Raw genomic sequence first — 72089 nt, 5'->3', positions numbered from 1 at the left:
CTTACTCAGGGGACATAACCATACACGAATGACATATACTATAGAGCTGGAGTCTTGGATCTATGTTACTCATGTAGAAGTAGAAGAAAAACATAGCTGCCTGGGAAGCATATAATATTGACTATTTAATAACCTATATTACATATATGCACATTTTATTATCCCAGAGAACTGCAGGCCATTATACATGAGGACAGTTTATCTCGCAATTCATTCTTGTCCCCTGAGAGATTTTCCTCTCTTTAAGTATTGCTAAGCATATCTATGTCAGTTTTGAGACTTCTTAGTCCCCCAGCATTATAGTTTAAAATCTTCCATTCTATATAGTCTCAAACATAAAACACATCAGATTTAAACATAATTTCTCTATATTTTTAGACATTTTTCAGAAATTTTAAATATGAGATTACTTGAAGGTAAATGTTTATTTTATTCTCGTGGTTGACATTTATAGTGTTCTCATTTCAGCCCAGATGGACTGAAATACACTTTACATAGTATTACATTCTGTGGGCATTAAGTTATACTTGCATTGCTTTCAACATTTTAGAACTTTTTCCCAATTTGCAAGCCAATGTATGTTTTTCCACATTTCAAAAATTCCATTGACAAGGTGGTAGACTCATCTAGATGCTGACCCCACGATGCCTAATGGATAAAGCGGCTGTTAGGCCACCACTACTTATGCTAGGCTTGGTATAAAACCAAGGTTTCTATGCTGGCCTAAAATATCCCACAGGCCCATTTTTGTGCCTTCCCTAGTTCTGTCTCCTATATTCTTTTTCTTTTTACTCTGTCCAAGTCATACTGAGAATGTTTTGTTTTGTCTTAAGAACCCTCTTGTGCTGGGGGAAAAAAAAAAGATCAGCGTTTGTGAAAATATCAATTGAGAGAAGTGGTCTTGGTGTTTCATTGTGGTTTGTACAAGACTGGGAAGATCTGACCATGCTTACAGACAGACAGGAAGTAACTTTTCTAGAGAAAAACAGGCAGAAAACAAGAAAAGACCTCCTTTTTAGTCTTGAACTTCTTCCGTAATTTAATGCCTGGCTATCACATGACAAAATTCAGATGAAACTTTAAGGAGAGGGTCATAAGCCAGGAGTAGTGGTGAATGGCTAAAATCTTAGAATTGGGGGTGGAGGAGGGGCTTGATGATCAAGAGTTTAAAGTCCTTGGCTACCACACCAGCAATGGAAGAGCAGTGGGTCTTAGAGAAGGGAGGATGTGGGGAGGGCACTGGGATAAAGAGAGGGAGAGGAGTCTGTGGTTAGGATGTATTGCATGAGAGAAGAATAAATTTTAAAAGTAAATAAATAAATAACTGCTTTTTTACATGTCAAGTTCAAGGCTAGCCTGGGATACACGAGACCCTGTCTCAAACAAACAAACAAAATAATAATATTACATAGTATGTACTTTGATATCAAGGAGACAGGTATTATCTGTTACTGGCAAGGAGTTTCTTCTAAGCTCTTTCAAGGGATTGTGCATAGGACTGAGTTCTTCACATGCTGTTCAAGACGTCAATGCCTCACTGCCTTCAGCCAGAGGCTTCATTCAGTTTCTTGTGACATAGGGCATAGTGCACAACACACAACAAAGTAGTTATCTCTTTTCAAAAACTGAAAGCAAGAGAAAGTGTACATTCAAGACTGAAACTGTCTTAGCAACTGTTCTGTGGCTATGAAAAGATCCCATGACCACCAAATCTTTTCTGATGGAAAGCACTTAACTGAAGTATTGCTTACAGTTTCAGAGGCTTAGTCCATTATTATCATGGGGGAAGATCACAGTGGCAGGCAGGCAGGTGGGCAGGCAGGCAGGCAAGGGGGCAGGCAGGCAGGCAGGTCGGCAGGTAGGCAGAGAGGTGGGCAGGTAAGCAGGCAGGTGGGTGGACAAGCAGGCATGGTGCTGAAGAAGTAGTTGGGAGCTTTACAATTCCACCCACATCACTATAACATACCTCCTCAAACAGGCCCACACCTCCTCATTCTTCCAAATATTTCCACTCTTTGTCAACAAAGCATTCAAAGACATGAGCTTATGAGGACCATTCTTATTCAAAGCACTACAGAAACCAAAGGATTTCCTTATAAGCAACACTTCAACATGGATCCTGTTTCTTCTGTCCAAACTCCAAGAAAGGAATTTCAGAAGTGAGCATTGGTGGAACTCATCTGAAAGCCACAGTGACTCCTAGTAAAAGTTATCTGACCAAATATCAAAATAAAATGCAGAGTAATAGTTTTAAAAGTAGAATATCCCTGTTTTAGTCAATTAAAGAAATCTTTCGTGAAAGTGGCATTTGCACTAAAATTTTAAGGAAAAAAAAAAACAGAAATTCATCCATGCCTGGAAAATATTGTGAAATGAGAAACAGCTGCATAAATGTTTCTGGCACAATTTGAGGTCTCTAGAGTTTTTGTGAGCTTGAAGGATGTTCCAGAAAGCGGGTTTCTCTTCCCTTACACTGAAGAGTTTAGGGCCCATCATCTGTGTGTGCAGAAGTAACCAAGAAGAAAATAATAAAAAAAAAAAATCATGTAAAACCTAGCAGAAAAATGGAGCATGGGTGGACACAGATGTCAAGTACCATCCTGTAGCATGTTCTGCTCCTGGAGACCTGGCACTCTGAACTAAGTAAGAGGCTGTGAAAGGGGGCAGAAGGGACATACATGGCAGATATAGACAGAGATTGAAAGTGATACACAACAAAAAATTGACTTAAAGGATTCCTGGCATGCATGACCAAACAGATGTTGTTGGCGTGAGTCAGATAAAGGGAAAAAAGAATGGCTTTCTCTTTAGATATGCTAAGTTTTAAGGACTTTGTAGCCCATCATCGTACATTATGGGCAGGCTTGACTCCAGAGACAGGGAAGAGAAAGGAGATTCAGAGAGCTGGATGGAGACATGCAGGACTGAATTTGGTTTTATGAATATTTATTAAATGCTTGCTGTATTCTTGGCAACATCCTTACTGTAATGTCAGAATGAGTTATACTGAAACACTAACACATAAATTATATTATAAAGGAAAAATGAGATGTTCTGACTTATCAATGAGTTCAATTGCACCATTTTAAGCATACTATACTTAGAATCAATTCTGAACTTTCACAGTAAAGATAGAAATCAGGATTGGTTTGAAGATTATGGAACATGAACAACTGATACATCCACCAAACAACTCCATGTCATTATATTGGAGTCATATATACTGTTTTCTCTCCCAGAGTTTGCTTTTTATTGGTGTTTATTTCCTCTTGATTCAATTAGAACTGTAGCCCATAATTTGGAAGCAAGTCCATAGTTTATGTGAGTGAGTTTCACAAGAACTGTTAATAAAATGTATTAAAAGACAATACTCAATAAATCTTATAAGCACTGGCTTGATTACTAGAATTAACATGGCTAGTTCCACTTACCATACAATGTTTCTGTAGCTTAGGCCAGTTTGCATTTCACAGCTTAGTTAATTAAAGTTTGTAGTTACTTATTAAGACTGTAATTGCACAGTGCTATGATTGGGGGACTTTTACATTTTAAATTGTTATTTACCCAAGTGGTCCTGAAGTTATAGTATTGTGTATGTCTTGAGTAAAATACTTATGAATTTCCCCTCATTAATCTGATATATATATATATGTTCAGTTTTGGTAGCAACTTAGTTTGTCCTGTCTCCAAGTGTGCTCCTCCTGCTTTTTCTCTCACTTACCAGAAACAGGACTCCAAGAGCTTTCTGTATTGTATAAGGATGCTACATATCACAAATTTGCATAAATGTTTACAGACTTTGGTATAGACATTTGGTAAGGTTCTGGAGCTGAGCCTGGGTTCCCAACACCTGTTTAAAGAGGCAGGCATAGAAAATGCCCGATCACACCAGCGCTGTGAAAGGAGGAAGAAGAAGACCCAGTTCCCTGGTTACCAACCTATTCAAATCAGGGAACATCAGGTTCATTGACAGACCGCGTCAAAAAACATGGAATGAACCGTGATTGAGGAAGATACCCAACATCAACCTACGGCCTCCATATGAACACACATTAAAACTATACATGGACATATGTACAACACACACACACACGAGTTTTGTATAAATCATTAATTTCAAGTCAGTTTGTTCATTCTAACCATGCATCTTAAAGCAACAATGTTGAAATTTTTTAAGTTATCAATGCTACCTATTGCGTCCAAGAACTCATCCTCATGAACCAACAATGGTTCTAACAATGAAAACAGTTAGGGAAAAGAAGAATGGAAAATACTTAGAATTAGGTTGTTATAGGTTATTATACAAAATTATGTTTCATCACATTTTCATAGATGTCTGTAGTGTACTTTGGCCATATTCACCTATGTTGCCCTCTTGTTCCCTTTTTCTTCCTACTCTCACCCTCTTCTCCTCTCCCCTCTCTTCTCCCCTCTCTCCCCTCCTCTTCTTCTTCCTAAACCATTACCTTTCTTTTACAGATTTTACCCTAATTTAGATGAACTAATTTTTTTTTTTTTACTGTTGTTAGCAGACATAAAACGTCTCTTCTTAAGGAGTGAAAGAAAAAGCAAAAAGTGATTTTTTTTTCTCCCACAAATGTAGGCAGCAACACCTCCAAACCACAATAGCAGCTTTTCTGTGCGATGGGAGAAACCCTGGGTAAAAGGTGAGAGTTAAAGTCAAGCAGTCCCCACAATTTCAAGTTGTGTGAAATGGCTTGGGTATTTATACCTTCTCATATTAGCAACACCTGAAATTTACTATAATAGATAGCATACTTGTCTACTTAAAAGGGAAAGTTCTTTAATTCCTATTTGATTGGCGCTTTATAGAAATGTGATTGTGGGAGAACACCAGAGATGATCCCCCACACACACACCTGGTGCCACGCTGAAGACACCCAGAGACCCCAGGCACCACTAAGATGAGGAGGTAAGTAGTAGAGAGATACAAGAGAAGGAGGAGCAGAGTGGTGTGTGCACAATGAAGAGAGAGTGAAATGTAGACATGAAGGTCCTGGCTCATTCTGCCACAGAGGAAGGGCCATGTCTGGGTCCATGACTATATAGTAGTGGGAGATATGTGTTGATGACTGTGGCCCATGTTATCACCAAAGACCATGCCCATGTCCCTAGGCTAGGCTGCTGCCTGGGGCCATGATAATGTCTGAGGGCTGTGCAGAGCTGGCTCCACTAGTCACCTGGGCAGCTTGGGAGAGCTGGCCCCACCCCGCACTAGCTGTAGCACTCAGAAGGTGGCCCTGCACCTCACCTGGGTGGCACAGTAGAGCTGTCAGGCTGGCCAACTCAGCTACCACCCAGAGCCTGATCTAAAGCTTTGAATTGTTTCACCCAACATCTACAAACTGCTGGTCTGTAGTATGAAGGGATGTTCCACCAGAACCAAAGCTGCAAGATCTCCATGACACATGGCAACAACAGAATACCTAAGAGAAATCCAGTAAGGGTCCAGCATTGTTACAGTGGCAAAAGATGGAGACCTCGAACCAGAACAGTGATTTACAGCAATGAATATTTGCAAGAAAAGCTGTTTAGCCAAGAGGTTATACTGTGTGACACACATCATCTTCTATGATGAAACATTGTTTGTCTCTTTGTTTTGTTTGGGAAAGGAGTGGAAGTTGCAAGGGTGGAGGGCAGATATGGAAGGAAGGATGGGGAGATGAGTGGGACTGGAGTCCACAATGTGAAATCCACAACAAAAAAAAAAAAAACCAAAAAAACAAAAAAAAACAAAAAAAACCAATGAAAAGCTAAAAAAAAAAAAAAAAAAAAGAAAGAAATGTGGTTGTAAGGATTTTTTTGTTATTGTTGTTTGTTACATTCTCTATTAATGCTTGCAGAGTACCTATACATATTCTCAATTTTTAGATTAAAAAAACTAATTAAGGCACCAGCCAAGGAGAGTACAGGCATTAAACTTCGAACCCCTACCAAGACCTAGCCGATGAACATGATATTCCCCACCGTTGAGTGTTGAGTGAGATCTGACTCTCACACGAACTCTGGTGCCCCTTTTCTGAACACATCCCCTGGATGGGGAGGCCTAGCGGCACTCAGAGGAAGGATAGCAAGTTACCAAGAAGAGACTCGATATTCTAAGAGCATATATAGAGGGGAGAGGTCTCCCTCAATCACAGACATAGGGGAGGGGAGAAGGGAGGAAGTGGGAGTGGAGAATAGGAGGAAACAGGGGAAGGGCTAACAATCGAGATGTAATATGAATAAATTAATAAAATGGGGGAAAAAAGGAAAAAAAAGAAAAAAAACTAATTGAAACATTATAGTAGTCAGATTTTTACAAAGAACGGCTGTTATGCCCAAATTTTGAGAGTCTCCCCAAACAGACCACCCAGGAGCTGAGTCCAAATGCAATTGCAAAGAAGTCTTTATTGCAGGTCTGAGCCCAGGCCACACCTCCTATGCACTGACACAGCAGATACAGGGAAGTGGCCCTGAGTCTCAATTGAGAGGGGTTTTTATAGGTTTTAGACAAAGAAATGGTTTTACAGTATATGACTGAGTGGCATATGGGCAAAAAAGCTGCAAGCAGAGAGTTACAAGCCTTGGAATTTCATGGTTGGGTAATAGGTGTAAGGGCAATTTGGCCTATAGAAAAGATTTATTGGAGCAGTCATGGGGACCTTAGAAACTTTGCTTGGCTTCTCCTAATTAGTTGTTGCTATGTGCCAGACCATCTGCTGGTCATCTTTACCAGCAGAGAGTATATTTGGACTTTCCCGAGGTGAGCTTGTGTTGGTAGGGAATATTTTTCTGTTTAGACTAGTTTGTGGTTTTCCTGGTATCTGGGTTCAGTCCTTGGCCAGGTTTAACACAAAATGGAATTTCTTTTTCAAAACGGAGTTTGTCTGGAGCTGCACTGCAAGCATACAAACTGTTTAAATAGGAGAATACAATCTCTTTTATTTACTACAGTTACTTAGAATATAGCACAAAGCCAAGCATATATAAAACACTCAAATGTATTTTATAATTTAAAGGGGATTTATCAATGACTGGATATTTATGCTACATTATGAAACCTAGTCCTGTATTAAAAGAAGAGAATCAAGAAAAGGAAAGTAAGTAGGCATTGGGATGTCAATTCCCCTTTGTGGCATGGCCTAGGCACATAGAGGAAGGCCAAAATGAAGTGTGTAAGTATTGAGATATACCAGGACTAAAACATCAGCCTAATAGGGCACACAACACCCCCTTCTGGCCTTTATAGGCACTAGTAGTCATGTGCACATACCCACATACATGCATACAGTTAAAAAAAAAACTTTTTAATAGTCACAATATGTCTGCCTGTTGGAACAGCAACTTCTGTAATGACCAACAAATAAAAAGCAGTGAGCTTAAAGTGCAAAGTTAAGAGATGTAAACCAGATGTTCTGCTGTTAATTCTTCCAACAGCTAGCTGATAAGTTCTTGGCCCCAGTTCCCTCACTTGAAAGACTTGAGCTCCTCCAGCTTTACATTTTTCAGTAAGATCAGTAATATTTACTATACCTTTGCATGATGTGCCAAATCACTTTACATTTAAACTTTGTTCGTTTTACTAAGACTTTTTTGGTAATTGAAAAGAAATCCAGTATTCTCTGCCAAAATATAATGCCTCTTCTCACTTCCCTGACTACAGCATCCACCCCTTTATCTGGCCCCCCATTGTGTACCAGTCTTTTCCTTCTCACTCTTATGTTCAGTCAACATCCATCATCTCTCCTGAGTCATTTTTCTGTTGTTGGATTAATCTAAGGAGCACACAGAAGTGCTGTGCCTTGTCCCATCTTACCAAATAGGAAGAACAGTCTTGAGTGTCCGTCTATCTCTAGTTACTCTGTATTTCCTTCTTTTAGAGAAAAAGGTCCAAAAAGCAGTCTCCTTCCTTCGATTATCTCTGAAAGAGTTCGCAGCCAGTCTTTTGGACGCTCTACTCCAATTGAACTGATGTCACATGACCAGGACTTCCAGTGGCTTCCACAATGGTGTTTCTTGCATTGTTTGATCTGTTAGGGTCACCGGTACATTGACTGCCAACACTTGAAGTCTTTTCTGAATTTGGGATCTAGGACATGACCATGTCTCCCTTTGCTTCTGACAACCAACAGGCCACACTCCTCAGAGCATGCTTCACTGATGCTCCTCATCTCATGGGCCTATTAATTTTATAGCATTCTGGGACAAGTAGTATACATGTATTAGTTACAATTCTATTGAGGTGAAGAGACACCACGATCAAGGAATTTATAGAAGAAAACATTTATTTTGGCTTATGGTTCTAGGAGGTTAGATCCGTGGGGATCCTGGTAGCAGGCAGGCATAGCACTGGAGCAGTAGCTGAGAGGTTACATTTTGAGACAACAACCACAAGGCAGGGATAGAGTTAACTGGAATGCCATGGACCTTTTGAGTCCTCAAAGCACACTTCCAGAGACACACCCCCTATAACAAAGTTATACCTTCTAATCTTTCCTAAATGGTTTCACCGACTTCACAAACTATTGAAATATGAGTCTACACAGGCCATTCTCATTCAAAGCACCACAACACATAACCACACTCATGGTATTAAATGACACCTATGTGCAGAAAATGCCCAGGTTATATCTCTAACCCAGTCATTAACTTAAATGCTGGCTAGCTGTACCCAGCTTCTACCTCATCACTTCTCCTTGGGTATTTGTAGGCCATTTCACACTTCACATGTAAATGTTACATTCTTACTGTTTTTTTCCCAGCATGATTCTTCCACGGCCTTCCCCGTCTTCATGAATGGCAACCATATTCTTGCTGCTGTGGCTGCTGCATTGTCCCACATTTAGATTCATCTTTGACATCTCCTATTATCTCATAACCCATCCAGCAAGTCTTTCCATTCCTCCTTTCAAAAGCTACCACTGTGTGAGTACCGTTCATCTTCCCCGCCCCCCATCATTGTCTGGGCCCAAGTGTTCAAGATGTCTCATTACAATTGTTTCAACAGCCTCACCTGCTTTCCCCCTCTGATCTCAGTTTCCTACAATCTCTCATGTCTCAAGCAATCTTACTAAATAAGAATTAGACCGTCTATTTTCTCTAGGCTCAAACCACCTTCATGTCTTACCCAAAGTAAATGTTTTCTGTGGTTTGGAATTCTCTCTCTCTCTCTCTCTCTCTCTCTCTCTCTCTCTCTCTCTCTCTCTCCCCCCCCCCCAGCTCTGTTCCATGCTGAGTGCTACTGCCACTAAAATTCCTTCTGAAGCTCTCTACTCAAGGCCATTACATTATATGAGCCACTTCTTCAAGCCATTGGTTACATAAGACAACAGTAAACTGCCAGCGCCCTTACAGTACTCTGGGATGCATTTTTATCTAACACACCAGAATTTGATCTCTTATATCTTTTAGTCCTTTTACACAAAGCTTATGTGCTATGAATGTAAACTCTTCATTAATTACCTTATTTAAAATGACACGGTCAAGTTTTATTTCTGATTCCATATCCCTATTACCACTGAATCAATATATATTTTACTCTTCTGATTATTATTGTAGGTATATAATCATTTATTGTCTGCTTCCCCCACTCACTTGGGCAACAATGATTTTCTTTATTTTTTTCTCTGCTTTAGACCCTGGGCCCACAACATTGCCTGCCACATTTTTATATTCTAAGTAAATGTTTATTAAATGAGCACTGAATGAGTGAAAGAAAGGAAGAATAAAAGGAGGGCGTGGTGGCACACACCTTTAATCCCAGCACTTGGGAAGCAGAGGAAGGCAGATCTCTGTGAGTTCAGGGCCTGTCTGGTGTACAAAGTGAGTCCAGTACAGCTAAGGCTGTTACACAGAGAAACCCTTTCTCAAAAAAAGAAAAACAAACAGAAAAGAAGGAAGGAAGGAAGGAAAGAATAAAGAAAGAAAGAAAGAAAGGAAGGAAGAAAGAAAGAAAGGAAGAAAGAAAGGAAGAAAGAAAGAACAAGCTAATTTGGGGACTAATCAGTTTTATAGGCACAAACAGAAATACAGTATTACATTAATAATATAAAGAAAGTCATAATATTTTTAATATTGATAAAAATCTAACAGAAAAACAAAAAAAAATGAACTCCACAAAACAGTAGTTATTTTAAGGCTGTACAAAACTTCCTGATTTTGACAAGTTTATCCATTAGTTTTCATCACTTCTTATGTTAAACGGAGCAAAAAAAAAAAATCTTGTAGGTGAAGGCAAACCATTGATCATCAGAGACAGAAAACAAGCTCCTAATGAGTTCCAAGTCATTGCAATGCCCATGTTAAGGTACAAGTGAAGGAACTAATATATCTAAGCTCTGTACAGTTCTGAACAGGCATGGTTCATTCAGCAATTCACTTGATCTCACTAATACTTTTCCAAGGACTCAGTTCACTTCAACAAGCATTTATCTATTCAAGGTTTGAAGCAGTAAATACCTGGAGTGTACATTTTGATAAAAGGAAACTGCCTAAGGAATAAGTCTCCAGTGTTTGTGAGATCTGGAAATGCACTGCATAAATGGGTATCATTTGCAGGGTTCCTAGCTCCTAACTCATCAAAATTAAATGATGCCATGTATAATAATAGAGAGAAATGCTATTCTACAATTAGTGCCTGAGAGGTAGGTTGATGACACAAGCAAAAGGCAGTGCTTAAGCGACAAGAAGAACAAATTTATAGGGACTAAAAAGGTGTCTCTGTGGGAAGAGCAAGTGATACTTTTGCAGAGGACCTGAGTTGGGTCCCGGGCATCCAAGTTGTGTGACTCACAACAGCCTGTAACTCTAGCTCCAGGGAAAGCTGATACATCTGGATTCTGCAGACACCTGAACTCATGTGTACATAACCTCCATAACCTGTCCTCAATGCACACCTGGGCACATAATTAAAAGTAAAACAAATTTTTGGAAAAAGCACAGATTTATGTCTACAAGTCCACTACCTTATACCAATTGACGTTATACCGTGTATAACCTCAGATATAAAATATTAAAAATAGCACACTTTATTTCCATAGACATACATATTAAATATACCATTTATAAAGCACCAAACACAGTAGCTGCTCAATTATGGCAGGTATCATGGAAAATACATAAAGATTAGATATAACCCATTTTCAGTCTCATATTCAAGACTCCTATTGTTCGGAGGAGTTTAGAAAACCATGACGTCTTTTCTCTTCCCCACCCACAACCCCGGCCCCCCTATTTTTTCTTGTCTCTCATGAACTCTTTCATTTGTCTTGACTACAGATAGTTATAAAGAAATAGGAAAAAAACTATGACCTGATCTCTCAACCCCTGCTGTGGTTCCAAAGAGATGGGAGTGAAAAGGAAGTACAATAAAATACTACTGTAGTTCCATTTACATTACGATAATGTCACTCCTTCTGAAACAAGTCCTCTCATATCAATTACAGATCATTAACAAAACCCAAACTAAAGGACTTTGAAGAGCAAGGTAGCAGAGTACAGAAGGAACCAGGAACTTGAATAAGTGCTGCTTATGTTTGGTGTTTCCTTACAGCTTTGACCCAGAGAGTTGGGTTGGGGTCCCAGAATCTCACTGTAGCATAGGAAGCTAAACTATAAGATGCCACTATTGCCAGAAGAGGACCTAAGAAATAACATCATAGCAATAGAAACCACAGGATACCAGTGATTGACTCTTAGAAGACAGAAAAACAGAGAGGCAGATTTCGTTCTATATCTGAGAATCGAGAGCATGCCTCAATAGAGAGCAGATTTAAAGCAACACAGCACAGGCTTAATGAATTGAGGTAAGGTTTCAACTACTATCCACAGAAGGCAACTAAGGTGTCACAGCTTCTGTCCTACCACGTTCTCTGGGAAGAGAAGGAAGGAAGAGGGGGAGCTTAAGGGAGAGGGAAAAGGAGGAAAGGGGAAGGGAGAACAGAGAAAGAGATGAGGGAAAGAAGGAGGACAACGATAAACTGTCCTAGAGAAGTATAACGGAATCTAGAGCTTATACAATAAAATTAGCAGAATGCTTATTGTCAAGGACCGTGTCAGTCGGGTATAGGTCCTTGGGAATGGGGGTTCTCAAAGCATTGGTGGACAAAGATAGGCAAGTGACAAACAGAGACAATCCAGGGGTAGTGTTTGAATCTGAGTGTATTTTGTAGGCAAGCAAGCTAGGTTTTTATACATGTTTTTTTTTTGAAACGGGGAGTGGTTTTTGTGATTACATTTTTTTCATACAATTCAAAATGCAAGATGTAGAATAATAATGCTGTCATCAATCTTGAATAATCATAATTAAGTCATTAGATCGCTATCAGTGCATGTGCCCTCTTTATCAAAGGTCAATGTTCTCTCATTATGCCAAACATTTGTGAGTCAAGACAATTTTTTTCTTAGCTCTTCCATCACTATCTGGAGCTTTCTTAAACATTTTATTTGTAAGTCATAATATAAACTATGATTAGTCCTTAGCTATGTTTTTATTAACAAGTGGAATGGAACTTGCGGTAAAATCGCCTGAGTGACCCTTGGCTGCAGTCCCAAGTTAGGGGTCTCCTAGCAACACAGTTACACTTGAAAAGTTCTGATAAGAAGGCAGGTTAGACAGAATGTTCCAAAACAGTGAGTAGCAAGAAGGAAAACTGTAATTAGTTACTCCTGGCAGGAACATCAGACCCAGTCCAGGAGGCTCTCCCTTAGATACGGGTCGTTGCCTCGGGTTCTGCAGTAATGTTTGTCACACAGACTCCACTGCAGGGGTCGTGACAGCTTATAGTAGACTATAATCTCATTCAAAACAAAAAGAACCAGAAACATAAAAGGCTCTATTAATAACTTGAAGTTCTACTGTAAGAAACTGCACTTAATATTCTGAAGTTATATCAGGCAAAAGACTTTAATTGAGAATACATAAAGAATTTTTATAATTTTCTGATTTAAAATAATCTAAATGGTTTGAAAGAAATTTCACAAAGAAAATATATGAATGAACAATGGGCACATGAAAAAGAAGGTCAAAGCCAACATGATTTCCTACACCTGGAATTTGCCCAAACTGAAATCTCAGAATTTCGGGGCTGAGGTCGGGGAGGGGAGAGATAATCCCAACTCTGGAGCCATCCTGGGATATGTAGTGAGTTCCAGACCAGCCTGGCCACAGCGTGAGAGACCTTGTCTTAAGAAATGGTGGGAAAAAAAGAGGGGGAAGTCCATCATTTGTCATCAAGAGAAACAAGAAAACAAATTACCTTAAACACTTTTTAGAATAATGAAAATTAACCAACTAACCAGTGTCCAATGTTGAGGTTGATGTGCCCTAATAAACTGCTGCTGGGAGCATAAGGGGTAAAACAGCCCAGCACAGCTTCAGACAGGCACATAAAGGCACTGCAAACATGTTCAAGGCGTCATTTCTGTGACCATCCAAAACTGGAAGAAAAAGAAAGACAAAAACAAATGTCAGCCAGTAGTGACTAGATAAACAAAAGAGGTGGAAATCATATAACACAACTATAACCAATAGCCAAGACGTATCCCTCTCTAGTACAACACAGATGTTCAACACAGATCACTTTAGCATCAAATAAAAGAATACTGGCAAAAAGGAGGGCCTTCTCTATACTTCCCTTTTTTTTTTTTTTTTTTTTTTTTAGAAACCTAGAAATTGTAAATATAGCTCCAATGACAGGATAGATCAGTGGTTTCCTGGTATGAAGTACGAAGGTACCTAGAAACTTTTGGGAGTGGTAGAAATGTGTGGCATCTTGATTGTGCTGGTAAGTGTTTGCCAAACTTCTACAATTTAATCAATAAGGAGGCTAAGGCAAGCCCAGCATAGGCTATGTATCAATACCCATCTTAAAACACACACAAAAATTAAAATTTCTTAAACTATAAGCCTTATATTTATGGTTTTGTTACATATCTACCTTATCTCAGTAGAAGTAAACTATTAAAATAGTTAACTATTTAAAACTATTAAAATATGACAGCAATGGCAAAAGATCTTCACAATCTATATATACCCATGTGGTAAAGATAAAATGGCCAATAAATAAGATAGAATAATTCTACAAATTTGATATAAAGACAATAATTTTGAATTTAGAAAATTTGATCTAACAAAATAGTAAATGTAACTTTGATCAGCCTCATCATCATCTATGATTTTTTTCATACAAAAGCATGTTGTGTTCAAGGCACAACATGTGCCATAGATGCCTGTTTGGGCTTTAATTGAAAAGCACATTAGAACTATGGTTGAAAATGGACCTTAATTTTTTTTTAATTTATTTTAAACATAAGGAAAAATCACAGAGGCAAAAGAACTTTGCAATGGTGAAGAAAACTAGGATAATGAGAAAGATATAGAAAACAACTGACAGGGTGAAGACCTACAGCAAGGATGTGGTCCTGGTGAAGGTCGGGGGTCTCATCTTTGATGAGACATATCAGTGTGTTTCTTTCACTAAAAGCAGATCCAAGAAGAACAGGCTGCAACCGCGCTTGGAGTGGGATGAGAAGAGCTGGAGGCAAGCGCGGAAGCTGACTTCCATTTCAGCTCCAGGCCTTTTCTGTTGCAAGCTGAGACATGGAGCCAGCATTAGAGACTGGATCAGGCATTTAGAATAGTGGTAAGGGAATGGTGGAGAATTTGCTCCTGGCATTCACAGCCTTGACTCTGCCCAAGAACATGGTTTCCGTCTCATGAAAGCCCTGGGCCAGTGCCACGTAAGACACCTGTGCCTGCATTCTAATCTCAGAAACCATGTGAGAACATAATGATAGTCGCTCTAGAATGAAAAATTTGGGCCTTATTTTTAATGCAGCAATATCAATGAATACAAATGGTAAATTAATTTACTGACTATTTCAGAGAATACTCCTCCACCATTTCTTATCTAGCTATAGACTCATAAAGGCAAATCTCTTTTTTGTACCTTACAGTAAAACTTTAAAGGTCTCATATTTGCACCTATAGTAATAAAAACAATTTGAATACAAAAAAAAAAAAAAAAAAAAGAAGGGAAGAAAAGAAAAGAAAATGGACCTTAACAGTCCCCCAGTATTTTCTTCAGAACTCTGCATCATACACCTCCCATTCTTAACCATTAGGATAATGATCATAGAAATTCTGGTTTCTTCTTCCAAGGCTCCTGATACATGAAGGATAAAAGGAAGGGGGCTTATCCTGTAGCCCACTTCTGGGGACTCTAGCCTCACTCTATAGTCATCTCACTGGCGTTGCGGTGGGGTATAAGTGATGAACAGGAGCTCTTGGCCTGGGCAGCTTATTCCTAACAACTTGGCACGTGGCACATACAGAGCTCCTTGCGTCTTGAATACCTCTGACCTCCCACACTTGATTTGACAGCTGCCTCCACTGCCAATACAGAGGATATTCCCTCTTCATCATTATCAGCAACTCCTCTCTCCAAAGTGTGTCTAAGCCCAAGGTGAGGACATATAGCTCTCGTCCCAGCACAGAAGAAGCTGGTGCAGGGTCACACAGGAGGTGAAAGGCAGAAGGACGACCCTGCAAGAACGTTTGCCAAAAATGAGAAGGAAAAATATATAGCCAAATCTTGTTCTTTTTTTTTTTTTTTTTTTTTTTTTTGAGGTCCTCCTGTGAAAAACCCCTTGACTTATCATACCTTTACTTTTTATCCCTCAGAATATGAAAATACATTACAAATTTTACCTAACGTTGCTACCCTATGTACATAAAACCAGTAAAGCAATATTCTTTGAATTAACTGCCTCTGTTTTTAAAGAGCCCACTATGTTTATACCAAATCTCATCTTTTACATACTAAAAGCTGTAGAGTTTGTCTGATTTGGAAGAGAAGTGTAGGCAACAAAGGTTTTTTGTTTGTTTGTTTGTTTGTTTGTTTTTTAAACAAATGCACAGTTTCTTTGCATTACAAAATCTTAAGACTGCTCTCTAAGCCATTAACAATAATGCCCGGCACATTTTACAAAGAACTCTATGAAAAGTCATGAGATCAGGAAACTTCCAGGAAGGTACAGGTAGGAACACAGCGGAAACTCTGGCACATAGATTGTTTGCTTTACACTGCCTCAAAAACCTCTCCTCTTGAAACATCGGCCATCACAAGAGCTTACTGTTTTTTTACTGGTTCTTTTGATGTCTGTAAAAGTTTGAAAAGAGGATGGGGGAACTGACTTCCAGCATAACGGAGAGCCCCTCCCCATCACGTACTGGGATATGTAGTTACAACATAAATCAACCACAAACACTAGGCGAATTCCCATGCAGTGAGTCGCCTTTCATCCCAAACCATGTTTATTTAATTAAATCAGATGCCCTCATTAATGCTGGTTTCAAATATCTTTTGATCCCAGCTAAGTGTTTCTAAATACTGAACTTCAGTTGGCAATAACCATGACATTAATGGAAAGATGTTGGGCATCTAAATTATCCAAAACGGTTGACGAAAGCACTAGCAAGAGGAACTGTTGTAGAATGTGAAGTTGTGATTTAAATCTTGCGCGTCTTAAGTATGGGATTCTAAGTAAGCTTTTTGGGAGCAAAGGAAACCTTCACTAATGGACCTTCAGGGACCAGTTAGCGCAGTTTGTTAAATTGGAATGCTAATTAGGTCTAGGCAATAGTCTAAATCAACCTAAGTGTTCGTTAGTTTGACCAATTATAGGTGGCCGATACGTGTTTGTTAAAATTCAATAATTCTGTGTCTAGAAGGGACAGTCTATGAGTGGCTGAATTGGAAAAAAAAATAAGCTATTAGCCATGAATAAATTTTAATAAACTGGGGCATTTTCTCACAACTACTAGAGGACCAGTGATGGCTCAGTCAACCCTTTTTTTTTTTTAAATGAGGCCCTGTAAATGATGTGTTCTGGTGAATGCAGATAATTCTGAAGGAGTGTGTGTGTGTGTGTGTGTGTGTGTGTGTGTGTGTGTGTGTGTGTGAGTGACATGGCATCTAACAAAGCAAGAGCTTAACATGAAAGATAGTATTTGGGTTATTAGTCAGTCCAGAACACCAAACCATTTTAATAACTGTGATGGTTTGAATGATAATGGATCCATAGGCGCATGTATTTGGATGGAATTGTTTGGGAAGGATTAAGACGTGTGGCCTGGTTAGAGGAAAGGTGTCACTGGGCGTGAGCTTTAAGGTTTCCAAAGCCCATGCCATTGGCAATTAGCAGTCTCCCCACCCTGCCTCCGCCCCTCTATTCTCTCTGCCTCTTTCCTATGGATCTGTGGATCAGATGTACGGTCTCAGCCTGTGCTTCAGTGTCATGCCTGCTTACCTGCTGCCACGTGTCCTGCCTTGATGGTTACAGATTCCACTACCCTTTGAAACAATGAGCCCCAAATCAAATGCTTTCTTTTATGAGTTGCCTTGGTCATGGCATCTTAGCATGACAACAGAGAAGGAAGTAACAAAACGACAAACCAAGTGTAGAAGCTACCATGGTCACCTGTGGGGTGGCTCCTGTCCATTCTGTTTTTTAGAACTTTCTTCACTTTATCATGTCCTCTCTTATCCCTAAAGGCTGCTACTTTCCACTCAGTGTACTTTCAAATACTGATTCTTGGGTTTAAACAAATGGTGGCCTATGGCCTTAAAAAAAAAAAATCACCCTTCACAGTGTCCTGACTCCACAAACCCATGTCAGAATTGTTCATATATTCCCTAGGTGCAGAAAATGCAAAGGCTAGCATTTCCCATGACGGCATGCACACGGCTGACTTAACCTGAAGTTACATAAGAGCCAGAGGTACTGCTATGGGGAGTGGGCAAAAGAGATCACAATTTACCTTTTGGGTAACTTGAGTCGAGGCAGGAATCACTGTTGGAGGAAGTGGCTTTTGTTTCAGATACAAGCATGTGGCATTTAGGACAAATGTGACCAAACTGCTGTCTTCAGCAGTAAGGGGTACACTTAGTTGCGAGTAGCATAAAAACCCTAAATAAGAGTTTACTTGAGATACAGTCACTTAATAGGTAGAAAGAAACAGGGGGCTTCTTTTTACATTAAGGATGACTACCAATTGTTGGGATTCAGACTTGGGACAAGCAGCTGAGGTACCCATTTAAACAAATTGGACCTGGCCCCAGGTTCGCCCAGCATCCCTCAGTTCCTACGTGTTACAGGCCATAGCTAGCATAACCTGCATTCTGCCATGAACTTTCCAGCCCAGGGGCTGCGATTCCTCTCCCCCCCCCAGAAGCTCTTTCCTATTTAATACAGACATTTTGGTTCCCTCTCCCTCTGTCTCTGTCTCTCTCTGTCTCTGTCTTTCTCTCTCTCCCCCTCTCTGTCTCTGTCTCTCTCTCTCTCTCCCCCTCTCTCTCTGTCTCTCTCTCCCTGCCCCCCCATCAACCCACCTGAGAGCTGCCCCCAATACATCTGCATTTATATAATCTACTTTGGCTTGAATTGACTCATTTCATCTGGGGAGATAACCTATCACCACTGGTCACACGTCACTCATAGCTCACTGGGCAGACCTTAATGAAACAGCCTGGACAAGATGCAAAGAAGGCTGAGCCATATGCCTTTCACCTCAGGTGTCCTAATAAAAACCATGTATTCTCCTTCTAGAAAAGATACTGCAGATGCATTCTATAGGCTCTGTTTTATTCCCTCACTGTCTTTGGGAATTTGGGTAAGAATTTCTTGCTGAAAACCTGCCCTTTGTAAATGAAGGTGATATTTATAATCTTGGCTTATTTTCCTGTTGCTGTGATAAAACACCCTGACAAAAACAACTCAAGACAGAGCTGGTTTACTCTAGCTCGAGGTTCAAGGATGTATAGTCCACCACAACAGCAAGGTGAGCTTGAAACAGCAGGTCACATTGCATCTACGATCAGGAAACCAGAAGGACTCAATATGTGCATGCATGTGCTTAGCTCACTTTCTGTTTCAGAGGGTCCTGCCCCGGGACAATTATTACAGGGTTTTCTGGGTCCCACTTGAAGCTTAATAATAAGAAAGACACGGAGATATCCATATAGTTTAAAGTTGTCCTGTTTGCTGGGGCAGTCTCTCAGCTAGCCCATCTAGCTAAGCCAACTTCTCCGCCGCTGTGTTTCTCCACATGGCTCCCTCTGTCTATATCCCTGCCCTGTTCTGTGACTCTATCCAGTCATTCTAATTGTCTTTCTGCCCCAGCTCCAAGCTGCCAGACAGCCCTGTATTATGCAAAAATTATACTCCTTACTCATACAGTTGACATTGGGGGCTACATGACCTTCCCCTTTCTTTTTTGAGGGAGGTGGGGAAGCAATATTTACATATCCTACTAGCCTGGTGCCAGCTCAATTAACAATGACAACACAGGGACACACTTTTTCATAGCCCAGTAAGTACAATGTGGGTCATCCCAACACACAATTAACATCGGTCTTCCCACCTCTGTTGTTTAAAAGAATGAAAATACCAATCATTTAATTTTACCAATAAAGACTCAGGAGACAACTGCAGGCTTGAAAGCCTACTAGCTCAGAGAGGAAGAGAACACATCCACCTGACCTTCCTACTCAGCCCACATCCCAGAAGGAAAAAGTCAAAAGCCAAAAGCCAAAAGCCCAGAAGCCAAAGTAATAAAAGCTGAAAGCCTTTTCTTTTTCTTCAGGCTGCCTTAAATACCCTTCTTTCAATGTTCTTCCTTCCTCTTTAATCCTTGTCAGCTGTTTTCTTGTTCCCCTCTTGAACTAAGGTTAACTTTATTTAGCTCTTGTTTACAGAAAGTTCTTGGATTAAAGGACTGTGCTAGGCCTAAGCCACTCCCCAACTAGAAACAGGCTTTTACAGTTCACAGTCTCTGGGTTCACAATGGAACCAAATATCCTGCAACACACATCAATTTCCTTAATCAAGATATTCCCCAACAGGCATGCCTAAAGGCTCATCTCCCAGGTGATATTAGCCCCTGTCCGGTTGACAGTTAGCACTAGTTGTGCTTCTGACATTCCTTAATCTTCATTACTTTATGACACTCTCCAGCATTAGATACTTCTTAGAGCAGTTTGTCCTTCACGGCATGATTTTCCTTGGATCTTTCCAGATGGTCCCAACTTTTGTTATTATTGATATTCTTCTTTCTGTCCTTTAGTGTTCCTATGGCTCTGTCCTGGGAAAACTTTCTCACTTTACTGTAAAGCACAGTGAAAGAAAACCATAAATGCCTTCCGTGCAGCATCTCGTCAAGTCCTATTAGCAACCCCAAAGGTAGGTACCATTCTTATTCCTACGTTTTATATGGAAGATAATACAGTTTTTGTTCATCACTGAGTGGTACCAATGTCACTGAGTAGTACCAATTTTTTTATTTTATCCCAGTATGTCTCACATACACACACACACACACACACACACACACACACACACACACACACACACACACACAATGTGAGGAGTGCAGCAAGGGGTGCTTTATCATTTGCCCCCAAATATTTAAACTCAAAATCCCAGTGAACTTACAGTTCCTCGGCTGGTTCTTGAGCTTTGCCACAGTCAGGCCATGTTGTAGGTGCCAAGTCTGCCAAAGTGAACAAAAGGAAATATCTCTGACTTGATGAAGTTTACTGTCTCTTTAGGGAGATAAACTGTAAAACAAAGACAGAATCAGCCTGTGATAAGCAATGAAAGTGAACACAAAACAAATTAGGTAGAGAGATGCAGAAGGCTATGCGGCAGGTAGAGTAGTGGCCCCACAAAGATGTCAGTTACAAATCCGTGAAGACCATAAACATCTTAATGAAGTACATGGAAACAGAGATCTTACAGACATGATGAAGGCTAAGGAACCTGACATGGTGAGGTTATCTGAAATAATGTGGTCAGCCCCAATTTAATCACACAGGCCCTTAAATGTGAAATGTCAGAAATCGGTGACTAAGGTGATAAAAGAAGAAGCAGGCAATATTTAAAGAATAAAAGAGACTCCACAGCGGTGGCTATCTTTGCAAGTGGAGGGCTGGGCTATAAGACAAGGAATGTAACGGTTTCCAGAAGCAAGGTTGGCTTACAAGTGGTGAGCAAATGTGGATAGCGGTCATCGTATAAATACAAGGCCCTGGGTTTCTAGAGGTGTGAGCAGAAAGATTCTCCAGGACTTGTGAGAAGCAATGCAACCTTGCCAGCAGAGTGCTGCTGGGCTGACCAAACCTGTGATGAACTAACAGCCCGCCCTACTGAAAGACTTCTGTAGCTCCAAGAGTTCTGATAACTTGTTGTGGTAAATGAATAGAGTATCCCCAAAGGCTCTGTATGTGAACCCTACTGGCACCTCTTTGGGGGTGCTTAGGAGGTGCGGTCTTTTTTTTCTTTTCCTTTTTATTACTTCATTCATATTACATCTCAATTGTTATCCCAATCCCTATATCCTCCCATTCTTCCCTCCCTCCTGCTTCCTCCCTACTCCCCTCCCCTATGACTGTGACTAAGAGGGACCTCCTCCCCCTGTATATGCTCATAGGGTATCAAGTGTCTTCTTGTTAGCCTGCTATCCTTCCCCTGAGTGCCACCAGGGATATATGCTCAACCATGTTCATAGCGGCCTTATTCATAATAGCCAGAACATGGAAACAGCCTAAGTGTCCCTCAGTAGAAGAATGGATAAAGAAACTATGGTACATTTACACTATGGAATACTATACTACTCAGATATTTTTTTAAAAAGGAATTTCTGAAAATTTTCGACAAATGGATTGAACTAGACATGATCATAATGAGTGAATTAACCCAGAAGCAGAAAGACTCAAATGGTATATACTCACTGATAGGAGGTGCGGTCTTATTGGAGGAAGTGTGCCATTAGAGGTGAGAATTGAGAGTTTGACTCAGGCCATTCCGAGCTGATATCTCCCCCCCTCTCATACACACACACACACACACACACACACACACATCGGGGGGTGGGGGGGGAGAGAGAGAGAGAGAGAGAGAGAGAGAGAGAGAGAGAGAGAGAGAGAGAGATGGAACATAGCTCCTTCTCAAAACCAGGGACAAGCTTGGCAGAGCTGGTAATGTCCTGGGGCCAGGGCCTTAGGGGAGCTGCAGGTACAGATCCTGAGAAATAACTTTTCTCACCTTTAGGGGTTGTAGTTATCAGTCTCAACAGTTCCAAGGCCACTGTGTGCTGGGTGTCAAAGGTGTTTTGGATTTAGAGGCAGGTAGTAAACGGAATGGCTGCCTTCCCTTTGAAATGTGCAGTAAGTATTTTTTTTCTTTTCTTTTTATAATTGTTTTTGCGGTCTTTACACTATTTAAAAATCATTTAGTAGTTACTTCTAGAGCCATTTCAGTATGCCAATCATGACATCCTGAAACTACAGGAAGTGAAAAAAAAAAAAAAAAAGAGCAAGTCTATTTTTACTGAAATTGCATTTTAGCATATTCAGGGAGTAAGGGGAAATTAGAAAGTAAACAAAACCACAGTATTAGGCAATCTAGCAACCCTTCTTTACCTGAGATTTCACTTTTTACGATTTTATGTAGCATAACTCAACTATGGTTCAAAGCTGTGAAAGTAACTGGGGTTCGATATTCTGCAATTTCGGACTTGCATTGGGGTCCTCCTTATGAGGGATCATTGCTACGGTTCATAATCAGAAAGTGGTACGTGTGTATAGGTGTTACTTAGAGAAACTTCGGAAATATTTGAGCAGGAACAAAAGCAATCCTGGGGGGGTGGGTTTCCTGTTACAATGAAGTATACAAGAACAGAAATCATTTTTTCTCCCCTGCCTTTGAAAAGCAGATTACAGCCGGGCGTGGTGGTGCACGTCTTTAATCCCAGCACTCAGGAGGCAGCGGCAGGGGATCTTCGTGAGTTCGAGGCGAGTCTGGCCTACATAGTGAGGCCAGGACAGCTAGGGCTATTATATAGAGAAACTCTGTCTCGAAAAACCAAAAAGAAAAGAAAAAAGAAGAAAAACAGATTGCTAGCACATGCTATATAGAGTTGACAAGTACCTCAAGCCCTCTCAGCTGTGTCCTATCTGTCAAAGAACAATAATTAGACACGCCCCCTAGGTTTGTTATTAAAAAAAGGGGGGGGGGGGGAGATCTGCAAGAACCCAATACAAAAGCAGAGAACCACCTAGACCCGTAATTCAAAGACTACCAGCAGACAGAACTCTGGGATAGCCCATCCCAGCCATCACTGGTACCGCCCCCTGCACAAAACTCTACTGTTGATTGGTTATTTCCATGTCCGTCTTGCCTCTCCGGAGCGCGTAGTCCAATCGCGTCAGGCTTCGCGTGGTGACGGACTCCCAGGTCTTCCGGTACGACGCTTACGTCGCGGCGGGCGGAAGTGGCGCCGCTTGTTTGAAATCGGCTGAGTGGCCCCCAGCCGGACCGCAGCCGCCGCGTGTCATGTCCACCCCTCCGCTGGCGCCCGGGGGCATGGCGTCCGGGCCCTTCGGCGGCCCGCAGGCTCAGCAGGCCGCCCGCGAGGTCAACACGGCCACGCTGTGCCGCATCGGGCAGGAGACGGTGCAGGACATCGTGTACCGCACTATGGAGATCTTCCAGCTGCTCAGGAACATGCAGGTGGGAACCTGGAGTGAGAGAGCTAGTGAAAGGGTGCCTCCCCGGGTGGACCTCAGGGTGAGGGTGGTCACGTCGCCTCTACACCCCAGGTTTCTCATTAGGTGTCTGTCCTTTGCCCTGGGAGACCTCAGCTGTGAACCACTCCTTAACCCTGACCTGGAAGACCTCAGGGTGGCCGTCCCCCTGTGCACCCATGTACACAGACACCAAGTGTCTATCCCTAGTACTCCCTGCTTGTGTCTGTCCCATGCCCTGGAAAAACCCTCAGGTATGGACACACCCCCTTACACCCAATGTCCCCAGCATGCATCTGTCCCCTGCCCAGGGATACCTCAGATGGATACCCTCATTACACCCAGTACCCCTCTCCCCCGACCCCCACCCTGGGGGGATGAGTCAGCCTCTTGGCCTGAGCGATTCCAGACATGGTCACCCCCATTTTTCCCCTCACCCCAGGCTACTCTTGGACTGGCTATGCCCATTACCCCCAGAAATGTCATTAACGTGTGTCTGTCCCATCCTCCTACCTCGGAGTCATCAGATGTGATAACCTTTACCATCACCCCCAAAGTATCACTAGTGTGTGCCTGTCCCCAAAGATCTTGGACCTAGTTGGTGGTATTTAAGGCACCCTTTCTAGATTGGAACGCCTTGTGCGGGTATTTTATGAACGTTGCGTTTTTCAGAGTATAAATGAGTCACACCATACTTGCCTTTTAAAATTACTTAAAATTTTTCAGAGCAGAATTTCTCCTGAAAGGGATGTGCAGAAGCTAAAGAATTCAGGCAATAGTGTCCCTCCTTTCTAGGTTTGCCTAGATTACAGTCAGCTGCGCTAATGTGAAGCTTTGACATATTTAGGAATATACTTGTGACTTAGTCGATAGTCACAGTAATGAAAATAGCCTTTACCTAAGAAGTTTCTTTACATCCCTGTGACCATGCTTACCTCCGTCCCCATGGAGCCACTGAAAGGTAGCATTTTCCGGTTTATCTGATAGAAACCCCGTAGCGTGTGAGCGCGGTAGGTCGAGGTTCTTTCAGCACACACTTATATGTAATTTCTTTTTCTTACAATTTTGTGCAATGAGTACATGGCATTCTTACTATGTTGTGGAATGAGTACATGGCAGCTTTTGCTTTTGTTCATCTTGTGGCTGCATGTTTGGGTTGTTTCTACTCTGGAGCCCTTAGAAACAGGGCTGCCCTTATAAATATTGTCAACATTTGTTTTTGTCTGGCCATGTATTTCAGATGGTACATGGTAGTTAGTGAATCACCTATATATCTGTTAACTTGTTAAGGGTTTTTTGTTTTGTTTTGTTTGAATGTGGCTGATCCACCTGTATTTCCATCAGCAATTGTATCTGAGGGCTCTGCTTTCTCTCGTGTTCACCATCATTTGTTACTGTTGTGTCTTTTTACTTTGCTGGGCCCTTCTGTCAGTCTGTGCCTCTGACTTCCTTTTCTTCAAAACGTCTTTTTGTTTTGTTTTGTTTTTCAAGACAGGCTTTCTCTGTGTACCCTTGGCTGTCCTGGACTGGCTTTGTAGACCAGGCTGTCCTTGAACTCACAGGGATCCACCTGCCTCTGCCTCCTGAGTGCTGGGATTAAAGGCGTGCACTAGCACGCCCTGTCAAAACGTCTTTTGAGGAGCAGACATTTTATAATTTTGATGGGACCTCACTTGTTGCTTTGTTCTTCTATGGCTCTTGTTTTTGGTGTCAACCTTAAAATTCTTTTTTTGTAACCCCAAAACAGTGGCTATTTTCTCTAGAAGTGTTACTCTTTGACGTTTCCCTTATTTTACAATCTGTCTAAATTCTGGAGGGGTGATAAATGCGATGAGTTTGGGTCTACATCCATCTTCTGGCATCAGATAGCCAGACTGTTTGAGTACAGGTAGGAAGTCATTATCAGTGCTTGCCTTCCCCAACACTGCATGATGCAGAAAGCATCTTCGTCCTTCGGATGAGGATTCTCTGGATCATCAAGGTAAACTGACTGCTGCAAAGCTACTCAGTGGGGTATAACTGAAGCCATGGCTTAAGACTCCTAGCAACTTTTACTTCTACAGGTGCCCTGAGGAGTGCTTTATTGCTTTTGTCTGTTTGTTTGTTTGCTTTAAGACGAGATAGTTGAGATGTTTATCTCCCATTTTTATAAAAGTGATTCTGTTTTGTGGGAATCTTTTAGTGCTGTGCCAGTAACTTAGTGTGAAATGTCATACAAAGATAGCATCGTGATAAATGGACTCAAAAGAGAAGATTGAAATTCTTTGGCGGTTTCAGGTGAACAGATTCATAACGAAAATGACTGGAGTGTGTATTACAGATTGTCTCAGGATATAGCACGCAGCCTGCCCTGTGCCAGCATCTGAATTAGAGCTTGTATAAGCTTGTATAAGCAGGTATGGTCATAGATCATTAAACACCTATCAATTACTTTTCTTGGCCAGGTACCTCGTTGTAGGGAGAATTTCAATAGGTATTTTTGATTCCTATTTTAGAGTTAAGGAAACTCTGTATTCACAGGAGCAAAGCCTATGAAGAGGACCTCATCCCGTCTGTATTAGTCCATGAAAGGGACGCAGCATACTTACACACTGCTAAAGTTGGTTTCCTTGAGAGAAATGGCTCTTTTTGTAGTAGATGCCCTTTAGCTGCTCAAGATTCTGAAAACTGTAGACTTTCCTTAGGGTAAAAAATACTAAGTACATTTTGAGAAGAAAGTTTTCAAGGTGTTAAGAAGTATCTGCCCAATATTGCTAAATCCCAGATTAAGAATCCCTGTGGAAAATAGCATTGCTTTGATTATCCTTTTAATCTTTTATTTCATATGTTGGCTACATAAATATATTCATAATTTAGGAATAACAACACACTGCAGTGAGCATTCTCCTTCCTATTCCCTGTCTGGTAGGTACCTAATCCCTCTCTGAAAGCAATGGCTGCTAAGGATTCTAGCCACTGTTTATAGTTATCTTCCAAATGTTCTTTGCATATTTAATCAAGTCTGTGTATGTGTCATCCCATCACCCCTGCCCGGTTTGCACAGATAACAGCATGATGTGCATACTATTTTGTACTTTGTCTCTTTCATTTGAGATGTTTTGGAACTTATTCATATGTATATGGAAAATACTCCCTTTTTTATACCTTATAGTATTCAACTGCATGGAATACTTAGAGCCTTTATGCTGCTTTACATTTCTCACTCTTATGCTGGAACAAATGAAAATGTCCCACACAGAGGAGCAACTGTACCTGATGAGGACCTTTTCGAAATAGCTAACTTCAACTAAGCAGGGCTCACAGTGTGAGAGTCACGGAGCCTGCATGGGTCTGCACTAGGTCCTCTGCGCACACGCTGTGCTTGCTTAGCTTGTGGTTCTTGTGGCCCTCCTAACAACAGGAGTGGGGCTGTCTCTGACTCTTTAGCCTGCTCTTGGGACCCTTTCTTCCCACTGGCTGCCTTGTTCAGCCTTGGTATGAGGGTTTGTGCCTAGTCTTATGGTAACGTGCTAAACCATGTTCAGTGGACATCCCTGGGAGGCGTGCTTTTTTTCTGAAGAGAAAGGAAGAGGAGTGGATCTGGTGTCAAGGGCTGGTGAGGAGGGAGACTAGGAGGAGTGCAGGGAGGAGAGGCTGTGGTCGGGATGTGTTGTGTGTGAGAAGAATAAAGAAAAAGAAAGCAAGCGAGCTGACCCAGCTCCTCTGTTGGCTCAGGTACAACTTCTTGCAGATGTGTCTGTCTGGGTGTTAATTCCTTCCCTGTCTTTGATGATCTGTTCCTTATTCTCATATCTTCTTCGAGTTTCTATGGCGTTTTTATATTCTATTACAGAATAAGTGTTCTTTGTCTACTTTTCCATATACATCTTAGATCCAGAAAAACAAGAAAAATCTGTCAGTGGTATCATTAGCTTTTCGGCATAGAAAACCCTGATATTGCTACATTAAGTCTTAGTAACCAAGAACACGGAATGCCTTTTTCTTGTTCGCATTTTAAGGTTTTTTTTTTTCCTAAGTTTATTCCTAGATATTTTACTTATTTATTTTTATTGCTATTGTAATAGGTCCTTGATTTTTCATTTTCTTTCTAGAAATGAAAGCAAAGCTATTATACCTTCCTCTTTGTTAATTTTATACCTCCCTCCTTAGGGAATTGGTATACCATCAGTGGCTGGTTATGACGTCAACAGTGATTGCTGTACTGCTTCACTGTTAGTGTTTCCGCCTTTCTCCTCTCTGGTTACCCTGGCTAGCTCCTCCGCAGCAGAATGCCTCAACCTTAACTGTGTTCTCAATGTCTGTCTTTTTCTGTTCCTGACCTTAGTGGGACTTCCTCCAATGCCTGCACATCAATCATGATTCTGACTTTATAACCTAAATATGTTTTTCATATATGGGGAATTTGACTATAAGAATAGATGATGAATTTAGTTGAATGCATTTTGAGTATCTGGGAGTGTGATATATTTATGAGGTTTCATCCATATTCATGAGGGAGATGGTTATTGATGAGCTTTCCAGCTGAGTAGCTACACACAGCATGCAGCAAGGAATCTTAGGTGCTATTACCATAAGTTCTGTAGAGTATGGAAGCCTCATCACTCATTTTACTGCCACTCTCAAGTCCAGAGCAATGCTTGACGTGCGAAAGGTGAGTAGTAAGCTGATGTTATACAAAAGCTAATATCCAAACTTACTAAGTCGGCAGATTTCCGGTGGATAATTCTTTGCATTTCAACAAGATTGCTTTTCTTCATAATAAGACCCATCAGTCTTTCTGTCCCTGTCACGCACATCTCATGAACACACAAGCACAGACTTGTGAAATGCTCATTAAAATTATTCAGACTGTACACTAAAACCCATGTCCTAAGTATGTCACAAAGAGGAGTTCCAGTTTTTCCTACGTACAGCAAAGTTGCAAACTCAGTAGCATGCCACGATTCAGGAGCCTGGTGCTTCTCTAAGTGAGATGTAATCGTCACAACCTTACTATCATTCAGAGAGCAAAGCAGGGCCCTCTAACTGTTTCTCTGCTGTTGGTGCCTGTAAACCTCTGTAAACAGAGCTCTTAGGGGAAATTCTACACTATATGGAATTTTGAGCCCTTCTAATGCCGTCTTATTTTAAAAGGTAAACAAAAAGCCCTTGCAATTTCATCACACTTCACTGAGGCATTTTAAAATATATTAATGTTGAGGATGCATAAAACTATAAGTAATTCAGCAATTTCAAAAGAGCTGTCTCTGAACTGAGAAACTAACAATTACAAAAGGCACCCTGAGAATGAGAAACAAGTTATTCAAGCCTACTCAAATTCCATTTGTATGCCACTTTATTATTATTTGAATGAATACTTATGACTACTTTGAAAAAAAATGTCATTAATTAATTAGCTTCAATACTTATACCCCAGCGATTGTTCCTAGGGCCTTGTGTATATGAGGCAGATGATTTACCAGAGCTGTGTTACCTGCCTGCCTTTCACTTTCTGTTCTGAAACATGGTCTTATATATTTCCCCAAGCTGGCCTTGAATTTGCTTTATGTAGCAGGCTGGCCTTGAACATGTGACCCCTCTGAGGGAGGTTACAGGCCTACACTACCAGGCCTGGCTGACTAGGGATAGATATCATCGTACTTGTTATTTGCAATGATGTATTAATAATGTTTGAGTCTATGTTCACTTGTACCCACATCGTCTGTTAATGATTTTTTAAATAAACTTTGGTGGTTTATATTTTAGTTTGTAGTTTTGCACATCTTACTCTCTTTATTGTTATAGTTAAGATATTTTACAAATGCTTTTAGAAATATAAGAACATATTCTTCTGTTTCTGCAAAACAAAACCCTAAGCTTCTAGATACACGTATATAATATACATAATATACGTGCAGCTTGCTACTTTTATGTGATTAGTGGTATTAAATTTCTCCATTTATGACATTAAAGGACTAATTAATGTGTGCCAAGTTGCTAATAAATACATATGGGCTACTTCTAAAATTTCAATATTTTTGTTTTCTTTTGCCTGCCAAGCTGCCAAATGGTGTCACTTACCATACTGGAACTTACCAAGACCGGTTAACAAAGCTACAGGACCATCTTCGCCAACTGTCTATTCTCTTCAGGAAGCTGCGGTTGGTCTATGACAAATGTAATGAGAACTGCGGCGGGATGGACCCCATTCCCGTTGAGGTGAGTTTCTGTGACAGGGGCATGCACGTCAGAGGCCCAGAATGGTCACTACGTCTGTAATTCCTCCTCCCTTTCGCCTTTTAGCAATGTACCTCATTTTTAATATTATTATTATTTCTTTACTTCTGAGAAGAGATGAAAATGTGAATATAGATGTGCATTTTTTTTTTTTTCATTAATGATTTTTGTAGCATTTGTTTTCCAGGCTGGTAGCCATGTTTCTGTGTTGTGATTTTAATGACAGTGATTTCTTTTATTATTGTTAGAAGAAATATTTAGTTATTAGTAGCAGCTTTTACCATTGCTGAGACAAGATGTATTTGAGTAGACCCTCATCGACATGGTCATAGCTAAACATCAGATTTAAGATTAAACAGGAAGTAATGAGCTGAAGCCAGCAGTTGGAGATCGGTCTTTGAAGAACTATATATTAAATGTGAGAGGAAGGCGGTGACTGGGAAGGGGATGGAATCAAGGGTTGAGACATTGTTGTTTGTCACCAAATGTTAGAGGCCAGAACATAGGAAAGCGATAGAGGAAGAAAAGCATATGCAGCAGTTGGAGGAATAAACAGGAGGCAGAAGAGTCAGGACAAGGCTGTCTAAAAAGAGTTCTGCAGGAGCCGAGGAGAGAGGACGCGTGTCATCTGGGTCGATATGTGGGCCGAGAATACAAAAAACCATGTGCCATGTGGACACTACGTTGACTGTTTCTTCAGGACAAAATGTGATGGCAGAAGACTGGCTGGTTCCTAATGTCAGCCACATTTAAGGCCACAGATAATTAGCCAGATTTCTGCCAGAAGTGCCATTGCTCTGTAAATTTTTTTTATCTTATTTAAAAAATTCTCACAACTAAAAGAAATTCAGACCAATAAGAAGTTCCGCAGCCACTGGAGTTCTCAGTGATGTCAGTGACATTTGCATACACATGTCCTTTCTTGTAGTGTATAGGAAGCCTGACTTGCTTTTTAACTGGACTGACTGAGAGCAGGAGCTCCATCTTACTTACAGTGTTTCAGCCAGCACCTAGCAATTGCATATTTGCTGGCTGAATGACTAGAGTGGTACCTAATATGTGACGTCCACTAGGTTTTTTTTTTTCCTTTGAGGGGAGGGTGAGTTTTGTTATTATTGTTATTTTTAGTTAACAGTAAATTTTATTAGGAAACCAAGGTCTTTTGGAGGTTAATCTTTTTATTTTTATTTTTTAATTTTGAAGTTAAAATATAATTACATCACCTTCCCATTTCCTTTTCCTCCCCCCATTCCTTCTCACGTGCCCACCTCACCCCTGGCCTTGCCTCCCCTCAAATCCATGACCTCTGCCCTCTTCCTTTAATTTTTGTATATATGATGTTTTGTTAGTGAAAGCTGACATCTGGTTCATAAAATACACTGAAATGATAAGCTTTCAAAGCTGCTGTTTCAGGCCTTTGTCTGAAAATAATTTATTTTTAAAGCACTAAAAATGTTTTACAACAGAGTCTGAGCTGAAGCAGTCTCTGTAGCAGTCTACCTCACATGGACTAGAAGCTGATGTGGTCTCTCTCGTAGTCTAATTCACATATCTGGCTTGCACTTTATACTTCTCTTCGTCACTTCCAGCAACTTATTCCATATGTGGATGAGGATGGCTCAAAGAATGATGACCGGACTGGCCCACCTCGCTTTGCTAGCGAAGAGAGACGAGAAATTGCGGAAGTAAATAAAGTAAGTTATTAGTTTGCACAATTTTTATATTTCAGAGTTCTTAAATTACCTAGCATAACTCTAAAACATAGTTTGAATTTTGGAGTTGCCTGGTGGTGGTGTTTTTGTGGCAGATGCACCTGTTCAGAGCAAGGCCAGAGATGAAAGGTGAGCGTCTGAAGAGTAGGGAAGTCTCGTGGAGTCACTCAGCAAAGCCCTCAGAGAGGCTGTTCATGTCCCTGAACTGAACTGTGCCTTTCTGTGTGACAGCAAATGATGAAAACCTGCCAGCAGGGAGCGTGATTGCCTCGGCCTGTGACTCAGAAATCACAGGCGTTATGACAACATTGTTCTACCTCCAGCCCAAGAGGGTCTCACTGAGAATTGAACTTCAGATAGTTCTCACGAAACAGAACAGTAGAAGAGAGTTGGGGGTTCGTTCTGTGGTGGAGATGTGGCCTCGCCCACCAAAAGCTACTGAGTAAGCTACCAGCCTCCCTCCTTCACGTACAAACACAGAGCACCCTGACATCTTCGTTCTCCTTGATAGAATCTACCAAGGTGTTAACAATCTACCAGAGCTAAACAGAGCTGGGGAGAGGTGATTCGCTTCATGTACGTAATATAGACTGTCAGGTACCTTGGAAAGCGTTTGCTCTCAGGTGCTAAAAGACCGTTTAGTATAGTCCAGTACACTTGTGCTGACACAGTATTTGAAACAAGAACAAAGTTTTTCTTTTTCCCTTTTAATTTTTCATAAATAGCCATAGTTTCTATTTAAGTATAGTATAAACATATTCCTATTTAGAATGCCATATAATAAAATTTCCCAGTGTGTTTGTAACTATTGTAGAAGTTATAACTCACTCAAAAAGACAACAAACAAGTGCTCAAAAATAGGAGTTATCCACAAGCCTGTTAGCATGTTCAGAAAAACTCACCTGGTAAACAAGTAGAGTCTATAAAAAGTTCTGTAAAGTAAGTGTTTCAGACCAGACTAAAACCATGCAGTTCCAGGGCTGTAAGCCATAGAACTCCCTTTGAAGCTCTCGTCACGGTTGCTGCAGACTTAAGTGGGGAGGAACTGTAACAGTAACTGGCCTTGTTAAGATGCACCAAATAATTTTTTAATAATTAAAATGAACATATAGAGTTCTTGGGAGAGCGATAAATACTATAAAAACACCAGTATTAATTACTTCATAATTTTGTGCAGAATAATCCAAATCCAAGTGATACTTTACATGAAAGTGTGAAAAGAACAACAACAGCAACAAACCAGAAAGAAAGAAAAGGAAACTTTTAGTACAATATTTGACAAAAATGAGTAACATCAAAATCAAAGTGAAAAATTTCTTCTGAAAATGTACAAAAATACACTTCAGAAATCCAATAAATTAGATTAATAATGCAGGATTGTTTTGCTTCAAAAATTAAAATTTAATGTGAAGCATTTTATAAAGGCATACATAAGCATGTAATGCTGGCCCAGGAATAAACAGATTGGTAAAATAATAGCCAAAAAAACCAGCTTTGCTGATGAATATGAGAATTTAATATGACAGGAAAGGGATTGTGTGGAAAATTAATCTTTAGAAATGGAAAGTTTGGGGGAATTAACTAATTTTACACTACTGCATATTCAGAGTTAATAATTATGTTTAAAAATTAGAAAAAAAGAACTGTGCGCGGTGGCTCATGCCTGTAATCCCAGCACTTGGGAAGCAGAAACAGGGTTTCTCTGTGTAGATGTGGCTGTCCTGGAACTCTCTTTATAAACTGTGCTGGCCTCAAACTCAGAGGTCTGCCTACTTCTGCCTCCTGAGATCTGGGATTAGCGGTGTACACCTTCATGCCCAGTCTACCTTATTCTCTTGTGGCAGGGCCACCTGAACTTGGAGCTTCATGTTTTGGCTAGAACAGTTGGTCAGCAAGCCCATGAGACCCTCACCTCTACACTAGGGTTATAGATGTACCGGGACACGCCTGACTTATGTCAGTGCTGGGGAGCCAGGCATGGATCTTCATGTTTACAAAGCACACCCTTTACCCACTGTGTAATCTCTCCAGCCCCTGTTGTAAATTTTGGGCACCTGTGAATGATGGTGACCAGATGCCAAAGAAAGGGACTAAAATTTGGTTAGCTTCAATTTCACGCCAGGAAGGTAAAGAGAGTAAAACTCACTGCTGCAAAGCAAGGATGTCCAGGTCAGAGGGCAGTTGGGGTGGGGAGGCGGGTGAGGGTATTGGTTCTCTCCACCATGAGGGCCAGGGCCTTGGACCAAGTCTTCAGCACATGAGGCTTTGGCAGGTACTTACCTGAACGGTTGTAACTGGTAATACTAGAGCGGGCTAACTATTGCCGCCTATTATGGTAATACTAGAGCATGCTAACTATTGCCGCCTATTATGGCTATGAAGCATGTAAACGAATACTTTAAAATAATAGCCATGTCTGCTTTTAAAGCTGAATGGCAGCATTCAACAATAGCAATAGCAAAACACAAAGAACAAGTTTTGAAATGATTGCCAAGGATTTTAAGTTTTCATCTCTGAGGTTTTATAAGTTTTCTGTTGGATATGTTTTTTTATTTAGCATTACTTTATTATAGTATATTTACCTTTTGTTGAAATAGGTTCTCTTCTCATAAAAATATTCTGATTACAGTTTTCTTTCTCTCTCTAACCCTCCAAGTTCCTCCATGCCTTCCATCTTATCAGACCCACTACGTGTCTGTCTCTTGCTAGAAAAGAAAAAGCTTACAAGATGACAGCCAAACACAGGAAAGTAAAATAGACTAAGGTAAAACAAAGCGATACAATGAAGTTGGACAAGGGAAACAAATAGAAGGAAAAAAAAAGCCCAATAGAAGGCAAACGAATCAGAGACACATTCGTTTGCACACTCAGGAGTTCCATAAAAATCCTAAACTGAAAACTATAGTGTATCCTCAGAGGACCTGGTGTGGAGTCGGGTCAGCCCCCCATGCTGCTTCAGTCCCAGTTAGTTTGTCTGAGCTTCACTGTGTTGAACTAGAGCTTCTTCTGGTGTCCTTCATCGACTCTGGCTCTCACACTGGTTCTGCCTGCTCTTTGGTGGGGTTCCCTGAGCTCTGAGGGGTGGGCCTTGATGGAGACATCTCATTTAGAGGTGTACCTTCCAAGGTTGCTCTATCTCTCTGTATGATGTCTGGCTGAAGGACTCTGCGTTTGTTCCCATCTGCTGCAGGAGGAAACTTCTCTGATCATAGCTGAATAAGGCACTGGCATATGAGTATAGCCAAAGATCATTAGGAGTCCTTTTATTCTATATTGTTAGACCACTAGTATTTGGTTTTACAATAGGAGTCTGACGTATACATTTTGGAAATATCAGTGTTTTGTGCTGTGATTTATTTGGCTGTTCAAAGTCTAAAAGTAGTTCTCTCCAAAATCATTCTGAAATATTTGAGATGGCTTTAGAATAACTTTTTGTTTTCACTAAGTTATTCAATATTCATAAGTAATTATAAATATTCATGGTAGATATCAGTGTTAAAGCAGACCAAGATTTTGTAGAGCTAAAGAAAGTGTTTCATACCATGTTTAACTACATACTCCTTCCTTTCCCAACTGAATCCTTCTTTTTTTTTTTTAATTAAAATTTTTACATACACATTTATTTTATACACACACACAAACACACAATAAACTACCTATAGCAAGAAGAACCATGACAAAATCAGGAATTATATAAATGTTACAGTCTTAGTGTTTTGGCTATTTGATTTGACAGCCTTGAAGAAAACATCTTGGTTGGATGTATTTTTAACTTTGCTTTTAATAGTCAAGTATCTGAGCTCCTGCTGTATGCCATGTGCTGCTGACTGCCAGAAGTCCTGCCGTGTGTAACCCAGTGTTGGATGAGAACTTAAGATTCTACAACTCTAAAGGAAGCTGCCACTCTTTGCAGGAAAATATTTACAGAAAGAAGAATATTGTAGCCAAGCATGGGGATCTGCACCTCAGCACTCAGGCAGGCAGATATCTGTGAGTTCAAGACCAACCTGGCCTACAAGAAGTCCAGGAGAGCCAAGGCTACACAGAGACAACCTGTCTCAAAAACAAAACAAACAAAATCTTTCGAAGCCGGGTGCAGTGATGTAATCCCAGCACTCAGGGAGGCAGAGTTTGTGGACAGCTTGGTCTGTAAAGTGAGTCCAGGACAGCCAATGGTACACAGAGAAAGCCTGTCTTGAAAAACAAAACAAAACAAAAAACAAAAAGAGAAGACTAAGTACTGTTCCCTATTTTGATATATTGTAAATAATGCTTCATGGGTCTGTATAATCAGTAACAACTTTCTTAAAAGTACATCCAGAACTTCAGTCTAACACATGGCCTTTATTCTAAATAAACAAAATAGTAGCCTTTTTTACTCTGGCTGGTTTTACTCTGGCTGCTTGTTTTCAGCTGTTGCATCATGTAGCAGAGGTTGCAGAGCAGCAGGCTGACTTAGGTGAGTCTGGTTGCTATGGCATCTTTTAGCAGTCCCATTGTCGTTCTAGGAAGCCTTGAGCCGTGCACTTGGTCTTCAGTATTTAATGGAAATCATCTGCAGAGGAAATAGCATAGTTGTAATGGTCAGATTCTGTTTTATTTCAACACTTTCCTGTTTGCATCTTGTTTTTGTGATCCTTGAGCCCTGTTTTCCAAGCAAAGGAGGAGTTTTTGTTTGGGACTGTCCACTTTGGGAACATCAGAATTGAGCTTCATTTTGCTTCATAGTGCTCCATTGATGGGAAATGAAATTGAAAGAGGTACCCAGGTTGTATCAAAAGATTGACATGTAATTGAGTCCAAAGCATTTTTATATCAAGTGTCACAGCCTTTATATGAATATTAGATGACACGGTATGGCTTAGCATAAACATACTTTGTAAAGATCCACTTCCTTACACACTCACCTGTTAATGGAACAAATTATGCACAGCTGATGGATTTTGAAAATAGCAGCTGTCAGCCTCTGTTAAAATCAATCAGTGGCAAGATTGTATATATTAAACCTTATGTCATGAAAATGTATTTACAGTTTAGCCACTAATAAGCATAACTGTCAGTTTCACTGTTGACAGTCGGATGGCGTGTTTTGAGTCCAGATATTTCACTTGTGTGCTACTTTTTTTAATTAAAACTTTGCCATTTCTTAGTAAGACTATCCAAATACCTTGTGTTACACTTAAAAAAATATTGCCCATGTTTTGGTTTTAGCTTGGAAATATCCTCCATTCTTTGGCAAACTTTATTTCTCAGGAGGTAGTAAGACCAGCATATCAGAACTCATTTACAAATGGCTCTTTTTAAAAAAAATATTGTATTAATTTATTCATATTACATCTCAATTGTTAGCCCATGCCTGGTATCCTCCCATTCCTCCCTCCCTCCTGCTTCCCCCCTACTCCCCTCCCCTCTGTGACTGAGGGGGACCTCCTCACCCTGTATATGCTCATCGGGTATTAAGTCTCTTCTTGGTGACCTGTTATCCTTCCTCTGAGTGCCACTGGGCCTCCCCATCAAGGGGACATGGTCAAAAATAGGGCATCAGAGTCCATATGAACGTCAGACCTCACTCTCCACTCAATGGTGGAGAATGTCCTGTCCATCGGCTACGTCTGGGTCGGGGTTCGAAGTTTACTGCATGTATTGTCCTTGGGTGGTGCCATAGTTTGAGCAGGACCCCAGGACCCAGATCTGCCCATCATTATGTTGTTCTTGTAGGTTTCCAGAACCCTCTGGATCTTTCTATTTCCCCATTCTCCCATGCTTCTCTCACCTAAAGTCCCAATAGGATGTCCTCCCCTCTGACCCACTTATCTGGTAAGTGAAGACTTTCATGGGACTTGTCCCTTGGGCTAGTGTCTCGATATAAGTGAGTATATACCATTTGTCTCTTTTTGCTTCTGGTGAACTCACTCATTATGATAATTTCTAATTCAATCCATTTGTCCACAAATTTCAGGAATTCCTTGTTTTTAATAGCTGAATAGTATTCCATAGTGTAGATATACCACAGTTTCTTTATCCATTCTTCTACTGAGGGGCATTTAGGCTGTTTCCATATTTTGGCTATTATGAGTAAGGCACCTATGAACATGGTTGAGCATATGTCCCTGTTGTGTGGTAGAGCATTTTCTGGGTATATTCCAAGGAGTGGAATAGCTGGGTCTTGAGGAAGCCCTATTCCCAGTTTTCTGAGATAGCACCAGGTAGATTTCCAAAGTGGCTGTACTAATTTGCATTCGCACCAGCAATGAAGGAGTGTTCCTCTCTCTCCACATCCTCACCAGCATGTGGTGTCACTTGAGTTTTTTTTTTTTTTTTGTCACTTGAGTTTTTGATCTTAGCCATTCTGATGGGTGTAAGATGGAATCTCAGTGCCGTTTTGATTTGCATTTCTCTGATGACTAACGAGGCTGAGCATTTCTTTAAGTGTTTCTCAGCCATTTAATATTCTTCTGTTGAGAATTCTCTGTTTAGTTCTGAGCCCCATTTCTCAGTTGGGTTATTTGGTTTGGTGGTGTTTAATTTCTTGAGTTCTTTTTATATTTTGGATATTAGACCTTTGTCAGATGAAGGGTTGGTGAATATCTTTTCCCAGTCTGTAGGCTGTCGCTTTGTTCTGTTGACAGTGTCTCCTGCCTTACAGAAGCTTGTCAGCCTCATGAGGGCCCATTTACTAATTGTTGACTTTAAGGCCTGGGCTGTTGGTGTTCTGTTCAGGAAGGTATCTCCTGTGCCAATGTGTTCCAGGATCTTCCCACTTTTTCTTCTAACCAATTTAATGTCCCTGGTCTTAAGTTGAGGTCTTTAATCCACTTGGGCTTGAGTTTTGTGCATGGTGACAAATATGGGTCTAATTGCATTTTTCTACATGTAGACATCCAGTTAGACCAGCACCATTTGTTGAAGATGCTATCGTTTTGCAGGGATGGTTTAACATATGGAAATCTATCAATGTAATCCACCATATAAACAAACTGAAAGAGAAAAACCACATGATCATCTCCTTAGATGTAGAAAAAGCATTTGACAAAATCCAACACCCATTCATGTTTAAAGTTCTGGAGAGATCGGGAATAGAAGGCACATACCTAAACATAATAAAGGCTATATACACCATGCCAATAGCCAACATCAAATTAAATGGAGAGATACTCAATCAAGGAAATCCCTCTAAAATTGGAGACTAGACAAGGCTGCCCACTTTCTCCATATCTCTTCAATATAGTTCTTGAAGTTCTAGCCAGAGCAATAAGACATCAAAAGGAGATCAAGGGGATCCAAATGGGAAAGGAAGAAGTCAAATTATCCCTATTTGCAGATGATATGATAGTGTACATAAGTGACCCTCAAAACTCCACCAGAGAACTCCTACAGCTGATAAACACCTTTCAGCAAATTGGCTGGATACAAAATTAACTCAAAAAAGTCAGTAGCTTTCCTATATACAAATGACAAACAGGCAGAGGAAGAATTTAAGAAATCTACACCCTTCACAATAGGCACAAGCAATATAAAATATCTAGGAGTAACTCTAACCAAGCAAGTGAAGGACTTATTCGAAAAAAAAACTTTAAACCTCTGAAGAAAGAGATTGAAGATGACATCAGAAGATGGAGGGATCTACCTTGATCGTGGATCGGGAGAATTAACATAGTAAAAATGGCCATCTTACCAAACGCAATTTACAGATTCAATGCAATCCCTATCAAAATACCTACAAAATATTTTGAAGATATTGAAAGATCAATTCTCAACTTCATATGGAGAAACAAAAAGCCCAGAATAGCAAAAACAATCCTATACAATAAAAGATCCTCTGGAGGAATCTCCATACCTGATCTCAAGCTGTACTATAGAGCAACAGTAATTAAAACAGCATGGTACTGGCACAGCAATAGGCTGGTGAATCAATGGAATCGAATTGAAGACCCAGATATGAATAACACATTTGGTCACTTGATTTTTGACAAAGAAGCCAAATCTATTCAACAAATGGCTCTTCTTGAAAGCCATCTAAGTGGCAGGCTTCACACCCTGTGCCAGTGCCATGGAGGGAGCCCTCTACAGATGCTGTTGGGGTACTGATTATAATGGCGTCTGATGTTAACTACCCAAGATCAGGATTGTTCCTTAGTTTTTATTGACAGTGTGGAGGCTGGGCTTGTTCATCAGGCTTTGTCTTGGATGGCTCTCTGCTGCTTCTGAAACCCAAGTGCCTGATCCTGCCCGCTTTGACATCATCACACCTGCAGTCAGCCTTTGCACTTTGTTTTCACTGTATGGTTTGCCCTTCAGCACTTTGAGTGGTCTTCATTATCCATCATCACAGCCAAGTCCTTGAAGTCTTTTCTCCCCACCAGCTTTTTGAGATCCCAAGCAGAATCTTTGGTTTGCTGGCCTTTTCTGTCAGAGGCCGGATCTGCCTTTGAATTGCCTTATCCTCTACCAGCCACCATCCTGGGGACAGTCTGGCTGTGCCTTCCTCCTGCTGGATACTGTGGTTCTGAATTTAGCAAAGTGATCACATTCAAGGTAATATTACAACGTACTAGTTCAAATGATTCTTTTCTTTTTCTTTCTTTCTTTCTTTCTTTCTTTTTTTTTTTTTTTTTTTTTTTTTTTTTTTTTTTTTTGAGAAAGGGTCCCATGATATAGCTTTGGCTGGTGTGGAACTCACTTTGTAACTCAAGCTGACCTCATTCTCCTTCAGTGTCTCAGATGGTGGGAAGGCAGCTGTGAGCTACCACGCCCACTTTCAAAATCAGTTTTTTAAAAATTTCAACTCATATTTCTGTTCATCCTTCTGTTCTTTCTCAATAATGATTTTTTACATTGCTCCTGGAATTTAAAAGGAAACTATGGTAGCCAGATTCACAGCCAGCAGTAGTGACTCAGTGATGTGCCACTTAAGTGTCCCTAAAGACCAGCCACCTTGGAACCATTGTGAAGCCATGTGTTAGCTCAAACTCAGTACTTTTCAGTCACAAATTTGTGTAGCTATCACTTTTTGTGTGGCTGGGCAGAGAGTACAGCTTTCAGGACCTTAAACCTCCAGCCCATTCGTGTGTGAGGAAACTGAGGGAAAAATTTAGCCTGGGATCAAATGACAGGTTACAGAGGTAAAGACAGCGAGTAAGATTGCCAGCCAACCAGTGTGATGCCATGCTTGGTGTTCATCCATGTGAAGTGACCTTCTCTGGGTCTCTGTGGTAGGAATGCATCCTCTTCTGTCCCAGAACGGTGGTAGATTTCATTAAATAGTGACCATACCACTCTCCTGTGAGATGGGTTATCTGAAAACCTGGTCTAAGAGACTTAATATATAAATCCTCTTTTCCAAAGACCCTTTCAAGTCCTCAGAGAGTCAAGGCCTGAGTGCTGGACAGTTGGATGTTCTGAGAGAGTCAAGATTTGTGTGCTGCACAGTTGGGTGTTCTGAGAGTCAAGACCTAAGTGCTGCACAGTTGGGTGTTCTGAGAGTCAAGGCCTGAGTGCTGCACAGTTAGGTGTTCTGAGAGAGTCAGTCCTGTGTGTTTGAAACATCTGACTTGAGTCTTGTGCTATCCTATTTTCAAACATGAATTTAATTTAAATCAGTGTTATTAGTATCATTAAAGTGTCTGTAATTGCTTTTCTGCTTCCTAGTGAATGTGTTTAATGTCCCCTTTAGTGACCTTCCTGTTTGTGACTTCTGAGTTTTGATACAAGTAATAAAAGCACTTCGCTTAATCTTAGCTTGTTTTTTTTTTTTTTTTTCAAATAAAGTAACAAGATCTTAGACCTCTTCCTAGTATACATATAATAGTTTACCTGGAGGCAGTTAAATACATTCCTTTAAAAATAATCTAATTAAGAATTGTGTCTCTGAATCTAATGTTTCCTAAGAACTGGTAAAGATGCTAACCACAATGTCTGCCTGTGTCACGTGTTATCTACACTGATCTTTATCACATAGAACTTTAAGACAGGACTCTGAAGATATGTGTGGACCATATTCTAGTAGCACCTGGAAATAGAGAGGTGGGGCATGTGCAAGGCGTTCATAAATCTTACTGCGGGGAACTTTTCTTGTTACCAGGCCACTCTCACTTCTAGATGAGGCCATTCCTCATCTTAGGACAGTAGCTTCTGCTACATTACTGGAAGACTAATTTTGTACCAACCACCATATTTTTATTATGCTTTATGTTTTTTATATTGACAACTTCCATTCTGTGCCTGTCATCAACATGTGTCAAATGCTTAATTCGGTGTCAGGCAACTGTAATATTTTAGACAAAGCAAACATTTTCGTTCTCCCATGACTTCTTAGGAGTGGACTCAGAGATTACCTTCATCCTTCTGCTGTGAGGTAAAACAATGTAGCCAGTGTCCTCCATTTCTACTTGGTAAAGAGCTGAACTTCCAATCACTCATAGCATCTGGATGGACAGTGTAGTGTCAACAGTTATGTACCACTGCCCTTACAGCAGCTAACTACTAGGTTGATCACAATTAACTGTGTCACATGCTTTATGATGGAATGGGAGGAAGGACTCAGGGGTCTTGTGGAATCGAGTTCGAAATCAAGGTATCTGTCAGAGATTGGGATCAGAAAAGGTGGAAACTGATGCGTTGGATGAAACACCCCCCCCCCCGCCCCCGGCTCATTTATTTGAATACTTGGTCCCTAGTTGGTAAAACTGTTTGGGCACTATGGCCTTGGTAGAAGAGGTGTGTCACTAAGGGTGGGCTTTGAGGTTTCAAAAGACTCATGCCATTCCCAGTGTCTCTCTCTGTCTGCCTTTTTTGCACCTCTGCCTGCGCCTCACCCCCTTCCTCTCTTTGCCTGGTAGTGGTTGTCTCAAGATGTGAGCTGTCAGCTGCTGCTCCAGTGCCATGTCTGTGTCCTGCTGGCATTCTCCCCACCACTGATGGTCATGGGTCCTAACGCTCTGGAACTGTCAGCCCCATCTAAACTCCTCTATAAGTTGTTGCCTTGGTCATGCTGTCCTTTCACAGCAATAGAAAAGTAACTAAGACAGAGACCTTTGGTTTTCAGGAATATTTGGGTTCGCTTCTGTCTGGATCATTAGGGTCCTAACGTGCTATGCTTCTTCTAACTTCATAGTCTATATATTTCATATCACATTGCTTGTAAATCCCTTTGTTTTCACAGAAACTCAAACAGAAGAATCAACAGCTGAAGCAGATTATGGATCAATTACGGAATCTCATCTGGGACATAAATGCCATGTTGGCAATGAGGAACTAAACTGATATTTAAATCTTCTGCTCTTCTCAAGTGATCCAATTGGATTCCCCCCCCCCCGCCCCTCCCCCGGAGTATTCCTTCCTTTGAAAAGATTATTTATCTCTTTATTTTAATGGCTGGCACTAAAGTTTCTGTTTTCACTTTAAAGTATTTACTGCATTCCCCTTTTTAAAATGTTGTTGGTTTTATGAAAGATTATTGTAATAGCCCTTGATAGGGTGTGAGTTTTGGTTAATCTTCATGAATTAAATGTTTTAAAAAAATTTTAAATAAAAACATAAACAGTGTTTTTATTTGTTTTAGTTAGCCCTTTTAAAGAGAGGTAAAGTATAAATATTTTAGCATATTGAAAATACTAACCAAAGTTTTTCTCTGAAGGAAATTAACTAAAATTTTAAAAATACTACAACTTCAGGTCAGTTTTTAATTAAATTTTATTTTCAAAACAGTTAAGATAAGAAAATAGTTTGTTGTTCTGAAATTACTTTATCATGTTCTTAAAATGTTTTTCTGGATTGAAATGAGAGAGATGAGTTGAAGAAGGTACAATTTGGTCACAGATACATGCTTAGTTGTAACCTGCCTTGGGCCCAGTGTCAGGGACCTTACCTGTCAGAGATATCCTAGGCCTAACTATGTCTAGAATCAGTGCTTTTTGAAGAGTTCTAATCTAGACTATTCTTTAGGACAGTGGTTCTCAACCCTCCTAATGCTGTGGCCCCTTAATACAGTTCCTCATATTGTGGTGACCCCCAACGATAAAATTCAATTCTTTACTACTACATAAGTGTAAGTTTGTTACTGTTAGGAATCATAGCGTAAATATCTAATATGTAATGGTCTTAGTCGGCCCCTGTGAAAGGATTGTTCAACCCCCAAAGGAGTCACAACCTACAAGCTGAGAACTGCTCCTTTAAGACAAGTACTTCTTCTGTCTGCAGTTCTGTCTGTGGTGCGCTTTCCAGCCTGTGTCACAAGCTCCAACGTGGCCTAACCTGACTAGGGAAGTGCTGCTATTTGTTTCTTGCTTATAGATTAAGTTTTTTTTTCAAAAGATTGCATAAGAAACATGTAACCAGCTTCTCCTGGGAAAGGGAACAGGGGTAGTTGGGGGTCAGAGTTCAGGCCATGCTGACCTTTCCTTGTCTACACTTTTGTACCTTCTGAATGTTATATATAACCTATGCAAATATTACCTGAGCAAAACCATACATTTCGTGCTGAGCTATGCAGATTGCCAGTGGTAACAGGTGACACAGTACAAGAAGACGGCAGTTCATTTTTGCTGATGCAGTCTGAGCAAGCCCACTGTCGGCGAGAACATAGAGAAAGCTCAGTATGGTTGCAGGGCAGAAGCAACTGTGTGACCCTGTGACAGAAAAATGTAGAACAAAGATCTAGTTTAGTGTGGTTCTCCACAGGACCTGAGACTACTACAGTTAAGTCCTGTAGGATTTCTGTAGGATTTCATGTGCAGCAGAGTCTGTGTGGCATTTGCCATTGTGACTTTAGTACACTATTGTACTATTGCTGATAGTGAGGCATGCGTGCATAGAGGATAGTATTAACCTGGAGCTCCACTTGACTTGGACTAAACACACCCCTCTTTGAACAAAATACTTGGCAATCTGAAACCTACCTGTACATACGGGGCATGCATTTCCCTTTAAACAATTTGCCTTGCAACCTGTTAAAAACATAGAACCCCCTACTTTCATCATCTCTAAATTATTGAATAAGTTTCTCAGAAGTATGGCCTAATAAATGTTTACTATTAGGATAATAATATGGGGGCATTTTCTAACCCACTAGCAATCAGTGAAAACACAGACACCTGTTGTATTTTCAAATGTGCCTTTACCTGGGGCAAGGCAGATATTACCTCCTAAGCCATCCTCCAATAACTCCCAGTCTCCAACCCATTCCATCTGCTTCTAATACTTTCTATGTTGGCTACCTCCCATTCATAATCCCAAAATACTTGCTGATGTTCTGCATCTCTTTCCATGAGGACCTTCAGAGTTCCTCCTCTGGGCCCACGTGGCTCTATTCCTATCCCACAGCGATTCTCCTCCTTCCCGGTCTCTCCTCTCTCCCAAAAGAGTTTTTCTCTCAAAGCCTGAGGAGCCTTCAGTCCACCACTTACTTCTGCCTTGCCCAGGTATATTTATTCATCCAATCAGGTAGGCAAAGCTGGGGCAGTAACAAGATCTTGTGAGCCAGCAATTAGCATCAGAATACATCAGACCAATTTCCAACACTTCCTTGTATTTATCATCTTCCTTAGACTCTTCAGTTTTACCAAGAATGTGGAGGGGGCCAGATCTGTCTAAATAGTCGAATAATCAAGGCCATTGGGTGTCTTTATTCAAGTGTATTCTGGTGAATTCTATTGCTTCTCTTTGAATTAACTTTCCAGTCTATGTTGGATTTTTCATTTTTGAATAGTATGTCAAGAACCAGGAAATGCACACGCTGACCACTGGTAATGACACTTGTTAATTTAGTGTTTCATTCATGACAACCATTATGGTAGTAAAATCTTTTGCCCTAGGGTTTGGTTGGCTTAAATATCTTACTCAGCCATTTAGATCATCCATGGTGTCATAAAGCCATTCTCAGGATGGTAGAAATTGCAAGCTTTGGGTCTTGAGTATATACAGAATGTCTCTGGTAGAGCAAAAATGAGTGTGATTACACCGCTATAGAGCTGTTGCCCAAGTTATGGGCAGCCGCACATGCTCTGGGCCTCTCAGGTTTCCATGTGATCAGTTGTGACTGGTGGAGGCTATTGTAAATGCAGATTTCGCCAGCTCTCCCATTCCATCTTTTCTAGAGAGAACACACCAATAGACTAAAGTGCAAAGGAAGGTGGCTTTAGTGCAATCTGTGTCCCGGAGCAAGAGAGCCTGTTCTCTCACCTGTGAACTGATGTATGAGATTGGTTGATGCTATTCTCTAGGTTAGAGTTTTGCTTGCAAATTTTAGAAATTCAGTTCAAAACAGGTTAAGCCTACAAAAAGGATTTACTAGTTTCTCCGGTGATAAAAGCTGTGAGAGAAGATGTGACAAAAGACGTCATAGATCAACAACAACAAACAAAAACCTGCAGTAACTAAAGCACCAGGAATTATAGCCTAAATCTGATGGCTCCAAGATTTAGATTTCTCAGCAAATCCGTAGATTCCTACTTAGGTGTGCTCCGTTCTCTTTCAGTAAAGACAAGGATGCTCCAAATGGTGAGAAAGATGCTCCTCTGTGTCCTGACAACAGAGATTGAGAGGCTTATTCACTCCTCAGTTAAAAATCTTCACACTAAACTCAAAACCTAATAAAACCAACAAATGGATCTGTTGTGTCCATGGGCACTGCAATTAAACTGACCCATGTTATAAATCTGTAGCCACGACTTGGGTGTAGATGTCATAGAAAAAGACACTCTTTGGGGAACAAGGCTTATATAGAAGAAAAGAGGATCAGACAGGAACATTCTGTGAAAAAGAAAAAAGAGAAAAGAAAAGACACCTCAGACACAATAATGGAAGTTATTCAACCTTCAACCCACCCCGAAACAGTTACAGAAAGCCAAATGTATCATTCATTCTTTTCTTCCTTTCTTTGTGTGTGTGTGTGTGTGTGTGTGTGTGTGTGTAGACTTGTGTATTAGCATTTTTCTCTGCAGCTGTTTTCTTTGCAGCTGTTTCAGTTCATTACAGTCAGGTTTTCCTTAGAGGTGGGTTAAAGCACAGACAGACAGACAGGACAGAGTTTAAAAACAAAAAAAACTGAAAGCTCCAGCATACTAGTAAGGACATTATCTTTAAGTGAATTGGCAACCTCCGGCCTTGATCATTCAGACATCACATCTGCGGCACTGTTACAAGCCGAAATGTGTTAATTTGACATTTTGATGTAGTTCCAGCTTGAGTGATTCATTTTCTTTCCCTGAATTCCCACTGCAACATATGCTAGACAGGGGATTTTTAGCCTTAAACTAAAATATGTGCTTATCCTAAAGCCTGAGAGTGTAAGCTACCCCAGGCATCCTTAAATTGTTTTAACATATTGGATACTTTAAATTTTTCTCTAATCCCCTAAAACACAAAAGTGTCAAGGGTTATTTTTTTTTCAAACAAATTGAAAACATTCTTGGTGAGCATATTTTTTTTAAACATGAGAATGTTGAATTTTTGTTGTTACTTTTTTTAAACTGAAGAATTAAAGTTACTGGGTTATTGAGTATTTTGTTAATTTATGTTTTATACAGGTTGATGTTGCATAGATTCATTGTTTTCTCCCCCCCCCCCGCCGTCTCACTTTTGTCAAGATGTATTATATATTTAAATAAATGCTAGAAAACTATCGATAGAATAAACCTTTATTTTCTCTGTAGTCTAATGTGTGTTAATCCTCTAATGATTGGAATACAAAACCATGTAGCAGTTTGCTCTTAGACCTACTTGAGCTGTTTTTTCATGTTCTCATTAGATGTGTTTTTGAAGCAGTATTCAAGCACACACAACAATCACTGGGCTTTTACTTTTTCATATGCATATTTTGGATTTACCACAAATGCACTGAATCAGAAACGAAAGTGGACTTCTAAAAATCTGCATATTATCAAGTTTTCCAGGTGAGCTGCCACTGGGTCTGAAAAAAAAAATATTTTAAGATGTTTACTGGAAAATGTTGCAAGTATTTTAGTAGGAGAAGCCTCAAAAATAGTAGTAGTGGCATAAAATAAAATAAATGAAACCATATTTAAAGTTCTGGGTTTGACTATTTAGTATTCTATCAGCACTACTTAACCTCAACTGCACATTAGAACCCTCTGGGGAAATATTAAAATTCTCTATACTAAAGGCACATCTCAGACCAATTAAATCAGAATTCTGGGTGTGATCCAGACTTCTATGAGCTTTACAGTTCCTCCAATGATTTCCATGTGAAGCCCGAATGAGAGCCCTTGTTGTATTTAGGTTTTTAGGTGTGGAAAGAATCTTGAGGAGAGACTGGCTATTGTTTGGAGCAAAGGGGACAGACACCTGAAACCCACTATGCTTACAAGTGTTTGGCAGTTGGAGGTTTTGCTTTTGTTTTTAATTCTTAGTTTTATGTGTATGTTTTTTTTTTTTCCTGCGTGTATGTCCATGCACCACGTGTGTGTGCCTGGTGTCCTGCAGAGGCCAGAAGAAGACACAGGATCCGCTGGGAATGGAGTTCTAGGCAGTTGTTAGCTACCATATAGGTTCAGGGGGTCATGTTGAGTCATCCTTGAAGTTGCACAATTTGTTAGTGATACTCTTGCCATCCGCACTTCCACCACCCACAGAAATGAGATGACACCATACTACGAGCAATGTTTTTAGACAAATGCAAAGAGCATGACTGTCGCAGGACCCTCCCTTCCTATGCACTCTTGGCACTTCAGAGACGTTGTTTGTGGCAAGTAGAATCAAAAGAAAGGATGCATTTCTCTTCGTTCCCAATTCCAAGGTGAACATGGCCGCAGCTTACTTTACACTGTCAAGGCAGTAAACTTAGATTCCTAATTTCCTTTCGAACCTACCATGCACTACAGACTCTAGCATCAGACAAACAATGTGTGCATGTGAGGATGTGAGAATTACAAAGTTCTGGAATGCAAATGAGAAGAGAGTCATTCATTTATATGGACTCCAGAACAGCCCTTAGATTTCACTTCCATAAATGAGATATTCATCCCTCTCTCAAAAACCAAATAAACAAACAAACAAAACAAAAAACAAACAAACAAAAAAAAAACCCTAAAAAACAAAAGTTAATGGACTGACTTTATTCTACTGAAATGTAATTTTTTCATGGTGCTTATAGCAAAGTTCAAATTCAGGATTTTTCATTAATACTGTACAAACATCTCGGTGGTTAAAAAGTTATGGCTATATATGCCCAAACCTGTAACAACATAGCCAGACAAAAGATACAGAAGACAGTGCTGTAGAGATGTTCAACTCTGGAAGATGAGGAAGTAGTGCAGCTTTCATTGTAATACAGTGGGGAAAGTAGTTTTCAAAACAGCTTTTAAGAATTGGGGAAGAAAGTCATTTGTGAAAGCACAGTAGCTAAAGTCTGCAGATGGCGTAGCTAACAAATAAATCAGTTAAAGAATGCAAAGTGTGAACAGAGACATAAATGTGAATTAAAGCCGTACAAACTTCAAGTTATGTATCAAGTAAGTATTTTAACCACTGGCACTAAAATCTTAAATTGAATTCTCTGATGAAACAGAAAGCTGATATAATTGCCTACATAAAGGGTGGTTTGAGAATTACAGCTGGTGGGATGAAAAAAAAAGAAGAAGAAGAAGAAGAAGAAACGTCTCTGTGTTTTGAATAGGCAGTGAAAGCATGACAGATGAATAGAGAGTCTGCCAAGACACCAACAATAGTCCAGGTGAGGAGTAACTAGAGCAGAATGCAGCTTCTGTGGCAGGCCCTGAATTAAGTAGTAGCAAGCTTGCTCGCTCACGAGGCTCACAGTGAAGGACTCCTATGCCAGCTTGTCCTCTGCTCTGTTGACCTAGTGAGTTCAAAGTCTTGAGGGTGTTTGTTTCCTGAAGAAACTGCCTTCTGTTTTTATTTGTTTCCCTGGACTTGCAAAAGATTTCATAATGAATACCTTGTTCAAGTATTGGGTTATTTCTGTTAAAAAAATTATTTTTATTGTGGGTGGTGGGGGTGGTGGTGGTGTGTGTGTGTGTGTGTGTGTGTGTGTGTGTGTGTGTGTGTGTGTGTGTGTGTGTGTGCATATACATGTGTGTAGAGATCCAAGGACAACTTTTGGGAGTTGGTTCTCTCCTTCCACCTTGAGATCTAGAAATCTAACCTCGGTTGTCAAATTTCCCCAGCAAGGTTCTTTACCTGCCAACACTTTGTATTTCTTTACCTGCTGATAATGCTTCCTGGATTTTCGGGACAGTACGGGGTGTTCTCTTACAGGGCACAGAGGCAATGCTCCGTTAGTTCAGAGGACTCGCCTGCTCCATAGCAGAGTTCTGAAGAGTCAGCCAGTATGTGGCCTTTGGAACCTGAATCCCCATTTTGGTTAGTGCCTGGTCTCTGAAGAAAAGTTTTCAGCCTGTTTAACTCTTCAAGGGACAAATAGAATCTTCCCAAATTTCAGGGGGAAAAAAGCTTACCTTTACAAGAACTAAATATGCAAAATTCCGCAGGTGACTTGATGGTCAGCCCCAGCTCCTGCAAGGGCATACTTGGATGAGGTATCTTGATGCTCTTTCTCCTATCCTTAAACTCTCCCTCCTGGGAGATCCAGTAGGGTTGGTGAGGAGTCGTTCCTTGGCTCAAGAAACTAGGAAGCCCAGAAGCCCAGGAAACTTAGAATGCTCACCAGGCCCTTGCTCAAGGATGTAGAGGCTGCCGTGGGATGGGGGACTCTGAGGGCACAGCTGCCTTCAGGCTGTGCAAGAGTCTCTAGCGATGAGGTTTCATGGGCCCTTCCCCTTGTAGACATGGGGTTTTTGGTGGTACAGTTGCTGACATCTGCATTCTCCTGTAAATCTCCTTGGATCGAGTCACCAAGCTGGATGTAGAACTGTTTCTTTGATCTGTTGTTGTTGCCCTCTCTGTCTCGAGTGAGGAAATAAACCCACCCGCCAAAATCAAAAACAAAACCCCACAAGTGTTTGCGCAGTGTCTCCACAGAGCCCTGGGGAGAAACATTCACACGTCAAGTATCAATATCACTACCGGGATAAAAAGCAATTGCTCTTTTAAAAGTGTACGTCCTTCTGTCCTTCTTCATTTATTTTCCTCGTACCTCAAACCATGCCCCCCCCCCCCGCCACCAATTCCCTTCAGCAAGGAGCACCAGCCTCTTCCCACTCACCACCATCTCCAGCTTTTTCCTTGGCCCTGATACCCTGTCTCCCTCTTTTTCTTTCTGAAACAGGGGCCCTCAACCTTCCTAGTGCTGCAATTCTTTAATATAGTTCCTCATGTTGTGGAGACCTCCCCAAACACAAAATTATTTTTGTTGCTACTTTGTAACTGTAATCTTGCTACTGTTGTGAACCGGAATGTAAATATCAGTGCTTTCCCAGTGGTTTGGGGAGATCCCCAGGGGTCGCGACCCACAGGTTGAGAATCACTGGTCTAAAACCTAAAGATTTAAATCTAGCTGCTTTCCTTTGAGACCGTTCCCTGGTGGCTTGCGCATCTCTGTACTCTCCGCACAGACAGTCACTGTTCTCAGCCCTCTGCTCCTTGTTCCAGGTTGCTTGTGTGCCTTTTCTCCCCAAAGAAACGGGAACCTCTGCCAGAGCAGGCGTCCTCACTCACTACAATTTGAGTGCCCTCACCAATATCCAGTGAATAGCCGCATCCAATTCCTCATTTTGAGAATCATCTTTTAATTTTCTATTCATTGCCTCAAGAGACTTTTTTTCTTTTCCTTTTAATAAAGTCACACTTGGTACAAGAAATTATTTGGGGGGGGGCAGAGAGATGGTGCAGTGGTTAAGAGTTCTGACTGGTTTTCCAAAATTCAATTATCATCACCCACTTGATGGCTCCCCACTATCTGTAACTCCAATCCCAGGGTATTTGACACCCTCTTCTGGTCTCCACAGGATCAGGCATGAGGTACACATGTTTACATGCAGGCAATATACTTAAGCAAATAAAACAAATACTTTTGTAAAAAGAAATAACATTTTGAAGTGAAAATACTTTTTATATTAATTTATTTTCTTGTTTTTATACATTTTAATTACAATATAATTACACTACACTCATGTTCTTCCCTTTTCTTCTTCTAGCCGCCCGCCCCCGAAGTACCCTCTCTCCAATTCCCTTCATTTCTTTCCATTAATTTCAAATTGATAGCTTCTTCTTTCCCAATTATTATTATTATTACACGTGTGTGTGTGTGTGTGTGTGTGTGTGTGTGTGCAAATATATAACACAATCTGCAGGGTCCATTTTCATTTGTGTGTATACTGTTTCAGGGCTGACTACTGGACAACCGTTTAAGATGCTCATCCCTGGGAGAGGCCAGCTCTCCCTCTCTCACCAGTTATCACCTGCCATGGTTCCTTGACCAGGAGTATGGCCCTATGAGACTTTCCGGGCCCATTTATGCATGTCTGTTGATATTGCCATTGTTCGGATCTTGTTTATGCAGCCATTTCTAAAAAACACCGTTTTGCAGTAGACTTCCTTTCCATCCCTTCTCTTCTAAGGCCCCTGCTCTCCCGGCCCCAGGAAGTTGGTTAGGTTTTTAGTACTGGATATGGTTTCCCTGGTGTTGAGTAGGCCGTAAGTGCTGGTAAACAGCTGTTTGTTACCACCAATATATGAGTGCCACTGTCGCGCCTTTATGCGGATCTTGCCATGCTAGTCATTGGTGTGGTTCCTGATGTCACATCAGGCTAGGACTATTAATTGTGTCACTCCCTTGGCAGCTAGCTTAGTATTTTCTGGGACAATGGAACCCTAACTGCAGAAAAGAGGCTCGTAGAATAGATCTAGCTTGAACAGTCAAAAGTCCTGAGCCCCAAGAGCATGTGGTGTCTGCAGCAATAGGGGCTTACCATCAGCCTCTGAGACAGCCAAAGGCAACAGCTGTGGTCTGTATTGTTTTGGGAATCACGTGGAGGACCTTGAGCAACCCAACCATTCTGAAGGAGATTTCTTCTCGTGCTTAATACTAGGGGTTTTGTTAGTCTATTGTTCTTGCAGGGACCGTTGTCAGCCCCAGTGGCATAAATTCCGTGTGTGTGTGTGTGTGTGTGTGTGTGTGTGTGTAATTATATATATTGTTGTATACACACACACACATATATGTACATTATTTCTTTCCTGACTCCCATCTCTTTCTTTCCCCCTTTCATTGCTGGGAGTTAACTCCAATGCCTTGTATGAGCTAAGCCATACCTTTATATACTCTACCACTGAGCCATACCTTTATCCAACTATGAGGTTTATTTTGAGACTAGTCACACTAAGTTGACCAGCTGACCTCCAACTTTGACCCTCCCACATGACCTTCACAAATTGAAAATACAGGTCCTAGTTCAATGCACTTTTTTTTTTCATGCCCTTGTGTCACATTTATTTACCCAAGTATGTGTTCACTCGATGTCTATGAGCAGAGGGGCTGTTTATGTGTCTAAATACCTACTTAGATACAGCGGTCATCAATTGCAAGTCTGAGACGAGATACTAGTTAGCCAGGAAGAATGAAGGATTTATTTACACACATACCTGCACTGAGGTCATTTATCTCTGCCCTAAGTCATGGCGTGTGAGGGCCCTTTGGTTTCTACCTGTTGCAGACAACATGAACTGCCCTGCTCCCACTTCAGGACTGGGGCTTTCCTTTCCTCCATTGCTCAGAGAGTTTCTTCTAGTGTCCAGTGGGTCAACCTCTCCCTTCTGCCCTCCTCCTCCCTATACCAGGAGGAATGCTGTTCTCCACAATACCCCTTCTTCTCTGAACTCTCCCCTGTGTCTCCAAAGCTCAATAGCCTCAGTAGCGCACAGCTGCACTGGGTGTAGGAGGCACTGAAGACATTCAAGGCTGGATGTTGAGACTTTTGACCCCAGCTCAGGTCCTTGGGCTGACACAGCGGGCCCTTTGCCCAGTCAGTCATCTTCCCAGGTCCTAAACTACAATAAGTCTCTGTAAGCTGGAGAGATGGCTCTGTGTTAAGAACACTGCTCTTCCAGAGGTCCTGAGTTCAATTCCTAGCAACCACATGGTGGCTCACAACCATCTATAATGAGATTAGATGCCCTCGTCTGGAATGCAGGGATACATGCAGATAGAGCACTCATATGCATAAAATAAATTTTTTAAAGGAATATGTCCCTGTACTATAATACCAAAATAATTTCTAACTCAGATGAGTTGCTATAACAAAGGACGAACATTTATTCTGTAAAAACCCATGAAACAAAAGTGCATCATTACTCTCACTACACAGAGATGTAAGACCACAGAAGTTAAAGCTCTTGTCCTAGGCTACACAGCTAAGAAGCAAAACAGGGTTCACATCTTCATCACTCTGGATTCAAAACCCCATTTTAAACCAGTACACCAACCATAGGATTAAAAACATAAATAAAAAATTACAAAATGGTTGGATCTGTATGGCTAAAAAAAAAAAAAAAAAAAAAAAAAAAAAAAATCTCAACAGCCAGAAGACTAAACTTGTCAGACCTTGAGTCTTTCCAAGCATCCACTGAACATTTTCCATAAAACAATGAAGGAATCAAGTCAGTGCAGTATCGTATAGATGAGCACAGGCCTGCTTCGTAGGAATGCCTACTAAGTGAACCATCGCGACGTCACATCCCGCCTTCTCTGACAGCATCGCCAGTTGCCTAGCATCGCTTAAGAACTGCCATTTTGGGCTGGAGAGATGGCTCAGAGGTCAAGGGCACTGACTGCTCTTCCAGAGGTCCTGAGTTCAATTCCCAGCAATCACATGGTGGCTCACAACCATCTATGACGTGATCTGATGACCTCTTCTGGCCTGCAGGTGTACACGGAGGCAGAGCACTGTATACATAATAAATAAATAAATATTTAAAAAAAAAAAAAAAGAACTGCCATTTTCTAGAACATATCCAAGTCTTGTTTGCTTCTTTGAATTCTTGTCGTATGGCACTTTATCAAGCTTTGCCTCTCCAAAACATTGGAAAGGGGTCAGTCAGGTGAGGAGAGAGAAACAGAGACAGAAAGACACAGAGAGAGAGAGACAGCGAGAGGGAAACATTTCATATCAATTTATCAGAGACAAGATGTGTTTTCATCTGAGAAACATATTTTCTCATAAGTTGATTTCCTGAAATCACTTAGTAGAAAAGCTGAAGTTCTTTTTGAAAAGGCCTTTTTGACCAGATTATAGAGAGCGTGGAGCATCTCCATCTGAAGAGGGAGCTAACGTGTTCTTCTCTCATATTTCCCATGGAGAGCCTTTGTGCTTTCTTCCTTTCTATTTTCTTTCTCTGTAACCACAGCTCTGCTAAAAAAAAAAAAAAAAAAAAAAAAAAAAAAAAAAAAAAAAAAAAAAAAAAAAAAAATCACCATATTTCAGACTTTTCACTACGAGAGCATCTAAACATATCTACCAAATCAAAGAAAACTTACACAGTGAAACCCTTCACCATGTGGGGCTTGATAGGTAGGCATTTCAGGAAACCAGGTTTGCAGTGTTTTGACATACTTCATTTGATGACCGTAGTAGAAGCAGTTGTACTTGCTGAAAAAAGCAGTTGTCTTAGGAAGGGTGGGGCTTTCATTGGGTACACTCTCACCACAGCTGTCTGTGTGGCTTCTGTTGGCATAGACACCATGCATCTTCCAAGGTATATGAAACAGTCCAAATGACGGCAAAAAAGGGAATATTTTCTGCACATCACAGGTATTGAATGGAAGAGTGACTCGGAGAAGGTTACATGGGATTAGCAAAAACACAGGGCATCATATATTAACTTCTGTGTCATTCATGTTTATAGTCTTTACCTCACTGCATCTTTACAAGACATTCCTATGAACTAGGTTTTATCAAAACCCTCACTTTACAAATGAGGAAACTGGGTCAAATAGTTTGCCCTTGGAACTTTTTTATGAGAAGTAATAGAAGAGAGATTCAAAAGTCAAGCCATTGTCACTGTAAGACTTTTGTTCACAAATATGTCAGTCCACTCTTGAAAGAGTACCCTACTTGACTAGGTACAAAACAGAATTATCTAGAAAGGAAACATAGATCCTCTGCCTCCAGGAGTTACCATTATACTCATGAAAGCTATTTTTCAAGCAACATTTTGATTCTCAATTTAGTGACATGTCATAATCGCATGGTGTCATTCTCTGTGGCCCATTTTCACTAAAGAAAGACTTCTTAAATCTTGAAGTGTAGTGTATTGTAAAGAAAATGTCGATCAGAGGAATTCATATAAGTGGACAATTCTGTCCCCTTGAAAATCTCCCAAGAACGAAGGGCCAGTTCTGCACCTTGTGGAGGAGGAAGATGGACACAGGATACTCTAGCCAGCACTTAAGAAGCACAGTCTTTTCTGCTTCCTTCCCCTCTAGATTTGGAAGAGACCACTGCCTTTTGAATTCCACTTGAAGACAGAGAGGAGATCACAAGAGCTATTGTTGTCTTGACAATGGAGTATGATTTTTCATAGACAAGCTGATTGCTTTTGAAGCTGCAGAAAAATAAAGGAGATTTTGACAACTACCTGTGGGGGTGAGAGCAGCCACTTCTTGAAGGGACAAAGCTAAGGGAAATGAAGGAATGGCAGCTTTACCACTCAGCTGTCCCCCATCTGGGGGAACAATGAAGTTCACAATGTTTTCAGATTAGATCAGCGCACATCCTTTCTAGGTTCTGGCAACGTCCGTGCCTACTGAAGCTTACACAAACTCATAGAATGGAGCTAGGAAAATGGGATAATGCAACTTAAACAAGCCCAAAGCCATGTTTGTGCTCTCTATCAGCACTAAGTGCATATAGTTAGTGTGTATAAGAAAGCTGCTTTCTGAGCCAATGTACTCTGCTCTGCAAAACCTGTCTCCCCAGATAAAAAAGGAATACCTCCATAGAAAGCCATGAGAGCATGGTAGGAACAAAAGGTATGAATGAAAGTCCACTCACTGACACATACCTGACATGTGTTTGTAAAGGGATTATACAGCAGTCTTAAAAAACCAGGCTCCATGCTACATGTTCACTTGCTCTACTAGAAGGTTGACCAGATGGCTGTAGCAATCTTCAGTTGCCCAAAAGCAGATTTTCACACATATAGCTAATGAACTACATGTGTGGACAGCATCATACAAGGTGGCCTGTACAGATCACATAGATCAAGTCATTCGCAGCCTCTCACTTCACTGGGTGGTATTCATGTCACTATTTAGATGGGAAGGTTTAGGTTTATAGAGATTTAGTGATTTGTATAGCAATAAGATTAGTGGTAAGAGTACCTAACACAGGTATATAAAACAAACAAACAAATTGAACTTCTGTTATTCTTCAAACAAGGATTCTAAAAGTCTACGTCCCAGGGTTAGGTCAGCAGCTTAACAGTATTTATATCAAGAACTCTAGCTCTACTCATTCTCACACCTCTATCTCCATGGCATGCTGGCTTTGTCTACAGGCTTCTAGTCTCATGCTCCATGATGGTAGCCCCAGCCCCAGATATCCCTTGTTTATAAATTAGGACCAAACATAAGACTCAAGAGAATAGAAATTTATCTTCCTGCAGTTTCTCTTTTTGTTAAGAATAGAAATTTTATCCAGGTCCACCTAAGAGACAAACTATGATATTAGACCAACAGACTAGATATATTATGCCTAATTTGACAGACATGAACTACATAGATACCTAAAGCCATGGTGCTGTCAGGTACAAGGATGTTTTAGCCACCGTTGTTGGAGGTTGCTCTGCCAAAAAGGAAAGAAGGAATGAAGTAAGTGAGGGAAGAAAATGTAATTAGTTTGTCCAATGACAGTAAAGTCCAGCACACGCTGCAGAGTAAGAGTTTGGCAGGACTGAGTCTCACCTTATGTTTTTAGTTCAAAACAAAGAAGAAGAGGTGGGGTAGCCTTTCTTGTCATAGCTGTAACCAATAGTTTTTAACATCAGTGGTTTTTCTGTTTGTTTTGTTGGTTTGTTTTGTTTTTTTTAAGCCGAGGAGTCAAGGGCTGCCTGCAAGAATGGCTACAGATCTGGGAACTGACTCCTTTTCCTAAGGACCAGTTGAGTTTAAGGTCTCTAGGGACCCAGGTAGTCTTCCCTCTGGGAACCTAGAGGCATCTAGGCCTTTCTGGCCTGACTCCATAGTCTTGTGGTATGAAGAAGAATAAGCATCTAAGATGAACATAGACTTGGCCTGGCCAGCCTTTCTTCTGAGTGAAGTCACCTGGGTGACTTCAGTGCTTCAGTCCTGTGCCCACTGCAGCACCAAACATCTTTGTCTCCATTCTTCTCTCCTGTTTCTTGGTGTCTCTTTGAGTGACCCAGAAGCACTCTCACTTCATAGCTCATACATGGTTTCCTGTGTACCACTTTAATGGGTTCTGTCAGTTACTTATAGAAGACTATATCTTCCTTGATAGTGTTAGAATTACTTTAAACATATTGAGTTTTATTCACATATAACTGTACAAATAATGTGTATTGAAAACATATTCATATACCAAATTAGCATTTCCCATTGCATACATACGCAAATACACACACATACACACACAAATGCAATCATACCTACTACCTAGCTATCCAAAGGTAAAATGAAGATGAGAGAGGAGTCCCAACCTTACTCACAATTTATAGAGAGAAGAAGCAAACAGAACAAAACAGTTTTATTCTTCAGTTTACCTGCACCTTGGTCTTGGGTATGTTATATCATCTCACTGAGATCTTGCTTTATTTGAAAACAAAAACAATAAAACCCAGTGTACACAGGATTGGGGCTGGGGGAAAGTTGAGATATTTATCAGAATCTTTAAGCATATATCAAAATACTTTTAAAGGCATAAACCTAAGCTCAGTGGCTTCAGGCCCCTACCACGAAGCTGATTGCCTGAGTTTGGTCCCTAGACCCCCATGATGGAAAGTGAGAACCATTTACCATAAACTTTCCTCTGGTCTTCATACCCATGGACATCTGCCCACTCCATACCACCCGCACATACAAAAGAAATGGATGTGAAAATTTAAGTAATAAAAGCCTTCTGTCCACAGGAGGAAAACAGGACAGTTCTTTCTCTAGTGGGCACAGACCACAACTTTTAATATCAATGCTATCTATCACTTTGTAAACAAGGGGAGATTTGTCATCATTACTAAGGTTGGCTTTCATAATTCCCAGGAGCCAGATCTAACCTTTCAAGGATGTTTCCTGAATCCTTACATGGTACTTCTAAAACAGCAATAGCATACAGAAGCCCTGGTTTCAGTGGCTATGTTTCCTTGGCTGGAATAGCTTTTATATATCATAGATTGATGATGTCCATGTTGGACAGTTGATTTACGGTGTATATGATCATCCATAATAAAGCAGATTTCACAATCTTAGTCGCCTACATAATCTGCACATTTTTGTTTTGTTTTGTTTTTGGCTTCTAGGCAAAAGAGAAGTTCCCCAGCCCACCAAGACTTTTGTCACCCAATCCCAGCAGAACATTGTTGAGTTGATCATATGGATAGAAGGACAGTCCCCCAGTGTCTGACACTGTCTCCACCTCCAATGGTGCTAAGTAGGGTGTTGTTTCTTGATCCTTTATATTAGTAAATTCTGTGGCTTTTGGCCAGGGCTCAAAAAAATGAAAGCATAGTGGGCCAGCTCACTCTCAGTCTAGTCAGATTATGAAAGTGCAGCTCACAGCCCAACATGCATAACCCACAGCCCAGCATGTTTAGCCTCACAGGAAGCATGTTAACAGCACCAGTTCTCAGGGCACACACTAGAGTGTGCTGAACTAGAAGATACGCTTTAACAAGATCCTAAAGAATTCCATCTACAAACCTACTTTATTTAGATAAGGCAGTTTTCTATCTAGTCTCTAGTCCAACCTAACTATCTAGACTGCTATCCTCTGGGATTTTTGCTTGGTTAGTTTGTTTTTTCAAGTCAGAGTTTCTCTGTGTCACCTTAGAACTCACTCTGTAGACCAGGCTGTCCTCAAACTCAAAGAGATCCCCTTGCTTCTGCCTCCAGAGTGCTGGGATTAAAGAGTTGTGCCACCACAGCCTGTCTAAACATTTAAGACTTTGTGGGGGCTGGGGGCAGAGACCACTATTCTAAGATTTGATATAAGCTTCTGGTTAGTATAGATTTGGAATAATTCCTTTATATAGAATGTCCGTCTCTGCAGTGCTGTCATCGTTCTGTGTTTACATTTCTCTCTGGGCCTGCTTTGTGAGGGGTTCCTCTGTGAGTGAGTGCTACCAGGTGGCACAGGCTCTCTGGAGCACATTCTTTATGGCCGTCCTAGTTCTTTTTTCAGAGATGCTGTGTTAGTAGCATGTGTTAGCCACTGTGGGGAAACTGACAACACTGAGATTGGAAAATGCTATAGATCACTATTGGGCTTCGAGAGGACTAGCTTACACAGGTAACCTGGTTTTAAGTCAGGCGTGCATGCTGAGTCTTGGCACAGTAACTTTACAAAAGTATTCTAATCTATTGTCGTTTGCAATGTACTAATTCTTCATGCAATGGAGTGTTTGTTTCCGTTTATTCTATCCCTGGTCAAAACGAATAAATTATAATCTCACTAAAATACTATAGCTCTATAATTTATTATCACAAAGAGTAATTGGGCTATCTATTAAAATGTTGTTTAATAATTGGGGGGGGGTTGTCTCAATGGTGAAGCATTTGCCTAGCCTGCCTAAAGGCCTGGGTTCAACCTCCAGAATCTCTAACACACTCACACGTTCTCTCTGTCTCTGTCTCTGTCTGTCTGTCTGTCTCTGTCTGTCTGTTTCTCTCTCTCTCTCTCTCTCTCTCTCTCTCTCATATTATGACACCTAGAATTTTTTGGATTTAGGAGTCTTCATTTTAAAAATAGTCCCCAATTATTATGCAGTTGGCTTTTTTTGATATCCTTAAAGAGAGCTGATGAAGTGACTCAGCAGGGAAAGGGAGTCGCTGAAAGCCACATGGCCTGAGTCTAGCCCCTTAGATCCATGTGGTAGAAGGGCAGAATCTAACCAATGCCTGCATGCTGTGCATGCTTGCTGTCTCTCTGTCTCTGTCTTTGAGTCTTTGTCTGTCTCTCTCTGTCTCTATCCTCATTCTCTGTTCCTTTCATGCACATGCATGCACACACATGCACACATGCGCTAGGACATAAAACAGTGAACATGGTATCCCAGATCTCATCTCAGTTACATATCATCATTGTAGCTGCAGTAGCTACCTGTTCACATAGCAGAACATGGTCATGTGGCCTGATTTCTCAGTCCTTGGATTCTCCAGAAGGCTGCAGATTGCCAGCTTCCTAGGATAGCATCTCCAGCTAAAATCAGCAGTGCTTTCTCAAAGTCTATGGGGCTCAGGACTCCTAAGCACACGTTAGAATTCAAACTGATGTGGGAAATTACATGTTTCCTGTTAATAACCCACAAAGCAATATACAAATAGAAGTAACTTGATTGGGGGCCTTCTGGAGGAGTTGGTAAGTTGGCTCAGCTGCTCTTAACTGGTAGGATAGATTTGGTAAGTTCAACTGGTCCTTGATCAATAAAAACTAAGGAATTTTCCATTACAATGTACATTCTGGGGTTCTGGATAAAAGTGAAAAGTCTGTCTCCATAATATAGCTAATCTGAATATTTATAATACTCACAGCTAATCTGCATATTTTGAATACCAGCAGTTTCATCGGTGTAAGCCTGTTTATGAAAACATGCTACTATCTGAACCTCTGGTGTCACTGAAGATAAAGAAAGCTGGGTGTTTGCAGTAACCATTGCTGTACTTTGCCTTTTGATTAAATGCCAGTGAACCACCTCCTGGAACGTGTAAACAAATTAGGGCAACTAACAGCACTTATTTTTATCATAGTCTTTGGAGAGATATTTTAAACTAAATTACAGACCACATAACAGACTCTTAATAAAAACAGGAGATTCAAATTGGACTCTGAGGCAGGAAAGATCAATTTAACATCTGAGAGCTGTCAATGTGAAGTCAGCAGGCAGAAACGGCCTCTTTCACTCAGATAGAAATGTCCCACAAAATTTCCTAAGCAAGGCCTGAGGGTCACCCCGAACCTTGATATCTGTGACACACACTTTTTTCCCCAATGTATTTCTGCCTGGACACGTTTGTCATCATGTCTTCAACACAACACAGCCTTCTGTCACCCTATGGGAGACAGAACCAAAAAAATCAGTCAGAATAGATGCTACTAGAGCTTGCACAGCCAGGGTGCTCTCAGTCTCCATTTGAAAACCTTTGTTTGGACATCTTATGCATGGCCACTGTAAGTAACAGAAAAGTCCTAGGTAAAGCCCTTTTTCTGCTCTCACCCACCCCTTTGTCCTTGTCCTTGGGGGGGATATTAACCTGATCCGCTCATTCTTCTGTCACTCACTTAATCAGATAGGAAGCTGAGCCCCCAGGAGATAAGCAATTGGTTCAAGGTCACACAGATGGGGCAGCACTTGCACTCTCTTTCTGTTAGAGGACGCATGCTCAGAGGCACTGGGGAAGAGGAGTTGTCCTCTTCTCTCCTGAGATGGTGGAAGCTCGGAAGAGCTCAGGGTTTTCCAGGAGCTGGATTCCTCACCCTGGCCATCCACCCCAACACTGTCTCCAGCCACTGAGCTCAACACTTCAGCCTTTTCTTCTATCTGATAAAAATTGTCTCTCCAAAGTGCCCCACATTTTCTCTTTTCTCACCGCCTTCAGGCCCTTGAAAACAAGCTGCTAGATGGACTTTCTGATAACTCACAGTAAAAACAATGTGGCTACTCCCCTTCCACTGCCCTACCCCACCCCCCAAAAACATCTTGAGTTCCTTAAGTGTGTGATGCTTCTAATAAAACTCTATCCAGCTCATCCATTGGTGTGTGTCAAACCACCTATCTTATTTCAAATGTCTATTTGATCTTCACTCATCAATCTGTTGTTGTTGTTTTCGAGACATGGTTTCTCTGTGTAGCCTTGGCTGTCCAGGACTCACTTTGTAGACCAGGCTGGCCTTGAACTCACAGTGATCTGCCTGCCTTTGCCTCCTGAGTGCTGGGATTAAAGGAATGTGCCACCACGCCTTGCCTTTTTCAATCTGTTTTTACACTTAGATTTTCTGTATTGTGTGAACCCAATGGAGACAAGAGCAGGTTTCCTTGAAGTACTCTTTTGCTATTCAGTGTCACCAACTAGAGTATGGCAACAGTTAAAGAGGGACTCACCACACAATAACATGGCAAGGTACTCTGGCAAGTGACCTGTTCTTACTCTTTGCACTGTGGGTATGTCACCTCAGATTCTATCTGCCTATCCTTTCCCTCCTTCTGTTACCATCTTCCCTTTCCACCATGGCTTCAGTATGAAATGTCTACCAAAGGCTCGTGTGTTAAGAGCACGGCCCACAACTGGTGCTGCAGCCTGGGCAGATTCTAAAAACTTCAGGAGGTAGAACCTAAAGGCTATTACTAAGGATGGGTTCCTGAGGTTATCTTGGCTCTGTGGCCCTCTCCCCATTCTGTCTTCCATGAGGTAAGAACCTTTCATGCCACATGCTCCCTCTGCCATTGATGCTCTGTCCATGTCTCTCGAACTGAACAAGCAGAGACTGTGCTCCCTGAAACTATGAATCAAAATAAATGCCCTGGTTTAAGTTGTTTTGTCAGTCATTTGTCCTCCCAGCACTCTCCTGACTCTTCCTGGATCTATCTGGCTTCTATGAAGTTGGCAGGAAAATATGTTTACCCTAGAGCAGTCATCTTCATAATGCACAGACATGGATCTATGTTTCTTTCACCACCAAAGTGCATTAGCTTCCCAAACCAGGTGGGACTGCAGCCTTCTTCTGGAATCTAATAGTGCAACAATAACAATGGGCCACTTACGACTAAGAATGACAATAAGGAAAAGAAGCAACAAGGAGAGTAACTCAAGAAGGAGAAAAAGAAATAGAGCAAAGATGGAAGAGAAATAAACATGGGCCGTTGCTGTTAGCTCTGCAGACACAGGCTGCTGTGTGACTGCCTTAATAGTGCTACCAGAGCATTTTGGGATGCCCTACAGATTTGGGGCTGTGCACTGACATTGTCCAGATCTCTAGTCTCCCAAACCTTTTCTTATTTGCATGGATGGCAAGGCTTAAAGCTGACTACAGTTTTTAGTCTTTTCTTTTTGGTTGTTGTTGCTGTTTTCGTGTTTGCTTGTTTTGCCCCAGGGTCTCATGAACCACAGACTGGCCTTGAATATGGTATTTAGCTGAGGCTGGCTTTGAACTCTTGGTTCTCTGGTCTCCACCTCACCAGCACTAGGATTGCTGGTGTACACCATTGAGTCTAGCTTTTGTTTGTTTGTTCTCTGTTTTGTCTTTTGGTCTTTCTTCCCAATAGCATGACACACAGCAGGAAAAATGGACAGAAGCAGTCTCAGGGACCTCCCACTAAACGTTCTTCTCTTGGCAAGTTTATATAACCTCTTGGCCTCTCCATTTTCTCAACTGTTAAAGGAGGCCTTGGCCCAAAGGCTCAAATGTTCTCGTGAATAAATCAACACACAGCATTAATTCTCTTACACCCTATGAGTCTTCAGTTGCTCTCCAACCCTGTATAGGTTCAGTATCTGGGACCTCTCTGGACATAATTTATCTCAGGGCTCATGGACAGTCCCCTTCTTTCTCCCGTACCAGCTGACTTCCTATCAGAGCCTCACTATACTCCAAGCATGTAATAAAAAGCAGTTCCATCGCCCATCTACCTCCTTACAGGGTAACTTGTAAATTCATCTCTCACACTTGTGTTTTATTTTATATATTTACCATGACGACAGCAGACAGTGATAATGGGCACTCATTGCACCAGATTCTTCTAATTATCTTATATTTAATTAACAGCTATTTAGGCCTTTATAAGAATCCCATGACGTAGGTAGAATCATTGGTCACAGGAGAGGAAAGCAGCTTCTGAAGTCTTCCTGCGCTGCTGGGCCAGGCATCTGTCTCAAGAATGAGGCAGTGGAGGTGGGGGAGCAACCAGATTCACAAGGAGAGAGAAGCGGAGATGCTTGCTAGGTCTCCTGCAAGAAGAGACGGCCCAGCTGCTGCTCAGGGCTCATGTGTCATCTCAGCTCTGACAGGGCCAGCAGCTGTGCTTCACCAGCCCTGCATAAATCTGCAAACAAGAGCCTTCTGCCGACCTCCAGCCTGTTGTGCTGGCATTTCTTCTCCCTGGTGACATGCCTCGGAGATGGAAGGGCCCTTGTGTTCTAGAATGTCAGCAAAAGGCTGCGGCTTGATTTGCTTGTCCTTTTCCCTGGGGTGCTAGATGCCGTCTAACCTCACCTGGGGTGGGGGTGGGGCTCTGAGTAGTCACTAGGAAAGGGAGCAGGTTCTGGGAGTGGGGGAGGTGACTTTCCGGAAACCTGCAAAGATGGTAACATGCACCAATGGGGACCTGCTGTCAGTTTTGTTATCAGACCAGCTCTGTCCTTTTATAATGGGGGTGGGGCAATTATAATGGGTGGTTGTAAAGGGGCCATATGTCACCATCCATTCAAAATACTAAGGAGAATTTTGTATCCCTAAGTTTTGCTCATGAGGCCGATGGGCGACCTGCCCTCTGTGTTTACTCTCTCAAGATTCTGTGCAGCCTAAGTCAAACAAGGAAGGCAGCTCGCTGAGGAACAGTACTTTTGCAACAAGGGTCAGAAATTTTTCAAAAGTGGTATAAATTCACCTTAACTGTGTTGGGGGGGGCACGGGGGAGGGATTATTTTTTCCTTTGCTCCTTTACAAAGTCAGTTTGGGTTCTTTTCAAGTTTCTTTATCTCGACAGTTGCCGAGTCATGCTGGAAGAGTTCTTGCTTTTTACCCTCTCTTTTGTTTTTGTTTTTGTTTTTGTTTTTTCAAGACAGAGTTTCTCTGTGTAGGCCTGGCTGTCCTGGACTCGATTTGTAAACCAGACTGGCCTCGAACTCATAGAGATCTGCCTGCCACTGCCTCCCAAGTGCTGGGATTACATGCACGTGCCACGGTGGCCAGCAAGTGTGGACCCTGCTTAAGACAGCAGTGGCTGCATTCCTCAGAGGCAGCATCAAAGTCAAGCATGGGTGAAGGGAGTCTCTTCCCCTTCACTCACACCCTAAACCCAGACTGCTTTAACCGGTCTTCTTAGAAACTGAGACACAGAAGCAGCTGCCAGTGTCTCTCTCCATGATCTTCCCTGGGATCGTCACTGAGGTTGATATCAGCAAAGACTTAAACTGCCCAAGGGAAATATCTCTGAAGAATCCTCAGCAAAGGAAGACATTCTTCCTGATGCCAGAAATCTCCTAAAATGCACTTGCTTTCTTCATTTGAATTTAGGTCAATGAGTCTTAGAAATTGACTTGCATATAGTCAAAGAACGTCAAGAATTTCCAGTGTGAAAAGAAATTTATAACATTTTCTCCTGCAAATAAATAATAAATAATAAATAATAAATAATAAATATACTTGAACAAAGAAAAAAATTTAAATTATGTTTATGTGTGCATGCTTATGGTGTCTGTGTGTCTCTGTGTGTGTGTGTGTATGTGTGTGTGTGTGTGTGTGTGTGTGTGTACACAGAGGTCAACTTTGAGTACCTTCTCTTTGCTCTTAAGTGTATTTTTTGAGGCAGGATTTCTCACTGACCCTGAAGACCACCAACTCAGCTAGGTCACTTGACCAGCAGAATCTGTCTGTCTCTGAGACAGTCTCCCTTCGCCACCATCAGAGCCCCAGCATGAAAAGTACATGCCTCCGTGGCCCGGTTTTGTGTGGGTACTTGAACCCACACTCAGTTCCTCATGGTTATGCATTATTGTACTTTATTCATGGAGCCATCTCCCCAGGTCTCTCAAACAAAACTTCTATTATTATTATTTTCGTTTTAATGCTACACATTTTACTTTTAAATTTTTTCCCAAGGCTTTTATTTTCTGGATTAAAACCAACCATCCGTTGTAACACTCTTCTGAACACTTTCAGAGCTATTATCAATGCCTATTATTTCTTCTTCTCTTTTAAACTGATCATTTTACTTATTCATACAATGGTTTGTTTGTCTGTTTGTTTCCCTTTTATCCCATTCCCTCTCTCACACCTACCCTATCCTACTGGATCACTTCTCCTCAAGACCTCCTCCTATAGAAGGTGGAATTTGTATTATCCCACTGAGTTAATTAGCCAAGCTACACCACTGAAGAAGATGACACACCCTCCCACAAAGCTGTTTGTTGCTAATCATCCCTCAAAGAAGGATAGAGGCCCAATCCATGATGAAATGTTGACAGACTCAAACATATGCAGTTAAATCTTTCCCCATTTTCTGGCTCTCACATTCTGGTTGCTCTCCTTCTTCAGTGTTTCCAGAACCTGGGAAGGACTGATATAGCTGTCCCAATTGGGACCACTCACTCCCCCATGATTTATCCTTGGCAGTTTGGCCAGGTATGGCTTTCTCTGTTAACTACAGTTCACCCCAGTAAGATGCTTTTCTCAGGAAGGATATTTACAGCACAAATATCAAATGACAAAGCAGAGCTGGGCTTGTTGTTCTAAAATTAAATTTGACTTTTGTCAAAACAATTTATAAACAACATCAAAAATCCAAACACTAGTAAAAAAAAAAAAAAGTATAATCTATAAAGTAGCATTCACACCTCAGTAGCAATCTCTTTTGGTTTTCTATTGTTTTTCCTAGAAAGCACACATAATTTTATAATATATTCAGTTCTTCATGCGTCAGTTTGAAAGTTTTTTTTTGTTGAAAGTATATTTTGTTGAATGAACTCAGCTTGCTTCCTCACAAACACTGACACACATGCCTGTCCTTCAAAAACATTTCTGTCCGCATGTTTAGATTAATTCATGCTGCATGTTTATGTTTCATGACTATATGTAACATCACATAAGGCCTTCCCCTGTGGGTGGCTCATGACCCTTTCACAGGGGTCACATATCAGATATCCTGCACATCAGATGTTTCCATTATGATTCGTAACAATAGCAGATTTGTAGTTATGAAGTAGCAATGAAATAATTTTATGGTTGTGGGTCACTGCAATATGAAGAGCTGTATTAAAGGGTCCCAGCACTAGGAAGACTGAGAACCACTGCCCTAGAATGTCATCTTCCTACTGGAGTTTGCCCAGCTGTCTTCTAACTCAGCTTTCTCCTAGTCCTGTAGCTTGCTTACAATTGACCTTTTTGCTTCATGGGCCATTTCTTGAAATCATGATACATCTTGTTTTACTACTTTCTTAGCAAGCAACTATCTCTTAATTACTTTTCTAAGTCAGGACCAAGAAGGTAAGTTTTAGGATTCCTTGAATATCTAAAAATTGAGTTAGCAGGATTTGGAATTCAGAGTTGAAGATCTGTTTTCTCATCCTGCATGTGATCTCCTTCTTTTATCCTCTTGGCTAGATCTCGTGTTTCTCTAGAGAAGATGAATTTTGTTCTTATTTTAGGATCTTCTCTGTACTGCCAGCATCTAAAATTTCATCATAATATGTCTTAGTGTGAGTTTTACTTTATCTGTCTTATAGAGGAGCCAATTCAATGTAGGAACTAGTGAAATTTACTTGTTGGCAATTTTCATGGTCTATTTATTTGATAATCTGACTCCTCTGTTGTTGCTTTTTTTCTTCTGGAATTCTGCTTGATAGATTGAGAAAAGGAAGTTGTCATGGATTTCTGCTTTCCTTTGAATTTTGCTATAATTTTCATTGTCTTTTTCTTCTAGAATGTTCCATCAAATTTACTTTAAAAACTCTGAATGAAATTTTAAGTTTGACCACATGCTCTCTTAATTCTAAGAATGTGTATATATTCCTATCTATATTTTTTTCTATTTCTGATGCAAGAATGCAGTATATATCTGTATCTTCCCGAGGGCTGGAGAGAGCAGAAGAAATGAGAGAAGGGATGGGGCGGGGAGGTTGAGGGAGAGAAGAAGGCAGGGGAGGGGAGGAGAAGAGAATATCCTCGGGTTTTTGCCATTTTTTATAGGCTCATCCCAGTTCCTTTTTTTTTTTTTTTTTTTTTTTTTTGGTTTATTATTTTGGGATCAGTCATTTGTGAAGAAGATTTTTTCCCAAATGTCAGGAGATACTTGGGTGAGAAATTAAACATTTAATTTGTGTGTGTTGATGGGGCTTGTGGACTGGCAATTACCACCACAGGGCAATTGAGCTTTGTGTTAGCTTTTTGTTGCAGGATTTCTGCATATCATTATCTCTAAGTCTTTTTGATGGTTCAATCTCTTCATTAATGAGCACTCATCTTCTGTGTTTATACACTTACTCTCGAGATAAAGAGACTGAAGACACTGTGCTTGAGCTTTGACTTAGCACCCTCAGTTTCAGCCCCATGGCCCACTTCCATGGTTAAATTTTGTTGTATTTGATAGTTCCATGATTAACTTTCTATAAAATATTTTTTCATGTATTTGTGTGTGTGTGTGAACATATGTGTATATGGTATGCATCTCTCTCTCTCTCTCTCTCTCTCTCTCTCTCTCTCTCTCTCTCTCTCTGTGTGTGTGTGTGTGTGTGTGTGTGTGTGTGTCTATGTGTGTCTCTGTGTGTGTGAGAGAGAGAAAGAGATAGAGGAGTAGGTTGGAAACAACACTAAAATCTTTATTAATGAGTAAAGAAAATGTGGCACATATATACAGCAGAATGCTATTCAGCCATAGAAAGGACTAGCTGCTATTGTTGAGATGTTATTAATGGAACTGGATGTCATTTTGTTAAGTAAGTGAGGCACAGGAAGACAAATACCATATGACCTCATGTATGAAATCTACAAACATTGATCTCATGGAAGATAAGAGCAGAATGGCATTTACCAGAAGATGGAGTTATGCTTGATGAGTTAGAAGTTAATGTTTATGGCATAAACATCTCAAAACACACACACACACACACATCAAATGTAGTCTAAGCAACAAATCAGGCCATCATAGTAAAGGTTTTTAGAGAATCTGTGAGTGGTTACTACATCCAAGTAATTTCCCAAACACCTCTGTGTAGTTTCAGTTCAGCTGTACATAAGCTCAGTGAACGTTTGGTAAAGGCACACACATACACCACCACACTGAATTCACACACCCTAAACATCAATGCTCTCAGGTAAACAAAGGAGGTGTGTTTAGTTCCCATCATTTCTGATGGAGGCTTCTCTTAAAAGACAAGGCATGCATCGATCCCAAGACTGTGGCTTCTGTCTCCACAGCACGTAACTTTGCCTCCAGGCGTCTCTCCTGTTTGCTGTTCACCTGCCATGCGCCCTTGCCAAGCAGAACTATGTTTACTTCCTAGACTCATCTTTCTCTGCCAAACAAGGACACAGCTGCAATCCATAACAAAGAACCCACAACTCCCGAAGCAGCTCAGCCTTGTGGACGATAAGGGCCTTCAAATTCCAAGTCCCACAAAGAAAATTTAGAGCCTTTAGTTGAAGATAAAGCCTTTATGTTTTCCATACATCAGAAGCTCCCCCACTTTTTCCAAATCCCTCTCTGGCTATGTTCCTGGATTGCAAATATGACTGGAGCGAAGAGCAAGTGGGACGCAGAGGTAGAGGAAGGAGTGCACAGAGGCGCCATGACTGGCAATATAGCTAGAAAACTCACCTGGAGTTTTCCTTTGCTCTATCACAGCCCTTCTGGAATGAATCATGTCCATTTCTTTTTTTTTTTTTTTAATTAATTTATTCTTGTTACATCTCAGTGTTTATCCCCATCCCTTGTATCCTCCCATTCTTCCCTCTCCCCCCCCCCCATTTTCCCATTATTACCCTCCCCTATGACTGTTCCTGAGGAGGATTACCTCCCCCTGTATATGCTCATAGGGTATCAAGTCTCTTCTTGGCAACCTGCTGTCCTTCCTCTGATAAATGGATTGAGCTAGAAATGATCATAATGAGTGAGTTAACCCAGAAGCAGAAAGAATCAAATGGTATATACTCACTTATATCTGCATACTAGCCCAAGGGGCATGTCCCACGAAAGCCTTCACTTACCAGGAAACTGGGGCAGAGAGGAGGACATCCTATTGGGACTCTAAATGAGAGATGCATGGGAGAATAGCAAAATAAAAGGATCCAGAGGGTCCTAGAAACCTACAAGTCCATTTCTTCTAGTGAGTAAACTTCCCTCTTATAAAAAAGACAACGAAACTGGGCTTGGTGGTATGACTTTCACCCCAAACTCAGAGTGGCAGAAGCAGGCAGATCGCTGTGGATTCGAGGCTAGTCTGATCTACAAAGCAGTCCAGGACAGCCGAGGCTACACAGAGAAACCCTATCTCGAAAAAGATAAAAAAATAAAAATAAAAAAGATTTTTCGGTGGTTCTTGTTACCTGCAGTTATCAAACTAAGAGATAATGTGCCTGGCTCATTGGTGAGATTGAGAGGTGATTTCTTTTTTTTTTTTTTTTTTTTTTTTTTTTTGGTAGTTATTTTGGGGAAGAAACTAAACAAGGTTATTTTCACCCACTAAACTAGCCAGGACTCAGTCATAATTTACAGAACACTATCACAAGCAGCTTACACTGTTAAGGGTGCTTTCTCTACTATAGCTGGGTAGTTAGTCTTGTGTGTGGGTATCGAATACCATGTCTTGGTGAAAGCTGAGTCTTTGCCTAAGTTTTCCTTGCAAGCACCTAAACAGAGATGATAAGTTACCCACAATCACATTAATTATTCTGCCTGCGTCAACAGCAGCTTGACGAGGCACCTGATTCTGCAGAAAGAGCACGCCACTCTGAACTTGCTCCTTACCTGAGTAGGGGAATGTCTTCTTCTGTTTGTTAACATTAGGTCTCTCTGAGGTATGGTACCAAGGATAGTAGCTCCCTAGACAGCCTAGGAATTAACTGGTCAATTAGACATCTAGCCTGGATGTATGGCTAATTGACAATGAATACATTTTGATACTATATCTGCTTAGGAGATTATCTACAGATTGCTTTATGCATTGGATGGTTCCAAATTGTTATACGGACATCTGTTTCTGTTGGCCACAAACATGCTATTTGCAATGACAATTTTGTCATTAACTGAAATCATGGCTTTACCTACCATATTATTTTCTCTAACTTTTTTTTTTATAAATAAGTAAGGTTTTATTTTGTGGGAGTGTGAAATTTCTAAGATTAAGAATTTCTTATCAAATGTCTCTTATTCAGTCATCCAAAAGAATTCTGCATACACAGTTACTTTCTTGAAGTGCCTCCCTTAATACTGATCCTGGAGTAGCAAAGAATTCCTTTCCCCATCTGTACACAGAAGCCAGGACAATGGAAAACTTATGTAAGAATTTCTCTTGGTTAAATTTATCATGTATTTGTTTACTTTAAAAAAAATGTGGTGGGAGCAGGAATAGGCCACGGAATGTGTGTGTGTGTGTGTGTGTGTGTGTGTGTGTGTGTGTGTGTGTGTGTACATGAGTGCAGGTGCTGGTGGTACCAAAGGCATCGGATCTCAGTGGAGCTGGAGTTACAGGTGTTTTTAAGCTGCCCGATATGGCTGCTGGGAACTGAACCCGGGTCTTTTGCAGGAGCAGTATGAGATC

General features: G+C 40.9%; 1 protein-coding gene across 1 annotated transcript; it reads left to right on the top strand.

Annotated features, from left to right (window-relative positions):
- The first annotated feature begins 23315 nt into the window (after positions 1-23315).
- Med30 (mediator complex subunit 30) lies at positions 23316-42829 on the top strand. Its single transcript, XM_051159691.1, has 4 exons — positions 23316-23574; positions 29628-29786; positions 31394-31498; positions 42678-42829. The coding sequence occupies exons 1-4, from the start codon at positions 23398-23400 to the stop codon at positions 42771-42773; spliced, it is 537 nt and encodes a 178-aa protein (XP_051015648.1). The 5' UTR covers positions 23316-23397; the 3' UTR covers positions 42774-42829.
- The last annotated feature ends 29260 nt before the right edge of the window (positions 42830-72089 follow it).

The sequence above is a fragment of the Acomys russatus genome, chromosome 17 (assembly GCF_903995435.1).
Source record: "Acomys russatus chromosome 17, mAcoRus1.1, whole genome shotgun sequence".
Taxonomy (NCBI): Eukaryota; Metazoa; Chordata; class Mammalia; order Rodentia; family Muridae; genus Acomys; species Acomys russatus.
Note: the sequence above shows the minus strand (reverse complement) of the source record. Positions and strands in the feature narration are given on the sequence as shown.

Excerpts from the sequence above, each read along its gene's own strand:
- Med30 (XM_051159691.1), top strand. The coding sequence starts at position 23,398 with ATGTCCACCCCTCCGCTGGCGCCCGGGGGCATGGCGTCCGGGCCCTTC. Across the intron at positions 29,787-31,393 it reads TGGACCCCATTCCCGTTGAG|CAACTTATTCCATATGTGGA; the intron begins GTGAGTTTCTGT and ends CGTCACTTCCAG. Across the intron at positions 31,499-42,677 it reads AAATTGCGGAAGTAAATAAA|AAACTCAAACAGAAGAATCA; the intron begins GTAAGTTATTAG and ends TTGTTTTCACAG.